At 34.2% G+C, this 72,089-nt stretch overlaps 1 long non-coding RNA gene across 1 annotated transcript; it reads right to left on the bottom strand.

Annotated features, from left to right (window-relative positions):
* Positions 1-25,795: 25,795 nt before the first annotated feature.
* LOC125613951 lies at positions 25,796-48,440 on the bottom strand. Its single transcript, XR_007344561.1, has 3 exons — positions 48,331-48,440; positions 35,203-35,207; positions 25,796-25,829 (listed from the first exon to the last, which is right to left on the bottom strand). It is a non-coding gene; the product is annotated as an uncharacterized LOC125613951 (long non-coding RNA).
* Positions 48,441-72,089: the final 23,649 nt, after the last annotated feature.

Genomic DNA, 72,089 nt, shown 5'->3' with positions numbered 1-72,089 from the left:
GGCCATTCAATTTCATACTGAGTAAACTGGAGAGTGTTTGGAGGGTTTTGAGTAGAGAACTTTACATTACTTACTTAGATTTCAGAAAATGTATGTGTGTTTTTGCATCTGCAATATGAAATGTACTATAGAAAGTCAGGGGAGGAAGCAGAGGCACTAAAGAATTAGGAGTTCATTACAATAATCTTAGTGAGAAATAATTGATGGTCCAGACCAGTGTGGTAGCAATAGAATTCATGAGAAATAAATATATTTTGAAGATAAAGAAGACATCATTTATGAATAGACTTGTTGTGATGTAGAAAGGAGAGAGGAGAATTAAAAATGACTCCAAAGCAGTGTCCTGAACAACTATAAAGGGATTTCCATTTGTTCTGATGGAAAAGACTCTTTAAAGGGGGTGTAAGAGCCTAAAAGCAGCAGTTCAGATTTTTACACGTAGATTTTGAGTGGCTTCTTAGATATTGAAGGCATTAAAGAGGGCAAAAAATTCTTTGAGGCATATAAGTTTGGAAATCTAGGCTGAATTTATAAATACAGGAACCAACAAGGGTCCGGAGAATTATGAGACTAGTTCTTCCATTCTGTGTAATTCTAACAGTCAGTGGTCACTTCTGCATTATTCTGATTGAATTCCATGAGAGTTAGGACCACTGAAATCATGAAAGACAATAGATAATACAGCATGAGCCTGAGTAATCCAACACAGGATTAACAGTAGAAAAGAAGGTAAGAGTTCCAGGACTAGGCCCTGGAAAATCTTATATTGAAATGTTGAGACATTTATGAAAGACCAGCTAGGAAAATTAAAAGAAGTAGCCAGTGATGCTGGCAGAAAATCCAAAGAGGAGTGTCCTGGAGGCCAAATAAAGAATTTATAGCAAAAAGCACAGGGTAATTAGCTGTGCCAAATGCTGCTAACAGATTACATACGAATGATAAAAATCACTTGATTAATTGATAGGACACTGTGTAGATCCTTATGACTTGATAAAACTGATTTTTAGAGTAGCCAAATGATAGCCTAATTGGAGTGGATCCAACAGAGAATAAAAAGAAAGAAATAGATAAGTCAATTCATACTACCCTTTTAAAGAAGTATTACATAAAGGGGAATAAAGAAAACAAAAAGTAGCTATAGGGAAAACAAAGTGAGAAGTATGTATGTGTGTTTGTAATTGTAATTTTTAAGATAGAAAAATAATGGTGTTCGTTGATAGAAAGATGCAATAGACAGGGTAGGAAATTGAATACCCAGGAGAGAAGAGTCACATTGTTGGAGTAATAGTAAATGGAAAAAGTGAGTTTAAAGTCTGATGGTAGTTGGCATCAGATTGGAAAATGGAGTATGTGTTGGGAAAAGAAGGAACTACACAGGAGTGTGAATGGTGAGTAAGCAGTTGTGGGGGACTTATGTTGTTATTTGAAACTGAGGCTGAGGGAGGACATCTAGGTAGTATCTGAAGAACAAGAGCAAATGGGCTACAATTATGAATACTAATGGCCCTCTTGTGGTCATCCAGTTTCATGCAGGGCTCACATTGCATTCAGACTGATCAGCACAATTATGTGCTTTTCTGCAGTGTGTCTACTGGCACAAACACAGATTAGATAGAGAATTGGATTTAACCAAGAATTAAGCTTTTACAAAGTTAATATAACAAGAGAGGAAAAAGGGGTAGAATGTAAGTTGGAAAAGAACAGAAACAAGGACAGGAGAAGGATGAGGGATGCTCAAGTACTGTAGATCCTTGCAAGAATGTGGGGGTTAAAGACTTGGTGCACTGGCATTAGGGGGAGCAAGTGGATGCTTTGGGAAAGCTGTGAAAGTCATGTCACGTATTTAATGCCTATGGGAAAGTACCATTGGAAGGAAACTTGATATCCACCCTCAAAAATTTAATTGGACAAGAAATGAAATAAAAGACGGATTTGGCAAATGGAAGATAGTGTTTGCTTAATGTGATAAATAAAATTGAGAGAATCAAGAATACATGATGAGACCAAAATCTGAAGCCAGGGACAACACTAGAGAGCCAGGAAGCCCATTCTCCTTTATCTTTTTCTCTGGGAAGGATAAGATTGAACCTGTGTTCCTGTAATTACAATTTGATAGCAAAATGCACAATGATGCAAGTAGGGCAGAGGGATATGTGTAAAAGCCATTGTGATAGTAAAGGTGGTTTTTCTTTCAACAAAGCTGCATTAATATCCATTGTGTCATATCTATCTCATCACTTCAGAAGGATAATTCCTTAATAGTTACTCTCTGAAAAAAGATAAAGACAGATTTCTTTTTCTAGAGCACCTGCAGCTTGTCTCTCTTGTCAGTCGTTCAAACATCATTTGCCAGCTGGAGATGAAACCAAGAACATAGCTGTGCCTGGGTGTGGAATGACACCTCCTACCTGTAGGCTGAATGTTCAACCTGATCAATGGACTTGCACATTCCTGGGACTGGGCAGTCTCTTATCAACTCTGACAGCTGGCAGATTTACTCCATTGGACTCATGGATAAATCTGGGAAGCTGTGTAAATCAAGCCGTACGCTTAACGCCTATTGGAAAGTATCATTGAAAGGAAACTTGAAATCTACTCTTCTGTCAAGTAAGGGGAGAATGCATTTGGTAAATGGTCATGTTGTGTTATAATTAATACTTTTTATTTTAATGTTAGCATTTGAGAGAAATATTAGAAAGTCATAGAAGAAAACTTGTATAACTTCCTCATGATTTCTGACTCCACAAAGATAAAAAGGCATCTATTGCTAGCTAATCTCTGGAGTTCCGTAGTATTAGCTATAGGTTTTGAGGTAAGATTGTTCAGAAGAATGTTCATTCTAATTTTTTATTCTGGTTCTCTGAAATACAGTCTTCCTCACAGTCCACATTTGCTCTATTCAAATGGGAAAGGACACCTTACTTTTTTGCTGGAGTAACCTAAGGCAGATTTTTGACTCTAAATATTAACCAAGGATAGCTCATTGAAGGTTCATAAAGAGCAATGATTCTAACTTGCTAAGCAAGTTTTAAAAAGACTTTTCATGAATCTTTTTTACAAAATTATATTTAGTCTTCTCTAAGAAACAGTAGGTGTAAGATTAAAAAAAAATACTTAAAACATTAGATATAGGCTAACTATCCAAGACTGGCTTCAGTGTGAATGTTTCAAGGGACTGGAAGGAAACTGAGTTTGAACTGTCCTGCTCCTCAGCATAGCTGTGGAGAATCACAAATAAAAACCTCTGCCAAGAAGATGACACCATCTTCTTTAGATCATAATTTCACACGAGTCAAAGGATGTAGTACAAAATAAGAAAGAGAAGCTAGGCAATTGTAGGCACTCATGACCTAGTTATGAGGAAAGCCATACAGCCTCAATTCTCTGTGTCTGAATGAAATGCTAGCACAAGTATTAATAACACCTAAACACTGTAATAGCCTTGAGCTACTCCAGTCAGTGTATTTAATTATATTTCATTTATCTCTTTTCACTCTTGAGGTAAATTCAGAAACTTCTTTAACCTCATACCAGATGCAGGAAGTTATTCTTTTTACCAAAAGACAGAAAATAATTGCCCATCTTTGAATATGAATGTGAGAAAAAACTTGGATAACATTATGAAAAGTGAGTAATTGAGATTTGAGTGCGTAAAAGGAAGCTATTCATGGTATAATGAGTAATTAGAAGCAGATATTTTGCAGGATGTTTTGGAAGGAATAAATCTTAGAGCAAACATTAATAAATAATCAAAGTTAAAGGAGTTTTGATTAATTCTAGGTGGAAATTTTAAAAATCTGCAGATACCGTTGTGCACTCTGGCTAATAGAAGAGACCGATCCTAATGAATTCAACCTGGTCAAAAGAAGCTCAGAAGAACCTGAGAAATACAGTACAACTCCCATTATTGCTGTTATGACTATGACTGTTAGCATTACTAATGATCAAAGATGCTTAAGCACTTATGAACCATGCATATCTAAATATTTTACATGCATTCATTATTTAAATAAAAGACTATTAGCTCCATCACAAAGAGACTAAACCTTATTCAACTTGTAATAAAGTCATTAAGCACAGTATTTAATTCATAGTAAGCACTCAATAAGTGTTCTTAAACCAAACAAAAGGATAATTCAGGCTGGATTTAAAACTTGATTTATGCTGCCCAAGGGCTTTTACCAGCTCTTTATTAAGGAAGAACAGTATGGTGTTGTCAGAATATGAATACATACTATTCTTAATGATGGTATATAATTTACATCTGATAACTTTTGTGAATAAGCTTCCTATATGGGAAACAGCATACTGCATTTTTTCTCTATAGGTATAATTTAGTTAAAAATCTTTTGATTCTATTCAGTTCCAAATTTAAGAATTTATTGAAATATTGACAATTTATATTTAAAAGCGGTAATAGATTGGAAAGTTGAACTTCACAGATGTTGGTTTATAGACATTACCAGACTTGGTCAGCATCAGGAAATTCAGCATCATCCTTTTGAGGTTCGCTACTCCTTTATTTAAGGGAGAGTATGTAGAACTAGGATTTGACTGCTTCCTTATTATTGTTGCTCTTCCTTTGAACAGAGGAGAGCTGTGGAAGCCTAATGCTCCCAAGAGTGACAGGTGGTGCTCACCCACTGCTGCATGGCTACCCCACCGGCCAAGTTCCCTTCACAAGGACCAGTGGTTCTTCAGGCTCGATGCAAAGTGTGGCCAAAGGTGATCCATGCTTGATTTCCATAGCTTCTATTAGTTCTATTAACCATATTTAAATATCCTATGTTGTCTTCCTTTCCTCCTAATAAGGACAAGAAGTCAAGTAGGTCTTCTTTGTATAACTGGAAATGCAAAGAACTTATTATAGTTAGGATATACACTCCCTTGCTTAAAAAACCTCAAAGATATTTGGGGAGGAAGTAGGGCATATATCTTTATTTCTGATGGAGAGAGGCTACCCTTGGGAAAATTCCCAATGGAATGTCTGCTTTTGAGTAAATTGCCATGTGGATGTAAACTTGTGGATGCTAAAGGAAAATTAAATATAAAATATTCTTAAAGGAAAACACATAATTTAATTCTCTCATGAGGTACCTGCTCCAGTTACAATATAGTTCACGGAAGTTATAAGGGCGAATATGTTCTCAGATGGTGTAGCTGAAGGCTAAACCAGTAGCTGTAAGGGTGACGGGAGTGTATCACACTGTATGGTGAGTATAGGTGGCTTTTCTCTTTTTGACTTGTGGAAAAAATGATTTTTATAATCTTTGTGTAAAAATTATGTTTTCTATGAACTCACTAAAATATTTTCTTTGGCTTTAAAATTCCAGGCAGTATGGCGTATATTTTTTTTTGCATGCAAAAATAAGAGATAATGTTATATAAACAGAACCCTCTCGGCTATTAGAAGCTATGGATATCAAGCATGGAACAACTTTGGCCACACTTTGCATCCAGCCTGAAGCGTCAGGAGGGTGCTGCAGTGTATCTCCACTTTAACTTCCTTTGTGTTAACTTTTTCTAAGGTCAGGTAGTTTGGGAATAGCTGTGAGCATTCTGAGATTCTGCTATTGGAAGATGAACTGGGAATACATTTAGGCTGGAATATTCAAAGTATTCAAATATGGTTTCTAGTCAGTATCTATGAATAGTTAGATTATATTGATTATATCTCTATTACTTTCATCCTGGAATAAAGAAATGGCCCAAATTTATCCTTCTGGCCTAAATAAATAATAAATAGACAAAATGTATTGAACAATAGTTTTCAGAGATTGGAGAACAGACAGGACAGTGACTGTAAAAGAAGGAAAGCATGCAAGATGAACATTATAGTTACTAAGTTTCATGCTTGGACAGAGGTTCCGGACTTCTTACTGTGTGGGAGGGAACAACCTCCCATGGAAGTCAGTAGTCTCCCTGAGTAGAAAATTCAGGAAGAACTGAATATTGGAGAAAGCTGCACAGAGAGGAGGGAATTCAGATCTACAGGGTCTTCACATGAGTTCTGATCAGCTACGAATGAGAAATTAGCACTGATTACCCAAAGGTTGAACAAGAACCACCAGGAGAAAACAGGTCTAACTCTCCCTGGAGCTTCTGCAAGGCAATAGGTAGTTTGTATTCCCATCAGCTGGGTGTAAAACACTTTGTAATGCACAGAGCATTTAAACTCTGTAATAACCAGAGTAATTAAAAGGCATCGCTTCAGTAATGGAGCAAAATTAGCCCCAAAATAACGGCTGTTGTGGTTGAACTTAACAAGTCTGAAAACAAAGTCTAGAAAACTCCAAGGTTTTCTACATAGCTTAGCATCATTCTATAATAAGATGAAGGATAATAAAATGCATAATATCTGTCATCTGGTAGAGGAATACCAGGGATGCAAAAAGAGAAAACATGTATTTATGATAAGAAAATCAAGAAATGACACAGGTAATAGAATTAGGTAACAGATATCAAAATAATTATACATCTATTCCAGATATTCAAGAAGCTGGTACCTTTGGATAATTATTTCAATCATCAGATGGATAAACACTAAGTGGAGTATAGACAAAGCATCCCTGAAAACAAGGGGTAATGTGATGAATTCCAGGCGGGGACTCAAAACCCCTCAACCCTCGGTTCTTCAGAAATGAACATAAAATATTTAAAATGCGAAAGTAAAATAAAAAATTTTTAGACTTGTACTACAATAAATGTTAAGAAAAGTCATTTTGAGAAGGAAAATTACATCAGATGGAAATCTAGATCTATGCAAAGAAATGAAAGCCACCAGAAATAGTAACCTGTGAGCAAATGATCATCAGTTTTCTGCTATAGGAAAGCTCCACAACTGACATCACATTTGGATCCATGACCAGAAAGTGTAGGGTCAAATGCTTTAATCAAAGTGTGAAATATGATATATCAAGAACTATGTAATGTTTTGAACAACCAACAATAAAAAATTAAAAAAAAATGCTTTATCTAGATTGTTTGTCCCATGACAGTTCTAGAAGTTTCTAGACAACAGAAGAAAAACTAGCCTTAAACATTTGTGTTTGAGTACCTGACTTATGGGAAAAAAATTCCAATCATGTGTGTAAAATATAAGTCAATAGCTTAATTCTCGTTGACAACTAGTCATAACAAAAAATTTTTGCTTTTAATTCATGTACTTGATATAATACTGTTTATAATTATTAATATAACATGTTTCAATGGGCATTAAAAAGTAAACTATCAAAATTGTGTTTGTGGGGAACAAACTTATAATAATTTTATGGAAATCTTGTGTACCTAGGTGTGAAGGTGCTATTTTATCTCTCCCAACATATTGAATTGCATTCTTAGCATATATGACATGGTTTTTTTGCCCTGATGACACCAAAGGAGAGCTGCAAAATCACTATCAATGCAGTTAAATTATATGAAGAAGCAAGAATTCTAACAGAGCTCCAATGTACATTATCAGTAAGTCAGTGTATGTAAGAGTGGTGTCATTATATATTATATAGTTCAAAATAACAGCAACAATAAAATTCTTTCAAGTTATGATCATGTATGCTTTAATTTTATTAGTTTTCTAAGTTAGCAAAAAATGAAAACAAATGACAACCACGCTGCATGAACAGCTGAATTACATATTTTTTTCCAGCAGAAATATTATAATTACTATATAAAAGAAGATCAGGAATATTCAGGCAGAAGACTATATAAAAGAAAAAGTATTGAAAGGAATAATCAGATAATTAATTAATAAAACTAATGTTATTTCCAAGAATATATGATGATGTACTTGTCAGTTTTTGAAAAATAATCATTTTTTCTAAATTTGTATTTCTGTTAATACCTTATTTTATAGTTTTGTCTTATGTTTTGTAATACTCGATTCTACTTGGATAATCTGCAAGACCCACAAATCCTATATCTCTATCCTATAGTGTAGCCCTGCATTAAATTTTCATGTCGTGTCTACCTGTATATGTGTTTAAATGCAGCTCTTGATACAGATGGCTTTAGTGAGTTATATTTTTTCCTTTTTAAATAATTATATTGAGGATAGCATAGTATAATCCCTATCCAAAAGGAAGTTATAGAAGAAAAGAATTATGTGATACAAAAAGAAAAATGATTAAACAAGAGTTCCTGCATCTTACTAAACTGAATGACAATCATTAGATCATCACATGTGTAATTTAATGTCTACTTACTCAGGAGTAAGAGCAGAAATGTGTGACTCAATGTCGATTTTTATTTTCCTGCTAACCATGAAGTATGCCATCCTTGAGTAATCCACGTAGCATCTGGAATCTCTGAATTGCTTGGGAAGGTAGGTTTTCTCCAACCAACCTCCCTAATTAATAGTTTCTTTGTCTTGGCAAACTTGTCTTTGTGCCGGTAGTCTCAGTTCCCCTCATATCACTCAGGTACAGACCTCTCTCATTCCTCCATAAAATTTCCATTCATCCCATTAACTGAATTAATTTCCTTGGGAAAAGGTGAGACACAGAACAGGTATAATTCTAGATCCATCTTTGACCTGAGTGTTGAAAAAGGAAATGCTTTGAAAAGTTCTAAATGGAAATAGTCCAATGTGTAATGTTCTGCTGTTGTGAAGTCCTGCTAACAAGGTCTGTTTTCCTTCATCACACCAGACATAACCCAAGGACTCTGGCTTCTGTTTTGCTCAAGGGTATGTTCTGGAATCACAGTTTCTCAGACATACCTACCTCATACAACCATAAGGTAATCCTAAAGACTCAAAGTACTTTCCTGCTTATTCCCCACCTAATATCCTTCTCCATTGTTCTAATCTCCTGTGCAGACTTGAGGCCCTGTTTTGTTTCAGATGGTTAGGATGATCTGTCATTAGATATGAATGGAAATAGACCTTTGTGATTTGAATTTTAAGTGCCACCCAAGTATCTACATGCTAAAGACTTGGTTGCTAGCCTGTGTTACTATTGGGACAATGTGGAACCTTTAGAAGATGGAACTGGTGAAAGGAAATTCGGTCGTGGGGGGCATGTCCTTGAAGAGGATATTAGAACCCTCTCACCCCTCCCTTTCCTTCCTCTTTGCTTTCTGGATGCCTGACTTGAGCAACTGTGCTCCATTTCATGCTCCCTACCATGATGTTCTGCCTTGCCACAGACTCAAAAACAACAGTCAAATGACCATGGGCTAAAACCTCTGATATGGTGAGCCAAAATAAATCTTTCCTCGTTTTATTATCTCAGACATTTCATCACAGTGATAGAAAGCTGACCAAAACACAGACCTTTCTTTCCTTAAGAATTTGGAACAGAAGTTTTTCTTTCTTCTGTGGGATACAGAAGATAGAAAGTGATTTAAGAATGTAACTAAGTAGGAAAAAAATCTAATTTTTTAAAATAAAAGTTGATGGTGATATATACACACACAAATATATGTATATGTGTGTATATGTATGTGTGTATATATATATATATATATATATATATATGTATGTTATTATATATATATATAATAACATATATATATGTATATTATTATATAATAATATACATATATATATAATTTACCATCTAGAACAGGTAATAGATACTCTAGAGATTCACGTTAATGTTATTGCTTTTCTGTGTAGACATGTATGTGGAGATATTTGCAGTTATTATGTGATATAGGGAGAGGGTACAATAGTATTTGTTCAGGGCTTAACTTTTTTTTCAAGTTGAGGACAGACCTTGGACCATCAACTCTCAGAATGAATACTACTATATCTGAATCAAACTAGTATATCAGTGAGTACCATTTCCAATCATAAGCATTGTCAGATGAGCCACTAATAAGGGTTCAATGGGAAAAATGTAAGAGTTGAATATTCTTATGCTTCCACACAGGGTATCTTGTGTGATGGATAAGTTGATTGTGCATTGTTTAGTAAAAGAAATATACAGAATATAATAGTTATGTTCTTTATTTTTTAACCAGATATAACAGTTTGGAGAATATTTTTCAATAGTTTTGAATTGTGTTATATTAAAAACAGACTTTTGACATACACATCAAATGGCATATTAAAGAGATTTTTACTTCATTTATCTGGACCTAGCAATATATGCAGGTAGCACACCAGTGGTAGGTGTCTGCTTATCATGTATATAACTGGGATCATGTCTCCAAACAACTCCTGCTGCTCATTATCAATTAGTGTAATTTGAGGAATGGAGCAAACTTTTGCCAGGTGTAGAAGAACCAGGAGAGAAAACAATTATCACTTGTTGGTTTACATAGACTTCTTGCTCTTCTCTTCGTCTGTATATTAAGTATGATTTTAAATTAACATTGAATAATATTCACTATGTACTTGGACCTCTATGCCCTCTTCCACCACATTGTAACCTATGTGGATTGAATAAGTATAGGGGAAATTGATTTAAGAAGAATTATTACTCTCTAGCTTTTGAAAATGGAAATTTTATCCTTAAGGGTGGGGAAAATTTTATATACCCAAATTTGCTGCATCATCTCCTTTCTTTGCTACCTGAAATTACCACAAGGAACTTACGTAGAAGGTAAGTGTTTGAGAAATATATTTATTTCTAAGCAAAATATTCATTATTAATACAACAGTTTGTCAAATTAACCAGCAGAAACTAGAATGATTCCATACCGTTTAAACTCAGTGTCTTGCCTTTGTGTATTAAGAAAGATTGGAACAGGTCCTCTGCTTTTAAAAGGATCCTGATTGAATCTTCAGAACCAACCTTACATACATTTGGGCTCTTTTTTCCTGATTAAATTATTTTATATTAGTACTGTCTGTCTTTGATTTTTGATTTTTCTAAGCCATATGACTTTGGCTTCTGCTTTGGCCCATTTTTGCCTATATCTCTAATTTCATCTGTCCCAAAAGTCAATTCTCCAAGAACATTCCAACTTACTTTTTGGCACTGGTTTTTGATGACTTTTCTAAAATCCCGGGGAAAAAAAAAAAAAAAAAAAAAAAAAAAAAACCATAGCAAGGACTATTTTATCCTTTCATTCTCTCTCATCTCCTGGAGTTTGACAAGAATGCTGAGGCTGTGAGAAATGGAGCGAGGTGGGACAAGGAGAAAAAAATTTGATTCAGAAGTCAGAGAAAAAGTGCATGATTGGGGAGCATGTAGACAGAGAATGAACATTAATCCTTCCCTGGGAGACAGAAACCTGGGATATGTTTTGCCAATCTTGATTATTGACAGGTAGACACCAACTTGTAAGTGGACATTGAGTCTGCATAATCAGAACACTCCCCTTTCCTAAGCCTACAGCACCTGAACATATTGCACAGGCTCAGAAAATTATTCTGGAGTTCACCAAATGTTTACAAGTAGTTAGACCAATAGTGGTTTAGACCTGCCTGTATATCTTGCAACTCTACACCACAACTGTTAGCCAACTCCTATTCTATAGAGATGCTCCAACACTACCATAGTCACTTCTTCCTCACTGGTAGTTTCTGGGCTTTGGAAGTCACTGGAATATGTCTAGCATCTCTATAATTTCGAAGCAAGAATGAGTCTTCCTTGTTCTCTCATTTCTCTAATCAAGTAACCTTTATTTTGTGAGAGCTTGATTCTATTTTAGCCAAGATTACAGACTTCCTCTTCCTTGATTCCATGACTCAGTGTGCAAAAAGCCTGTATGGTATCCATCTCCAGGTGGGTTTCCAGTTATTCTTTATTGATACATTCCCCAACTCCTACCACACTGTAGGGAGAAATAGCTTTGTTCCTCTCTATATTCCCGACCTCCACCAACACAATGGCCTGGTGAATGGAAGGTGCTTTATAATATCTATTGAATGATTTACAGCACTTTTCTGAATTTATATAACAGTTTTCCAGAGCTTCTAAGGTAAACATTTAACTTATGTAGTAATAGTGCTATTGTTAGAGATGGTTTATGTTAAAATGGGGAGGGCAATTAAGGGTTTTCAAAAAACATTTAGTTCCTGTCTCATGTTTTGAATTTGATCTTGTAGTGCTGCTGCTTTGTTATTCATTTTCATTGCAGAAAAGCTTATATCTATAGAAATTGAGGAGGAGTTCATTGAATAATACCTTTATCTTTTGGAATTAGTTATTATAATTTTATGGCTACCATATATGCTTTTTAAAACTGTAACCATAATCTTGTAGATTTATGAGCAGTAATAGGTAGAAATAATAGCATTTCATATCTTTTTTCACGACTGAATTTCATGATTTTCATGTGATGCGGTATGTCATCTTGGTTTGGTGTAGAATGATAACTGATATCCATTGTTTACCTTTCTGAGTGAATTAAAATTTGGTTGTAAGTCTTTTTGCTCTAGGGTTCTTTTCACTTAAAAATGGAGTTTGAAATGAATGCCTTAAGTATAGCTATATTACTAGAGATTAACTAAAACAAAATAAGAATCCTGAACAGCTGCCTGAACTTGCACTATTTCCAAGGGCAAATTCTTCTAAGTTATTGTATTGATTTAATTTGCATTCACATTGCTCAGAATTTTGGTGATGTATTTTCACTTGAATGATTTGCTATCAAGTGGGGAATGAATAGATGACATGTGCAGACTCAAGCGTTGAGCTGAATTTCAAAATATTTTCTGGTTTAATAGAACCATATTAATAGTAAAATAAAAAAAGTTATGAGAGTAAATGGGAATTTACATTATTTCTTAAGTCCCAGAGAATCACATGCTTTGTGAATTTTCCTTATGAAGTTAATTTTAGATAGTATAAGGATTAATGTGTTATATTTATGCAAATTTTATTCTATTAAGTTTCAATTATTTTTAATTGGAAAATAATTGTAATGAAGTTATAATTTAAATCAGAAGTAGTTGGTTCTGATGCATATTCACCATATAAAGCAATAACTATCATTAAATATTCATTTTATAATCTATAATATATATTTAATTTGTGATGTATATATTATTCTAAGCATCTAAATGCTTAAAATATAAATAGGGAGAGACTTTCATTATGCCTTTTGGCATTTTGGTCAATATTTGAAACTATCTTGGGACTTAACAGAAAATTTTAACTGTCCGCAATATTTGTACTGACATCTGTCAGTACCTTGTGCCAAGTCCTGTCCATGTAATAACGGCTGCTGGATTTTCTGGGTTAGGAGAATGCAGGTTTCTTAGAGTAAATGTATGCTTATATTGCATATAGATCTTCTCTATAAGGTAAATTTGTCTACAACAGGATATATGTTCACAGAGAAGTAGACAATGGGCTTATGCTCTCAGGAACTTATTAGTTCATTTTGCTAGTGTTGAGGCAATATACTGGAAAAAAATGTCTCTGTTTTATGAAGTGGCAGATGGCAACAAGCACAGTGCTGTTTAAACAGGTGTTCAAATATTTTATAAATGAATAAATGAGGAAACATGAATAAATCAAGAAAGCAGAGAGGCACAGGGGAAATCTACTGGGCCCCTGACTCTGGTGAAGAGAGAAAAATCGACCTCTTATCCAGTTTTTCTTGAAAGAGATCAGAGTCAAAGTAAACTCAAGAAATAATGATATTAAGTGGTTAATAGCTTAAAAGAATAAGTAAAATCACAACAAATATTGTTTATTTGGGACATTGTGCTTGGAATTTTACATTTAATCCTCAGAGACCTCTTTGTGGTAGTCACCAATATTGTCATTTGGCTGAATTATGGAAGGAGTAAGTGATTTTTTTCCCCTGGTCATATTTTACTTTTGTTAAGCCTTAGATCAGATACATGTCTGTGAAATGGGCATAACCTAGAAACATTGCTTCCTTTCTTCATGCAACATCAGGACCAACATTTTATAATTTGACTTATCGATTATAATTACCCCTAAGAGAATGCCTCTTTTAGTCAATCTATTCTCCAGTCCTTTTGACTGCTTCAGAATTGAAGACAAATATTAATCATATAGCCCTTCTGAGGCTGAAAAGGGAGAATAAATTAAGCAGTTGCTTAGATGAACCATGAGACATGATGGAAATTCCAAGAAATTACTGTATTTAGAGAATGTATGGAGGCATGTGGGCTCCAGGGTTCACAGAATTATAAGCATAGCATAATTTAGCAAGATATTTTATAAGTTGAATTCAGTCTTTTTAGAATAATAGTAATAAAAAAAAAAACTATGTTGATTTGTTCATGGTGGTGCACACTTGTAATCCCAGTGACTAAAGGCCAGCCTCAACAACTTAGCCAGGCCCAAATGAAAACATAAAAGGGGTGGGGATGTGGGGATGTGGTCAAGCACTCCTGGGTTCAATCCCTGATAAAAAAAAGTATGTTAATGGACACAAAGATTAATTTTATTATTTTATGATTTTTAAAAACTTTCTTCGAACTATAATGTAAATTACCATTCTGGAAATTTCCAAAGCATTGAACAACAATTAGTATTGAAGCAAAAAATACATTTTCAATTTTCACATGTAAATGTGCAGAATTTTTCTCTGTTCACATCTACTCACTTTATATGTGTATGTATATATATCTATGTCTCTCTCTCTCTCTCTCTCTCTCTCTCTCTCTCTCTATATATATATATATATATATATATATATCACACAGAATAAGTATTTTGTAATATGTGGAAAGTTCATTGACTCAGGTAGCAAGTGTAAAGCTTTGATGTGTGTGTGTGTAAATTTAAATATTAGTACATTAATACTATGCAATGGGCAAAGGTAATCTTCCTCAGACTTGTAAGCTTTGTGAAAATAATTAACATTCCCTTCTCTCAAATGCTTACACACTATATTTTTATTCCAAGACATTTAATTTTTACATATAACATTCATAACAGTTCTGTGCATTCACAGAACTGAACTAGTAAGTAGCAAAGCATGGTTTAAATCCCGACTCTTCCTCTTAGTCATGAGTTTAAAATTAGGGACATTCTACTATTTATAAGTATCAACCTATTAAAATATCACAGTGCTTATCTTGAAAATAAAAGCTTGAAAATTATAAATTGCTTTTAACTTATACTTTCTTTCCATCCCCTCTGTGATTAAATCTCTATGTAAAAGAGAAATATGCATTTGTAAGCAAAAAGCAATATTTAGACTTTTATAAATTGTATATCATAGCAGAGAAATAGGAAGCATGGTTTAACTGAAAGAGATATACTGATTTTCTAGTAACTATAAATAAAACAAGAGGGTGATTATTATAAACACTGAATGAAATCCATTAAGTTAAACTAAGCCTTGAGAGGCCATAAGAACTAGGGAAGGAAGTTCAGAAAGGCACTGTTAGTAACTCCACAACGTGGGAGTATGTGGTGGAGGGCGAGTTGCAGGTGGTTGCACTGAAAATGTCAGATGAATTAAGCCTCATGTGGATTTTCTTGGAAAGAATGAGCTTTGTTAAAAAGGTATAGCAACAAATTACTGGTACACATCCATAATTCCTGTCTATAATTTAGAAAACATTTCTCTCATAAAAGTCACACAGAACACGTGACTTTATGGACTTTTCGGGTGCAATCTATACTCCAGGGAGGCTGTTACCTGTTGTTTGCTTGGAGGGGTAGAACTGGTAGGAGTGGGAGCAGGGACTAATGCTTCAGAATGGAGTAAACATGTGGAGCAAGAAACTTCCTCAGTGGGTAAAAGTTGGTTTTTACTGTAAATATCCTCCTATATCTCTAGTACAAGGCACAAGTACAATATATCTCTCTAGTATAAGGCTCATTTTTTCTTTCCTCCACTTAGTGTTGTCCAAACTAAATTGATCTTCCTAAGAAAGCCTCTGATCATAGAAGTCCTCTGCTCAAGAAACTTCAGTGGTTCCTATTGAGTATTGAACAAAGGTAAGGAGGGGATTAGAATTTCTAGACACTTAACAGAATCTCATTCAGTAAAACTCTGTTAAGGAGGTAATGTCTCTACAGAGGAGAAACCCAAGCGTAAGTGAAAGCAAGCAACAACTGGGCTGTGTCCCAATGAGATGAGAAGCTCTGTGAAGGCAAATATTTTGTCTGTCTTGTTCCAGCACTCATTAAAGTCTGGCAGATTCTTCAGATACATTTATTGAACCAATTATAGAAAATGAAGCTTATACTCTTTCTGTTAGCCTATATCAATTTTATACCTCTATTTAGCAACCATTTATTATCTAATATGTTTGCATGAAAATTTTTATAAGCAATATTGGGATAATATAGTATCCCTTTTTTTTTCTTAAAGGGTTTCTAAAATCACACTGCATCTAACATTTTACTCAAACCATAGAGATGCACTTTGCTCACCAATCTTTTTGTGTAGGTCAAATAGTCCCAAGCTGTTTCCTGTTCATCTATGAGTTCTTATTTTGGTATATTGAAATTAGTATACAGATGTAAAACCCATATCGAGTAATCTGATCTCAGAACCTCTCTGCACTTTATAATTTACCTCTATTCTAAAGTGACAATTTCAGTGGAGATTTACATTTATAAAATCTGGACAAAATATTCAATTTTACACATAAAGTAATATCTTTTTGTAACAATTTCAGCCTTTTGCATTACAACAGTGTACAAATACATACACTGGTGTAAACAGCTGTATATTGGGAAAGAAATATAAGGAACCTTTGGTAAGTGTACAACTTGGCTAGGGAAGTGATTGATACTAGAACATTGCTTTTCGATATCAGTGTGCATTAGGAGTTGACAATGGATCTTGTCAAAATGCACATTATGAGCAGTCAGCTTTCATCTGTGGCTGATATTGTTGGTTTGTGGTCTAAAGTTTGAATAGCAATAGCAGGGTATCAGTCTACTAGCTGCAACCTTTCACTAAACTAAAACATCAATGGTTGTGTTTTTAAAAAGATTTACCTAGTTAAACACAGGTTTATTTAAAATAATGTTTCTTATGTACTTATAAATGTGGTGCTACATTATGAATGTTTGTATTCCGCTAAAATTCCTACATTAAAACCCTAACTCTTCAGATGATGTTATTAGGGGGTAGAGCCTTTGGAAAGTGATTGGATCATGAGAGTATAACCCTTACATTTGGGATTGGTACTTTTATAATTCCACCAGATTATAAGAACTACCTAGTCCTTTTACCATGTAGGGACACAGCAAGGAGTCACCCTCTGTGACTAACTGTTACAGTTTAAAAATATGAAGTGTCACCCAAAAGCTCATGTTTGAGAGAATCCAAAAATTTTCGGGGTGAAATGATTGGGTTGGGAGAGCCTTAACCTAATGAGTACTTTAATCTCCTGCTAGGGATTAAGTGGATGGTAACTGTAGACAGGTAGAGTGTGACTGGATGGAGTGAGTCATTTGGTCAAGACTTTGGGGTATATATTTTGTCCAAGGAAGTGGAGCTGTCTTTCTTTGCTTCCTGGTAGCCATATCCTGAGTCATTTTCCTCCACTACACTCTTCTGCCATTATGTTGTGCCAATTTGGGTCCAAAGCAAGGGAGTCAGATGACTATGAACTGAAACCTCTGTAACTGTGAGCCCCCAAATAAACTTTTTCTCCTCTATAATTGTTCTTGTCAGGTTTATTGGTCTCAGTGGCAAAAAAAAAAAAAAAGAAAACTGGCTAAAGCACCAACAAAGCAGAACTTCATCAGTCTCCAACTAGCCAACTAGCCAACGGCATTTCCAGCCTTGAGAATTTAGAGAAATGTGTTTCTGTTGTATATTGACCACCTGGTTTATGCAACCTAAACAGATGAAGATACTTGGTTAACTACAGAGAAGAAAATGTGTTTCTCTCATCTTTTTTATTAGTAAACAACAAAGACACTGAATAATGTGTGGCAACTCAGTCACGTGTAATCACGAGACTCATGATGTATGTTAGTAGGTCTGTGAAAGTGGCTTGAATTCAGCACTTGGAAGTTTAAGGATCTCATCAAGGTGAGAGGATTGTTAAAGAATGAAATTTAAAAGCAAGGGAAATATACAGGAAAATAATCATAGGTTCCAAATAAATGATTGCCTAATACTTTTAAATTTCTTTTTATTACAATATCAATGCTACACATTATATAGTACAATGCTTTCAGAAAAAATATCAGGCTCTTAAATTTTGGGTCATCAAGTGTGTTGTTTCTGACTTCATTGTATTCTCTGGAGTATGGCATCTTCCAGTAATTTTTTTTTACTAATACAACTAGTCATCCCCCTAATGAGTATTTGAGATTTTTCATAAAACAGATGTGAGCACTGTGAAAAGTGAATACTGTTTTGGGACAGGCAATTCATCTTGAAGAACCCATTAATTTTTGAGCAGGAAAGAATCTGAAATGAGTAGCAAACAGTGATGTCTAGACTCATGTGAACAGATTTTAGTGTTCTAATAAAACACACTTGGTTTTATATGAACTTACTGAAGTATAATAATGCCAATAATTAACTGTAATAGCTCTGAATGAGGATGGATCAGTGAAGAGAATAATAACTAAGAAAGTAAAAGAGGGCTGGGGCTGGGGTTCAGTGGTATAGCGCTCACCTAGCATGTGCGAGGCCCTGGGTTCAATTGTCAGCACCACATAAAAATAAATAGATAAAATAAAGGTAAAAAAAAAAAAAACCTGTATTTCAGTTCCAGACACATAACACCTCCTAGCCTTAGTGTTCTCATCTGTACAATGAAAGGGAACAATTGCAAGAAAGTCTTTTTTGTTTGTGATACTGTGACTTTGTGTGACATATGACAAACTGTATGTCTACTCATGTAAGAAGTGTATTTGTCAACTGTACATATTTACAGGTAAAAATGTTTTCCCCCATAAAGGCTATATTCCTTTCCTTTTTGATTTTATACATTACTCTATCATTAGTTATTTATTGAAAGACAGAAGATTCATTAGATTCCCTCTCCATAACATAGCATGTCCTATGCAGTGAGAAGGTTTTTTTTGAAGGTATAAATAAAAATATAAGATGAGTTAATGTCTAAGAAGTATTCAGTAGATATCCCTGGCTGTAGAGCACTTAGAATAAATGCAGGTGGCTTGGCTTTCTGCTGAGATGGTCAGGTAATGTTTGCATGAAGGTTTAAAGATATGCTCAGAATACTGAAAGACATGAGGAATTTAATATACAGAGAGGAGAGAGAAGACAGTCTATGTAAGCAAAAAGTACACTTTAGAGCTCTATTTTAGAAAATAATCTAAATATTATTCTCTTAGGCCATGGTGCTTCCATCCAATTCCTTATTATTTGGTTTAAATCTCACTTTCATCATCAAAGCCCAGTTATATGCAATTTTCTATTAAAAGTCTTCTATTAGTTTTGGGCTACAGTTGTGGTTCAGTGGTAGAGCACTTGTCTAGCAGGTGTGAGGCACTAGGTTTGATTCTCAGCACCATAAATAAATAAATGAATAATAAAACACGTCCATCCACATATAAAAAAAAACTTTTAAAAAATAATAAAAGTCTTATATAAGCTCTAGACCACTGCTTCTCAGAGTGTACTTCTTCAAAAACTATTCTGCCTAATGATAATGGAAGTCACATGGAAAACTAATTATTGTATCTATCTATCTATCTATCTATCAAATGAAATCATAAAATATTATGATAATAGTAATATAGTACAAAATAACATTGAATTTTGAGCTTAAATCTTCTGGAAATGTGCTGCAGTTTCCCCCAGGATCAGAAGGGTACCCAAGGAAGGAAGATTCAGATCCCAAGAGGTGATTCAAGCTGGGAGTACTTAGGAAAGTCAGAAAGGGATACTTAACCTTCTTCACATTCGAAGGCTAGTGTAGACATTCTGTGACCATGCCAATAGGGAATAGCTGGACACTTATCCTAATCCAAGCCCAGAAGAATGTGGGGTGTAGGAGAGCAAGCAGTTGGTATTTGAAATATCTCAAGGTAACAAGACCCTCAGGTGACACTGAGTTCAATTAATGCATTAAGGAGGATGAAATTATAGAGAAGAGGTTAAGAATGAAGGGGATCTTGCTGAGGGGCAAGAAAAGGTCTTGTGAGTATTGATAAGCAGTATATGGGGTTTAGAAAATGAATGTACAGAGTCATGGATTTAGCAATATGGAATTTTTAAGTAAATTTGGATTTGAACAATATTACTTAGCAATAGAAATGGAACCCCAGTTGGATGAGAATGGGGAAAAATAGAGAAGTGAGAAAATGGATACAAAGATTGTGTCCAGTACTTCAAAGACACATTGAAATGAGCTATTGGTTTAGAGGAGGTTTGGGACTTTGTTGTTATTATTATCAATTAACTGGCAGGAAAGAGGATGTCCTTATAGCCTGAAAAAAATTAAAGAGAAAAATAAATACATAATGTAGGAAAGAGAGAAAGCAATGATAAGAATGGGGCTTTTGTGTGGATGAGTGAAGCTGAATCCCAAATCCCAGTGTATGCATTATCCTTTGCATGAACTGGTAGCACTCTGAGTAATTTAGATACAGTTTTTATTTAATTCCAGCAAAGCCACATGATGTGGGTACAATTATGATTCCCATCTTACAGATGAGGAAACTGAGTTATGGAATGATTAAGTGAATATTAAATAGCTTCCTTTATGACACTCTTATCTATTCTCTAGAAGGAGAAGTTGAAGCAGGAGAAGAACAAAATTTCCTAAACTGGAATATAGACCATGGACTGGATGCCTGAAGAGGAAAATTAACATCTTTCAGGAAGGAGATAGAGGCTGTGGACTGTTAGAATGTTATTCTTTCAGTCAATTTAAACTTAATTATGCTTTTCTCTCCTATTTTAGCTAAATTATTTTCATAATTCTATAGTTTGTTTTTTTAAATTGATTTTTTTTAAAAATAAATGACAGTGGAATGTATTATAATTCTTATTACACATTTATAGCAAAATTTTTCATATCTCTGGTTGTATATGAAGTATGTTTACATCAATTTGAGTCTTCATACATGTACTTTTGATAATGATGTCCATCACATTCCACCATCCTTGCTACCCCCCTGCCCCCTCCCTATCCCTCCCACCCCTCTGCCCTATCTAGAGTTCATCTATTTCTCCTTTGCTCCCCCTCCCTACCCTGCTATGAATCAGCTTCCTTATATCAAAGAAAACATTCAGCATTTGTTTTTTGGGATTGGCTAACTTCACTTAGCATTATCTTCTCTAACTCCATCCATTTACCTGCAAATGCTATGATTTTATTCTCTTTTATTGCTGAGTAATATTCCATTGTGTATATATACCACATTTTTTTTATCCATTCATCTACTGAAGAGCATCTAGGTTGGCTCCACAGCTTAACTATTGTGAATTGTGCTGCTATAAACATTGATGTGGCTGTGTCCCTATAGTATGCTGTTTTTAAGTTCTTTGAGTATAGACCAAGGAGAGGGATAGCTGGGTCAAATGGTGGTTCCATTCCCAGATTTCCAAGGAATCTCCATACTGCTTTCCATATTGGCTGCACCAATTTGCAGTCCCACAAGCAATATATGAGTGTACCTTTTTCCCCACATCCTCACCAACACTCATTTTTGTTGTCTTCATAATAGCTGCCATTCTGACTAGAGTGAGATGAAATCTTAGAGTGGTTTTGATTTGCATTTCTCTAATTGCTAGTCATGATGAACATTTTTTCATATACTTGAGGATTGATTGTATATCATCTTCTGAGAAGTGTCTGTTCAGGTCCTTGGCCCATTTGTTGATTGGGTTATTTGGTTTTTTGGTGCTTAGCTTTCTGACTTCTTTATATACCTTAGAGATTAGTGCTCTATCTGATGTGTGAGGGGTAAAAATTTGCTCCCAGGATGTAGGCTCTCTATTCATCTCACAGATTGTTTCTTTTGCTGAGAAGAAACTTTTTAGATTGATTCCATTCTATTTATTGACTCTTGGTTTTAATTCTTGGCTATAGGAGTCTTATTAAAGAAGTTGGAGCCTAATCCCACGCGATGGAGATTAGGGCCTACTTTTTATTCTATTAGACACAGAGTCTCTAGTTTAATTCCTAGGTCCTTGATCCACTTTGAGTTGAGTTTTGTGCGTGGTGAGTGATAGAGGTTTAATCTCATTTTGTTGCATATGGATTTCCAGTTTTCACAGCACCATTTATTGAAGAGGCTATCTTTTCTCCAATGTATGTTCTTGGCAACTTTTTGTAATATAATTGTAGTTTTGTGCGTTAGACACAGAGACTATTCTGTACCATTGGTCTACCAGTCTGTTTTGGTGCTAATACCATGCTGTTTTTGTAACTATTGCTCTGTAATATAGTTTAAGTTCTGACATAGTGATGCTACCTGCTTCATTCTTCCTGCTAAGGATTGCTTTAGCTATTCTGGGTCTCTTATTTTTCCAGATAAATGTCATGATGCTTTTTCTATTTCTATGAGGAATGTCATTGGGATTTTGATCAGAATTGCATTAAATCTGTATAATGCTTTTGGAAGTATGGTCATTTTGATAATATTAATTTTGCATATCCAAGAGCAAGGTAGATTTTCCCCCCTTCTAAGGTCTTTTTTGACTTATTTTTTTAGGGTTCTGTAATTTTTCATTATATAGATCTTTCACCTCTTTTGTTGATTCCCAATATTTTTTTGAGGCTATTGTAAATTGGGTTGTTTTCCTGTTTCCCTTTCTGAGGATTTGTCACTGATATACAGAAATGCCTTTGATTTATGGGTGTTGATTTTATATCCTGTTACTTTGCTGAATTCACTTACTGTTTCTAGAAGTTTTCTGGTGGAACTTTTAGGGTCTTCTAGGTACAGAATCATATCATTAGCAAAGAGTGCCAATTTGAGTTTTTATTTTCCTATGTGTATCCCTTAATTTCTTAAGGACTTAAAAACAGCACACTATAGGGACACAGCCACATCAATGTTTATAGCAGCACAATTCACAATAGCTAAACTGTGGAACCAACCTAGATGCTCTTCAGTAGATGAATGGATAAAAAAAATGTGGCATGTATACAATGTAATATTATATTATACAATGCAATGGAATATTACTCAGCAATAAAAGAGAATAAAATCATGGCATTTGCCTGTAAATCGATGGAGATGGAGGAGATAATGCTAAGTGAAGTTAGCCAATCCCATAAAACCAAATGTCGAATGTTTTCTCTGATATAAAGAGGCTGATTCATAGTGGAGTAGGGAGAGGGAGCATTGGAGGAATAGATGAACTCAAGGGAAGAGGGGCAAGACGGGAAGGGAGGGTACATGGGGTTTGAAATGATGATGGAATGTGATGGACATCATTAAATACATGTATATATACATGTGAATATACTTTATATACAACCAGAGATATGAAAAATTGTGCTCTTTATGTGTAACAAGAATTGTAATGAATTCTGCTGTCATATATAAATAAAAAATAATTTATTTTATTTTATTTATTTTTTTTTTGGCTAAAACTTCATTTTTTCTTTTTTCTTTTGGTACCAGAGATTGAGCCCAGGGGTACTTAATCACTGAGCCACATGCCCAGCCCATTTGGTATTTTATGTGGATATGGGGACTCACTGAGTTGCTTAGGGCCTTGCTAAGTTGCTGAGGAGAACTTTGAACTTGCAATTCTCCTGCCTTAGCCTCCCCATCTACTGGGATTACTGGCATGCATCACTGTACCTGGCTAAAACCTCATGCTTTTTTTTCTGCCCATATCTCTGTAGCTTCTACAGAACCTAATCTAGTAGTACACATTAAGCTGTAATGTGAAAAGCAAGGGGAAATTTTTGAGAGCTGTGGCAGTTTGCGAAGTAGGTGATTGTAGTGCTTAGTGGTTTATTAGGTATTTAATATGTACATATTGAATTTCAGAACAATGTGTATGCTCATTAATAAGAAATCAGTAGTTTTGTAATGATTTCAGCTTTCAGGTGGTTTCTGGGAATTATGTCATTTTACTACCAATAATAATGCATACCCAGTAAATGCATTAAATTAATCTAAGAACAAAATTAAGTGCTTAGGGCAGATGTTTAAAAACTTGTATAAACATAATTTCCATGAAAAAGGAGTTCTTTAATTCCAAGAACAAAATTCTTAATAAAGTCCTGTGACTTGCCTGTGTTTTATAAATGTTTCTGTGTTGGGCTGACTTGGTTAGTGCTTTAGATGCTAGTAAGAGTAATAGGACACAAGAATTAATTTGATCATTTATTCCATTATACATTCACATAAAGATGTGACCTAGGAAAACAATTGATTTTGGACTAATCTAAAGAAAAACATTTCTGTAACCAATGGAATATACCATGTAAGGGAGAAAATAATTACTTTTGTGTCTATATCATTATTATGACCACAAAGCATACAATGATTATAAATTTTGTATTAAGTGATATTAGGGTAAGATATTTATATTTTCCCCAAATTTCAAATATTTTCCATGGTATTAAAATTTTATTTTATTCAGAGAAACAGATATTTCAAGAAACTCATGAAATAGAATATTCAAATACATCTTGAATTTATATAAAAATCTAGAAATCTCAAATAAAAGGAACATATAATCTTTTGGAAGATTTTTTTGACTCATCTATTTTTTATTATTATTAGTTGTTCAAAACATTACAAAGCTCTTGACATATCATATTTCATTCATTTGATTCAAGCAGATTATGAACTCCCATTTTTACCCCGTATACATATTGCAGATTCACATCGGTTACACATCCACTTTTTTACATACTGCCATACTAGTGTCTGTTGTATTCCGCTGCCTTTCCTATCCTCTACTATCCCCCCCTCCCCTCCCCTCCCCTGACTCATCTATTTTTTCTTTTAATTGTGCTAAATATTGGGAGGGAAATTATAGCTGAATTTCAAAGACTATAATTGCTTATTTAATGTCGACTTCTGATGTATAAGTAAATAAAAGTTTTTAATTGACTTCTGGAATTAAGGTAGGGTTGAACAAAGCAGGTGGACCAAACAGCCAGCATATTTTTGATAACATTCAATCCAAACTGTCTTAATTTTATGTAGCAAACAGTACATTGTTTAGCCATTATTATTAGCCTTAAATTAAGGCAAATATTCCAAAAAGGATTCCCTTTAAATAATGTATTCATATTAGATATACACAAAGTTTGCTATCTTTTATATATTTGAATATAAATTCAATGTGTCATGGCTACAGATGTTTCAGTGAAAGGTTTCTGGTCCTAATTCATTGTATAACTCATGTCAGATTTTAAAAAGCTAGATTATATAGAATTTTTATTATTCACTTATTTATTCATAAAATACATGTTTACTAAGCATATGAAAAGTAGATAATAATATTTTAATATATATATCCATACAAAACCATCCTCAGAATTAAAGAATAAGAGCTTCTCTTAAATCCATAAAATACATAAGGGGCATAGTCTCTCACCATATATAATGGAAGAAGTGGAAAACCCATTTACAATGTTCTCCCCACCCACCTTGAAACACTGGATGACTGACAGAGTAAGACCATATCCCTGTGAGATGAGAAAACACAAGGTCTGACTTTCTACATGGAGGCCATTTCTGGATCATGACAAAGTTGTTAGGGGGGCAAGACCAAAGTAAGAAGAATGCACAAAGAACTCTGGAAACATGGACTTGGCGTAGTGAATGCTTGTAATTCATGTTGCCTCCCATTCATTTTGAATACAAGTTTAATTTTCTTACATCAAAGGCAGGGCTTGGTCACCGACCGTTCGTACCACCTCCAATTCAAACCACACTCAGATGACTTGAATCAGTATAAAAACTTTGAGGCATTTTTCTCCTCCAAAGGAGAGAGCTGACTGAGTTCCCAGTTCTGTGGAGTTGAAAGGGACCTACATCCTGTCTCTTTACATGACTTGTGTAGATCAGCTGGGCTCTTCCCTCCTGCCTCATAGGGAATGGAGGGCCACCTTTTCAACTCATGGTGTTCTCCTTGGCTGGGATGGTGAGTGAATACCTTCAAACTTGTTTCCTGCTGTGGTGGTGTGGGGAAATTGCACCTTAAGAATTTAGGGCTGCCCCAGGCAGGTTTTCCATCTCTCAGTCTGACTCCCAGCACCAAAGGAATATCAAGTCAGCATAAACTGGCACTGCTTAGACGCAAGCCTGATGGGTATCCATCAGCATAAACAAGTTCCTCTATGAGGATGTCCTGGCCACAGGTGGGACAACTGTGCATTATTCCATTCCCCAGGTAAAAGGAACAGCCATGGAAGGCACACTAAGCTCACGTCCAGCTCCCCTTCATTTCCTATTAGGAAGAGTTGCTAGGGGCTCTGGTACTGGAACCACAATTTAGTTGGGGACTGTCAATACACTTGTTACTTTGTCTTGTTTTTTTTTTTTTTTTGGTTCTAGGGATCTAACCCAGGGTCTCATTTGTGCAAAACAGGTACTACTGAGCAACACTCGCGGACCTCAGGGGTGTCTTTAATCTCTGGCTGACAAACGATTTGTGCACATGTACAGTGAAGCCCAGCCAGGGCCAAGAAGGAGCCTATGGTCCTGGCTACTCAGGAGGCCAAGGCCAGAGGGAAACTTGAGCCTGGTGCCCAGAGTTCCAGGCCAATATAGGCAACATAGGCAGACCTCCATCTCTTAAAACAACAAAAACAAAATAAAAAGTAAAATCCATGAGTTAAGGAAAAGCTATAGGCCAAAGACCAGTTACAGAGAATTTAGAAGAAACCATTTTCTGAGATTGTACAGAGCTTAGATTTATTTAAGCTCCCACCAGCTACATAAGAAAATCTCATTGAGCACATGAATGGATTTCAGTAGAGACCCAAAACAGGTCATGCTTAAGTAACATGACCTGGATGGAACTCAAGCCCTCACACATGTTAAGCAAGGGTTTTAGCACTAAGCAACATCCCCAGGTCTCAGAGGTTCCTTTAAACTTTGGATGACTACCAATCAGTGCATGTTTAAAGTGAATAAAGGAGTTTAGAAGTTATTTTAGAAAAAAGTGATAGATTATTTTAGAATCTTTTTAAGAAAACAGTATTCCAGAATCACTTGTATCTAACAAATAAGCCTTGAAGTGATGAAGCAGGTCTGCAAGTAACCAGTGCCTACTATGACAAACTTCAACATCTCTAAAGGAATACAAAAGAAAGCAGTCAAGAATATAAAATCCACAGTGTCCAGTGTCTAATAAATAAATTACTAGGAATTTGGAAGAAAGGAAAATGTTATCCATACTCAGGAGAAATTTTATTCAATGGAAACTATAGAGATAATGAATTTTTGTCAGACAAGGACTTTAAAGAACTCTTAAGAATGGTACATGTGCTTAAGGATTTAAAAGAAGGGACAATGAAGGGAAAAATAGTAGAATAAAGAAACACTGGAAATTCTAGAGAAGAAAAACACTATTTGAAATAACAATGAAAAATCAGTGAATGACATTAACAGCATATTAGAAAATGCAAAAGGAACAATGATTTGTAGATATGGCAAAAAAAAAAAAATCATGTAAAATGAAACACAGAGAGAAGGACTGTCCAAAGGTGAGTGGAGCCTCAGGGGCCTGTGGCAATATATCAAGCTATTTGACACTTTTAACTGGAGTTTCAGAGACTAGGGAGAAAGGAGAGCACAGAAAATTTTGAAGAAATAATATAACCAGCTTTTTAAAATGTAATGAAAACCATAAACCCCTATATCTTGAAAGTTCTGTGAATGCCGAAATGAGTGCATGTGTATCTATACCTGTATATCTATCCCCAGCTGACAAAATCATATCATAATCCAAGTGATGCAAATCAGTGCTAAAGATAAAATTAGATCCAGAGAAAAAAGACTCATTGCTTTTGCAAGTCAAAGGCAACAAAATAAAATGCTAAAAGATAAGATCAATCTAGAGGTATATTCTTAGTGAAAATGTCTTTCAAAAATTAAAAAAAAGGAAATAATAAAAAATAAGTAAGAAAATAATAAAGACAATTATAAATAAATTAGAATTGGGAAAACAATAAAAACAGTATAATTGAAAGCAAGTATTTTGAAAGATTTGTGTGGTTTTATTTATTTAATATCACTTGACAATAAATGAAAAGGTTTTTTTCTTGAATTACAATTCTGGTCCATTGATCTGTATGACTTATTCTAGTATGACATTATCTTGATTAACTTAGTTTTATATCATATTTTGAATTATGGTAGTGTGAATTGTCTTACTTTGTTCTTCTATTTTAAAGTTATTTTGACTATTATTGGTCCCTTGTATATTTGATACAATTTTTATGATCAGCTGTCAATTTCTGAAAAAAAAAAGTTCTAGGAATGGATGACCCTGTAGATAAATTTAATGAGTAATGTTATTTTAACAATACCAAGACTTCTAATCCATAAGAGTATTTTTACATTTCTTTAAAACATTTTTTCAACAATATTTTATAACATTTAGTGTTTAAGCCTTTCATATATTATATAAAATGCATTCCTAAGTATTTTGTGTTTTTTGGCATTATAAATATTTATTTTTAAATTTTGCTGTTTTTGAATTTTCATTACTTGTAAAGAAACTATTTTTGCATATTGATCTTATTTCTGGCAACTTTGCTAAATTTGTTAATTAAGTCTCATTCTTCAACAAAATTCTACAGAAATTTCTACATATAAGATGCCATGGTTTGGAAATACATAGTTTAGTCTTTTTCTCAATGAGATGTCTTTTATTTACTTTTCTTACCCAATTGACTTGAATCGAACCTCCAATATAATACTGAAGAAAACTGATGTGTGTAGGTATCCTTGTCATGCTTCTGATCTTAGGGGAAAAATGTCACAACTTTACTACTAAATGTAATGCTTATTGTGAGTTTTTCATAGATAATTTTTACTCTGAAGACACTCTCTTATATTGAGGATCCAAGTTTTCTTTTTTTTAAATAATGAAACAATATTTCTATAGGCCCATTGATAGGAATCATAGAATATTTTCCTTTGTTAATATGCTGTATTACATTAATATCCTATATTATGTTAATCACTATGAAGCTAATCTCACATTCCTGGGATGAATCTCATTTGGTGATGGTATATAATTATTATTATATGCTGCTCTATTTGTTTTTTAGCTTTTTGTAAAAGATTTTTACATTAATCATCCCAAGAGATACTAGTCTATATTTTGTTTATTCTCTGAAGATATTTGTTTTGTAATGCTACAATACTAACTTCATAGAATAAGCAAGAAAGTGCTTTCTACTTTCCTCTATTTTGAAAGAGTTTATTAAGAATTGGTATCAATTTGTCTTCAAATATTTGGTAGAAATTTGTCACTGAGGCCATGTGTTTCTGGACAGTTTTGTGAGGAAGTTTAAAAATTACTAACATTGTAAGTTAGCTCAATTTTTTTTTATTATAGCTTTTCTATTGATTCTTGGGTCACCTTTGATAGTGTGTATATTTCTAAACAATTGTCTATTTTATCAAATTATTTAATTTTTGGCATATGATTACTCATAATATTCCATTATAATCCCCTTATTTTCTTAAGGTTGGTAATACTGTCCCATTTCTTACTCATATTTTTTGTGATTGTATTCTTCCCTGATTCTAGACTACTACCACAGCTTTAAAATATTCATATCCCACATAGCAACATTTTAGTCAATGACAGGGCATATATATGTCAGTAGTTGTCATAAGATTATTTCATCCAGTAGTGTCATAGTCAGTTTTGTATAAATGCACTATGAAGTTAACACAATTTTTGATTGTGGTGGCTACACAATTAGAAATGTTATAGAAATATACATATACATCATAGTAATGTCAATTTCTGGGTTTCTGTGCATTTTTGTCAACTATCTTTCAAATTTCTTTGAAATTTAGTTATTGCAACATAAAAAGTAAGATAAAGTATTCATAAATCAGTTATAGGTAGTAAGAGAAAACAGAAATACAGAAAAGATGGAATAAGTCAAAAGTCAAGGCTTCTGTCCAAAAATATCAATACTGTTTTAAATATAAATGAAATAAAATCCCAATTCAAATATTTTCAGACTGAATAAATAAGAAAGTACCACGTAGATTTTTTTGTCAATAATAAGAACCACACATTTATTAGAGGACATAAACAGATGGAAAGTAAAAGGACTTCTGATTGAGTCTTTTTTGTTTTGTATTGAGAATTGAACTGAGAGGCTCTTAACCATCAAGCTACATCCCCAGCACTTTTTATCTTTTATTTTTTTAATTTTTAGTCAGGTTCTCACTAAGTTTCTAGGACCTTGCTACATTGCTGAGGCTAGTTTTGAATTGTGATCTTCCTGCCTCAGCTTCCTGAGCCACTGGGATTACAGGTCTCATGTGAAGATGAGGTATTTTGACTCAGTACTCTTTGATTTTTTTCCTTCTGTGATCTACTATGGTTCCTTCCTTCCTTCCTTCTTTCCTTCCTTCCTTCCTTCCTTCCTTCCTTTCTTTCTTTTGAATATAATTTGTTGTTTACTTATTTTAGTTATACATAACATTAAGTATTTATCATTTCTCATTACTTTTTATTTCTAATATTTTGGCTCTTTTTATTGATTATATCTCTTTGACGAACTTCTTTACCTATACATGCATGGTGTTCATGTTTTCCTCTAGATTTTGGTATTACTTTTGTCTAGTTATTGATATTACTTGTCTAGTTATTTCAACATTTCAACAAATACTTGGGTCTGATTTAACACTTTATTTCTTGAAGACAGTTCATTTTTCTTCTTTCCTGCATCTTCTAGTTTTAGACTTTTCATGTCAAAATAATACAGACTGAAGTCAAAACTATCTTTTTTTCTGGAAAAACACTTGCCTTTTCTTCTGCCAGACTGTTACTTTGAGAAGTTGAGTCAATGTTTTCTGTATTGGAGCTGTATTTGTCTTTCTTGTTGCTTTAGTTATATTAAGCAAATTACAGACTTCGAATATCTCCAGTGATGAATTGCTGCTACCTTCTGCTTAGAGTAAGGTCTAGGATGCTAAAGAGTTTCTCTTAGCATTCCTGTTCTACCTTTAAACCGCATCAGATTCCTCATGTCTGTTCATTTTACACCCCTTTCCACAATATATTGTTTCATACTCAGTTAAATTCTTATGGTGGAGTCAGAGCAGTTTCTTTTTTATTTTGCTCTTGTTTTAGTCTAGGCAGGCTATTTCATGTGGCTAGACCTTTTAAAGCATTCTTGCCCCTTCTTCAAATGCAAGTAACTTCTTATACTGTCTAGAGTCCAGAAAGCAGGCAAATTCCATGTTCCTCCTAAGTTCAAACAATTCATATTTTGTATTAGTGGAATCTGAGGTGGATGAAATTCTTATTCCTCCCCATGTGTCAGCAGAAATATACTTTGTATTAATGCAGGATCCTAGGGATGTGTTTCCCACTTCAAACCCAGCAGCACATGATGGTATCAATGCATAGTACATGAAAGTAAACTTTCTTGTATTTCCTTCAGTAGCAGCCAGTTTCTTGGGTGTGAGAGATGACCTGCCTTTTCTCTAGAGGCAGAGGCTTTTGCTTTATGTCTGAGAAGGTCTACCTTGAGGATGTTTGCTACCTATTTCTCAGTGGTTGCTAACTATCACCATGTACTTAGGAAAGGGGAATGATACAGAGCACACATGGATTTCTCTAGATTCTAACTGCTCTGTCCTCAAAACTAGACGACCCTCTAAAAATGGACCACAGAAGAGTTGTCTTTAATCAAGTCTCTTGCTCTCTTCCAGATTGTTCTTATGCATGTTTAATACCTATATAAAGGAATGGGTGAATGGGTGTTGATTTTCCTTGTGTGTGATGTTCCTTAGAGATCATAAACAGTCATGACAGTCCGCACGGAGTCTTCAAAAACTTGTTAAAATGGCAGTATTTTCTTCATACCATCTTCTCTGATGGCCTGGCCATTTCCTTCAATACTCTGCCAAATGTGGACAGTCCTTGTATTCTGTTCTCAAGGGCTTGATGTTTCGTGGATTTCAGTTTTCCAGATTGGCTCAAGACCTTAGATATCTGATGTGCTCTAAAAAATTACTTTGTATATTTTTTGTTTTGTTCGCATTGACATCATGAATAATGAAGGTTCTTTTATAGTTACAGAATTTGTACATTTAAATTGTAGTATAGATTAGATTAAGAACATTTTTTTTTGTTTCTGAATGTGAGTTACTTTTTAAACTACTTGTTACACCACCAGCCACTTTTTTATTCACATAAAGCATCCATAGTCACATATCTGTGTATAATTTCTACATGAAAACTTACTTTAGTCTTTTATTTGATGGTCATTTATTCTGTCAGAAAAACAATGATTATGAACTCTTTCCATGAGCTAGGATGGCATTCAGCATCTGAGGGTTGAATAAATACAGGAGTCTTGGAAAATGCTAAACAATTTCATCAATTTTTGTCCAAAATGTTCTTCCAATATCAAGTATGAAACAAACTCCATGTGACTCTCAGAGACATATTTGGCCTAAAACAGAAATCATCAAGCAAAATTGACCACCTGAAATCATTTATTAGATTTCCATAACTGATGAATAATTTCATCAAGGCAAAAATTGAAACTGTAGTAGCTATTTTCTTTATACTCTCTTTCACTTTCACTTTTAACACATCCACTTCTAATTAAAACAAAACACTAAAATATGACAACCACTAGTGACTGTTTTATCTTTGTAAAATCATTTAGCATCTCTAAGATTTAATTTTTAATTTATTACGTGGGCTAATTTTACCTACTCTAATAGGCTTAATAAAGAAATTGCAATTGAAAAGTGTTATCTACAATGAAGAATATGTGAGATATTTTTGCCTAATCTCATTTTTCTCCTTAGTGAAGATTGATGTGGCCCTCATATATGCTGTTCCATAGATCATAGGGTTGATTTAGGTGAATCCTTGAGCATTCCTATTGCATCTTTGCATTTATTCAAATGGCACTGTGTTATTCTTAATTGAGGATCTACAACACATTATCATTTTAGAATGTCTGAACAAATTAAAAATGCCTTTAAGTTTGATCTTTTTTATCATTGACTAAATATTATGGAATTTTATAAATCGGGAAATGATAAGAGGAAAATCATTAAGATTACCTTTACATCTATTATTAGACACTGCTTATTATAATAGGAAATATTAAGTTCATTGCAGTCATTGGAGAGGAATTATGAGAGAGCACAGTTACATTTTTATTTTGCACTTCCCAAAGCTATAACTGAGTCATGTTCAATGCTTTCATACAATAGTTTTGCAATCATGGTGAAATGCATGGGCTAGCAATACTGTATGTAATCATAAATATCACTTTTGTTAACATTATGAGTGTCATTTATGTTTTGTCATATTATCAACATGTTGTTTTCACTATCCAGTTCTGTTTAGGATCAATACAACGTTTGTTTAATGACTCCAGTAGACTTGTGATTAATATAGGAGATGATAACATGGAGAGATAGCCCACAGGCTTTGAAGTGAGTTTTCTTTTTTGGTACTGGGGATTGAACTCAGAGGTACTTGACCACTGAGTCACATTCCCAACTCCATTTTGTATTTTATTTAGAGACAGGGTCTCCCTGAGTTGCATAACACCTTGCTTTTGCTGAGGCTGGCTGTGAACTCAATCCTCCTGTCTCAGCCTCTGGAGCTGTTGAGATTATAGGCTTGTGCCACCATGCAGGCTGAAGTGAGATCTTTTTGACTCTACCCACTTGTTGTTAGCTATAAAGCCCAGAGAGTTATTATTTCTTAGCTTCAGGTTCTTCAATGTTAAATAGGAAACGATATCAATGTTTTAGTGCTGCTGTGAGAATTGGAGGAGAATCTATGTAAGGCTGCTGCTTATTATTTACATTATTCAATAGCTCAGGGAACGTCACCAGTAATGATAGTGGATATTGTTATTTTTAATATTCCTGTTATGTGTGTTTCTTAAAGTTGAAGTTCACAGAAGGCAGGAGCTTCATCTACACACAAAGCTGTCTAAACTCCTCCTGGCATGCCACTCAATCCATATTTTGTTTTTAATGGTTTCTTTCCCTCAGATCAATGCTGTTTGTCCTAGTTTGTATGAAGTCACACTATTTTTCTTGCTTAGTACGGCCACATTCCTTGCTTAGTACAACCATATCCCTTTAACAAAAATTTCTTGATTATGTTGCTGATTCAGCTTTCTTGTTTCCTCTAATCCAGTGGAGACTATTCCAGCACATCCTGTCTTTTTGAATACACTTAATTCAAAATGAAGGAAAAACCACTGCTAGTCCAATTAGCTTGGTGTAACACAACCCCTGAGCTTAATTTTTGTATTAACACTGGCAGTTTTGCCATTTCATTCTTTCCTTGGCTCCTTCTGCTATGTATGATTTCAAGATGACAATTCCCTTTGGACTTTTGGCTGAAGGCACTTGTCACTTCCAATTCATTATGTCCTTGATATTTGCTCACCACAGAGCATCTGTCCCTATGCAAATGGCTTTGGAAGAGGATGTACATCTCTATAAATGCAAAATAAATATGATGCCTGATTATAAGTTTAGAAAAATTAAAAATGCAGGATAGTTATTTTAGGATTTTCTAAATCTTCCGTGGCTATATCTTATTTATGCTGCTATTTGAGTTTCCAGCAGGTATATTGCCTATGACATTTCTCTGTGGAACAACATCAGTCAAGGAAGGCAAGTCAGATGTGCAGATGTTTTATTTAACATTGCCTGCCTGTGTCATGTGGTCTGATTAAAAAATGATTTTAATAAATTGGAACGTTGTATATCTTAAAAGACACAAAGGCTGGAACTTCTTATTCGGGGACAATAAACAAAAATAGCTATTGACATTTCTCATTTCATTTTGACACATGTCATGTCTTGGTAAATTTTGTTACACTTCTTATTGCACTTTTTATTTAGTAGGTCACCAGTTAAATGCTCACAATTCAGAAACTAGTAGTTTTCATATAAAAAATTATATTTTATTTAATTCTGATAAAGACAAAATTTAAAGTCATTGGGCAAATTATTACACTGTTTGATATCACCCAAAACAATTCAGAGTGTAGCATTTTATGTTCCAAAAAACAAAGGGCATAGAATCAGGAGTCAGAACATTACTGTTTACTGAATATGTGACCTTAAATAAATCAAAAAAATTAGGGGGGGGGCTATAAAAATACCTGCTTGTTCTAAATGATGGGAACCGCTATAGGTCTATATGAAATAGTAGATATTAAAGTGTTTAATGCATATTGCAAATAAGTCTTACGACCTCTTACATGAAGGATTTTACTAATATTATTTTCCTTGTTGTAGTCATAGCTAGACACTAACAGAGAATCTCTTTGCTTTACTTTTAAGAGCATGTTGCATAATAGTTCATTCAAGAAACATTTTTTTTTGCCAGGCACGGTGGCGCATGCCTGTAATCTCAACAGTTTAGGACTCTGAGGTAGGAGGATTGCAAATTCAAAGCCAGACTCAGCAACTTAGTAAGGCTTTAAGCAACTTAGCAAGACCCTATTTCAAAACAAAATATAAAAAAATTGGGCTAATATATACATATATAATTAATGCCTTTTAGTACTACTTTTGGCACTAGGCACTGTGAATACAACAAAAGAAAATCCACAGGGTCAAAATCAATCTGAGTGGACTATTTAGTATAGAAATGGCATCTGGCATCAGATTTCAGTGTGACACAGGTCAACTCATGTTATTATAATATCAGGCTAAAACATGGAAAGCCACAAACAATAATAACAAAGATAAAGCTTATCTTGAAGGAGTTATAAATTAAAATAAAGTAATTACATCATATTTACCTTAAGAAAAATGGATACTATAAAACTGTTTTCTATATTATGAAAAAATAAAATTCGTGACTGTACAGAGATAAATTTAATTCATCAGCTTAATATTCATAGTGAAAATGTCAAGGGATCTGGAAACTATTGCATTTGTCAAATTTGGCTATGTTTTTGGACTAGCCAGATGTCTGGAAGGATATGAAGCAAGTAACTGATGATCAAAAGGCATTATCCACTTTGAATCAAAACATTTGGATTTCCTTGAGACGATGTACAAATAAAGGTCAATGAGGAATGGCCTTTACCCTCTAAACTCTGACAGGCATAAACAGGATGGTCAGAAGTGGTCAGTTTGTTGGGACACCTTGGACACTTGTCATACACTGGTTGAACTGAAGGCTTTTTCCTCAAAGAAAAGCTGTTAGTGGAGCTTTAATCCCTGGTGTTAAAAAAATGTCTCAGTCTCTTTGTGTGTGAATCATGTGGAGGATGAAGTCAGAGTCACATCTTTTCACCTGAAGAGGTGCCCTTCCTTTTGAACAATGATTTCTAGAGAGATATAGGTTTTTCTGTTTCTCTGTTGCCTTCAACAGGAGCTTTCCAGTAGGACTCTAGTGGATTTTGGTAAGTGAACTTAGTATGACTCGTACCCTCTGGAAAGTTCCAATGCTAGAAAGGGAGCAGGAGTGGGGGGAACATTGATGAGTGTATGCAATTACCTACAAGTGGGATCTTGACAAGTGTCCTGACCTCTCTGGGCCTCCGTGTCACTTTTTTGGTATAGTCAATGAGTGAGATGAATACACTTCTTAGATCATTTTAAATGAAAATTTATTGAGCAATTATGTGTCAAGGATACAAATTTTCTGGAATTCTTCATTCAAGAGCAGTAATAATTTCCCATTATTCTATAAAATGAAGTTTCAGTCATGTTTCCATCATAGTGCATGATTGTTTTCCCCTTGTGATCATTCCTGTAGATTCTTCTTCATCTCACATGCCCAGTTAATCCTACCTGTATATTTAAATCTTACTCACATGTCAAAGACCAATCTCAAATCTCATCCTAATCCAAAAATCTCTTTTATTTTGAACTATTCCAGTTCACAAAGTCTTATAGAATTTATCATCTTTGTGCTTAAATATTTCATCATTTTGGATGTGTTAGTTTTGTTTCCTGAACTAGGTTTGTAGCTCCTGTGGTTCTAAATTATGTTCTATATCTCTTTTGCAGAATCATAGAATATATCAGAGTTAACTGCATAATAAATATATATGAAATACCAATTCTAATTATTTAGTTAATACCTGTGTAGCTTTCATCACCCCAAAATGACAAGTATATTAACAGATGAACCACCTACTGTTTGCTAAAATAATGCAACTGAGGCTATTGTAAATGGGTAGTTTTCCTCATTTCCCTCTAAGAAGATTTGTCACTGATATATAGAAATGCCTTTGATTTATGGGTGTTGATTCTGTATCCTGCTACTTTGGTGAATTCATTTACTAGTTCTAGAAGTTTTCTGGTGTAGGTTTTTGGGCCTTCTAGGTATAGAATCATATCGTCAGCAAATAGTGCTAATTTAAGTTCTTCTTTTCCTATATGTATCCCTTTCATTTCTTTTGTCTAATTGCTCTGGCCAGTGTTTCAAAAACTATATTAAATAGAAGTGGTGAAAGAGGGCATCCCTGTCTTGTTCCAGTTTTTACAGGGAATGCCTTCAATTTTTCTCCATTTAGAATGATGTTGGCCTGGGGCTTAGTGTAGATAGCCTTTACAATGTTGAGATATGTTCTGACTTAATGAAAGAGGTGAAAGAGCTATACAATGAAAACTATAGAACTCTAAAGAAAAAAAATCAAAGAAGACCTTAGAAGATGGAAAGATCTACCTTGCTCTTGGATAGGCAGAATTAATATTATCAAAATGACTATACTTCCAAAAGCACTATACAGATTTAATGCAATTTTGATTAAAATACCAATGACATTTCTCATAGAAATAGGAAAAACAGTCATGAAATTCATCTGGAAAAATAAGAGACCCAGAATAGCTAAAGCAATCCTTAGTAGGAAGAGTGAAGCAGGTGGCATCGCTATACCAGAACTTAAACTACTACAGAGCAATAGTAACAAAAAGAGCATGGTATTGGCACCAAAACAGACTGGTAGAGCAATGGTCAGAATAGAGGACACAGAGACTAACCCACAAAACTACAATTATATTAGACAAAGGTGCCAAGAACATGCGTTGGAGAAAAGATAGCCTCTTCAACAAATGGTGCTGGGAAAACTGGAAATCCATATGCACCAAAACAAACAAACAAACAAAACCAACCAACCAAACAAAAATAACCCAATCAATAAATGGGTCAAGGACCTGGACAGACACTTCTCAGAAGAGGATATACAATCAATCAACAAATATATGAAAAATGCTCATCATCTCTAGCAATTAGAGAAATGCAAATCAAAACTACTCTAAGATCTCATCTTACTCCAATCAGAATAGCAGCTATTGTGAGGACAAGCAACAATAAGTGTTGGCGAGGATGTGGGGGGAAAAGGTACACTCATACATTGCTTGTGGGACTGCAAATTGGTGCAGCCAATATGGAAAGCAGTATGGAGATTCCTTGGAAATCTGGGACTGGAACCACCATTTGACCCAGCTATCCCTCTCCTTGGTCTATACCCAAAGGACTTAAAATCAGCATACTACAGGGACACAGCCATATCAATGTTTATAGCAGCACAATTCATAATTGCTAAACTATTGTGGAACCAACCTAGATGCCATTCAGTAGATGAATGGATAAAAAATGTGGCATATATACACAATGGAATATTACTCAGCAATAAAAGATAATAAAATCATGGCATTTGCAGGTAAATGGATGGAGTGGGAGAAGATAATGCTAAGTGAAGTTAGGCAATCCCAAAAAATCAAATGCCAAATGTTTTCTCTGATATAAGGAGGCTAATTCATAGTGGGGTAGGGAGGAGGAGCATGGGAGGAATAGAGGAACTCTAGATAGGGCAGAAGGGTGGGAGGAATAGGGAGGGGGCAAGGGGTTAGCAAGGATCATGGAATGTGATGGACATCATTATCCAAAGTACATGTATGAAGACATGAATTGATGTAAACTTACTTCACATACAACCAGAGATATAAAAAATTGTGTTCTATATGTATAATAAGAACTGTAATGCATTCTGCTCTCATTTATTTTTAAAAAGTCAATTAAAAATAAAATAATGCAACTGATAAACTGTTATTTTGATTTTGAGAAGATCAAGAATATTTTTCTCTCTAAATTTAAATATCAACACTTAAAGAATATTCATATTACTCTTTGATCCAAATGCTCATATTCCCCCGCCAAATTCATGTGAAATCCTAAACCCCAAAGTGATGAATTAAAACATGGGACCCTTGAGAGGTGATGAAGGAAGAGCCCTTATGATCAGGATTACTGTTGCCATAGAAGAGTCCCCTGAGCCATTGCCACCCACTTCTCCTAGGTTAGGGCACATCAAGACAATGCAGATCATGAACCAGAAAGTGAGCTCTTAACACCAGATCATCTGGCCTCTAGATTTAAGACTTCAAAGCTTCCAGAATGGTGAGAAATAAACTTCTATTGTTTAAGCTGTCTTGTCTATGGTATTTTGTGAGAGTAGCCTGAGCTGACCAAAATAGCTTCTTAATTAATTATGTAATAAGCAGACATTCTCCTTTTTTTCTGTGGCAACCAAGTGAAAACTTAAAATTATTAACACTATGAGGTCATATAAAGAAAGTTTACATGACATCATGCTTTTTATCCCAAGGAGAAACTTGCAACTTGAACTTCACTGAGAAATTTGCCCTTTGAGCAATTTTTATTTTGAAACAAAAGGCCATCCTCTAAGATCCACATTGCACAAAGAAGGAAAGAAAACACCTTTCTTGGTTAACGAACAAAACAGGTCAGAAACATTTCTTAAGAACACACTGTAGACAACAAATAGTCATTTAAAATCCAAATTTGAAAAGTGGTACAAACTGAGACTAAATATCTGTGATGGGATGGCAACCCAGGGCAGAGTGCTATAGGAGTTTGAAGGAAGTTGGTCTGGCCATCTCTAAAGTGAGAAATTCTCTACCTGTTGCTCTTCCTGAGATATATTATGAATACATATGTCATCTAAGAAAACTCAACAATCAAGCCTCTAGTACCCAGAGTAGTCAGAGTCAGGCAACAGCTGTCCTCGGAGGATGTCATGTCAATATCTTATTCACCATATGGTAGCCACAATTGTGTAGCTGTTACTCTAGATCATGACTTATAATTTGTTAACCAGTTCACTTATTAATGTATTTATATCTTATTTTATTTAATTTTTTTTTCTTAAATTAATTGGTGGTGGTCATGTCTGGAAAACTGTTCCTTAATTTAGCCTGAGGACAAACAAATGCCTTTGGGAAATTCAGCCAGTCTCTTGTGGACTCGGTTCCCTCAGCTGAAAATGGAGGAATGAAGTCAAATAACCCATGAAGTCCCTCTTGCATTTCTTTATGCAATGCTCTGATTTCTTTAACATGCTTAACAAGAATAACTAGACAAGACTTGCTGTGAATAAAATATCAAATGAAGAAGGCTATATAAATGCAAAGTAATAATAATATAAATGCAAAACAATAATTATCTCTGAGTTTTGGCACTTTACTACCAGTGGTGACAGTGGTAGGAAGGTGATTCACAGAAGCTCAACAGCTCTGATTAAGGCAATAATGAGAGTGACTTAGAAGAAGCAGAGCTAAGTAAACACAGCATGAATAAGCAATAACTAAGTGCTGGCAGGCCATTTAAAAGTCAAAGCTACAAAGAAAGAATGAATTCATGGTTTCCAAGATTGGGGACTTAATAGAATAAAATGAATAGAAATTTGAAAGAAAACTGTAGGTTAAATATGATCAAATATCCACAAAAATATGAAGCCCTAAATTCTGGGGAGCTCAGAATTGTACAAATTGCTTCATAGAGTTTTGCACAATAAGACCATTGGAGAAATTTCAAGATCCTACAAAGTCATTTGTCCTCAGGTAGGACTCCCTTTGCTAATATGCTTCCTTACCTCTCTGATCAGGGTTCTAGCTGATCCTGAGTGAAAGCTTACAGCTGTAGACTGGGGGTATAGTCAAACTCCATCTGAGGCTAACAGTCTCACACTGAGATGTTGCCTGGCACTGAGGACTCTGCAGGTGGAAATGGGAATGGACAGGAGTAGAGAAATGGAAGGGAAACCTTCTATTAATTCTTGCATTGATTCCTCTTTGATTTGACTCATGAATAAATCATCATGCAGATGGAAAAAATACTTTCTTCTGATTTCAGGATGGCAAACATTTCAGCCTGGACATGCATAAGCATGTTTGAGGAACTGTATATTAAGGTATAAATTGGATGACCTTAATACAAAGACCTTTGTAGTTAGTAGAGGATCTGTACATGTTATCATAGTAATTTCTTTAATGTCTAAGTGATATTCATTTCATAAACCTGGAATCTAGACACTACTTTCAAGGCAGTTTAGTCAAGTGTGCATCTGTCTCAACTATTCAGAACAGTAGTTCATTCAGTCAATTCAGCAAAATTCATTCATTAATTTAATAAAGTTAGATTAGGTTACTCTTTAACAAGGTGTGAACAACAACAGCAATGAAAATTCTTTGGTAGAAGTTTATACAGTTAATCAGTATCTTATAAGATTCACTTAAATAGTTTGGTTCAATTATTGCATTCTATATCTTAAGTATGCATTTGCAACAAATATTAGCTTCTGGTTTGACATTGATATTATTTTCTTGTCCAGATCTTTTGTGAGACTAGTTTGAAAAATCACTTATTGCAGAATAAAACACTAATACAGAAAATCACCAATATCAAATGTATGCTAAAATTAAAAGGTCAACAAATATAACCTTGTCAACCACTCTAGGGACTCCTATCCGTGATACATTCTAGTTTAAACCATCTTGCTCCCTCTGCACAATCAGTCTCCTTACTTTTTGGACAATTGTGTGTGTGTGCATGTGTATGTGTTTGTGTTTATGATTCAACCCAGACATGTATTCCTAGACTCCATAGTTTAATTAGGTCATTTCAAAATGTTAATGTAATGTGTTCTTTTAGTCTTCATCCTATTCTTTACTTCTAGGATGTTTGGTCTGTACAATTTCCTATAGTTTCTGGATTTTACAGAGTAAACATTTATAATTAAGTTAAAGATTTTCACCTTTGTATTTTCTGAAAACCAAAAGTTGAATCCAAAGGCTTAATGAGACTTAGGTCTCACCTCATTGACAGGAGCATAGATGGTATTGTGTCCTTCCCAAGTGAAGGTATAGAGTATTTGGTTGTGTATCATTTGATTATTAGAAATTATTTATAGTTAATGACTAAATTCATTAATGTATGTGAGACTAAGAAATAAAAATATCATCTACAATGTTTTGTTTTTAATTTATATACGAAATTCTTTAGTAAAACATACTGTCATACCTTACCTTGATTGGTTCTTCAAGAATATAATTCATGTAAAAGACAGAAAAAAAACTTTCTCTTTGTTTTACTAGTTTTCAAGATAATTAATTCCTAGCGTACTCTTAAGCTTAGGGAGTTCTTTAAAAACAGTATTATGAAGTCATGGATTTATACTTTTTAACACCTGCACTTACTATTTTTTCCATGCTGAAATTATCCCATATTTGTCCAGCAGGGGCCCCTTTAAGTTGATGCCTGAATACTTTGAAGTGACTTTATTAGTTATTGATAGCTTCTTATCTGGAACAGCCAAGTATTTGAGACATCCTGTACATTAACATCCACATCCTGAAATGAGCCAATTTGCCAAGCAGCTTAGATTTCCTTCTGTGAGAAATGGTATTTCAAGACCATTTTCTGGGCAGTGTGTGATTGTAGGTTCTGTGTTGATGTGGGGAAATGGTAAATATTGCGGACTGAATGTTTGTATCCTCTCCCCCTCCTAAGTTCATGCGCTGAAATTCCATATCAGTATGACTTTATTTGCAGATGGTTTTTCTGAGGTAGTAATTAGGGTTAGGTGAAGTCATAGGGACGAGGATCTGACCCAGTAAGATTATTGTCTTTTCAAGAAGAGACACTAGAGCTAGCTTTCTCTGGCTTGCTCTGTGTCTTTGACTCTTTCTTATGTACACACTGAAGAAAGGCCATGTGAATGAGTAGTAAGAGGATGATCATCTGGAGCCCAAGCAGAGAGTTTTCACCAATCACCAACCCTCCTGATATTTTGACCTTGGAATTCTTGTCTCCAGAGCTTTCAGAAAATATATTTCTATAGTTTAAGCCACTCACTCTGTGGTATTTTGTTACAGCAGCCCAGGCTAAACTGACAGATTGTAAATGTTGAACGACCACTTTTCACACAAAACAAAACTCCCCTGTTTGTAACATTTGCTAATCTGCTTGGTGTAAATGTTCTGACCATGGCCAGTTTCAACCTACCAATCATGGTAAATAAAATGGCAAAGAAATGTGCACAGCTAGGTCTCCAGAGCTACATCATCTGGGTGTGTCATCAGTACAGGAAATCACTTTCCCTTTGAATCCTATTTAAGTCTTGATCTACAAGTGACATATCCCACTAAACTTATGTCTCTGAACTTTTTTATTTATTTATTTATTTATTTATTTTTTTTTTGTGGTGCTGGGGATTGAACCCATGTCCCTGACCTTTTAATTGATTTGGTTGTCAAGCTCATGCCCACAGATTTTCCTGGAAGGGCTTTTACCCACAAAGTCTCCTGAGTCCTCTCAGGGTGATAGCGTTACTGTGTGACTGAATTCACAGAGTTTTACTAGATATAATAATCCTACCTGTATTAGTATAATTTTATTTTTATCCCTCATGGAATCTAAAATATGCTATTCCATTTTCTTCCAGTATAAATTAATGCTGATGAAAAGTTTGATGGTGATAAACGAATTTTCTCTTTTTTAGAAATCACATGACCTCATCTTTTTCTTTCTTCAAATAAAAAAAATCACTAAAATATGTTTGTTTTTGTTTTTCCTGGATGGGTCAACTATGACTCATACTCTTAGATACATGTTGTACTCTTTCAACATGTGGTTTCTAACCTTTTTTATTTGAACAAAATTTTATTAAATTTTAATTTTTAATAATTTTTTTCCCTTCAGCTTCTTTTTCCACAGCATTCTGTTTCCTATGCACCGGATCATTTTTGTCAGTACATGAAATTTCCCCCCCAAATACTTTTTATCGTTTTTAAAATATTTATACCCATTTGTTTCTCCACTTGATACCTGAAGTCTTCATTTCAGAGTTAACTCCTGGGTTCTTTCTATCTGCTGTGATCCTTTTTAGTTCATATCCAGTTGTCTTTTGTGTTCTGCCATTTCATATGTGAGTTTATAAATAGTAATTTAGCTCATTTTGAAATAATAGCTATATTGTGGTATGATTTTGAGCACTTATTTCGGAACCCTTTATGTGCTTATTGCTAGATATACTTTTCTCATTTTCTTTTTTCTTATAAAAATTTGTCTGAGATTTAGCCCTCTCACATTTCTGTCATTTAATTTTACATATTATTTCTCCTGAACCTTAGAAGGGGCTATGGCTCAGGGAAGCTTTACAATTTTATAGTACTACTGTTGTTTTGTAATATTCAGAAATTCGGAGAACTTCTTCATGAGAATTCTGAGCTCCCTTTTTCTTTCATGCCCCTCCACCATCTTTTTTTGGAACATTTTCTTCCATCTCCTTTTTCCCAAACATGCTGATGTTTGCCCACCCAGCAGTTTTTCCTTAGTGTTAGGTTCTGTCCTAGGAAGAAGACAAAAGAATCAGTTTTGAAGTTTCCTGAAAGCTTCTCCTTTCCCATGGTATATTCTTACTGTGAGTAGCTTGTGCTCCTTTGTTATTGGAGCAGGAGAAGCATTCTCCCAACTTCAGTGCCTTTCTCATAATGACCAGTGATTACCTGTTGCTGTTTTGGAATTCTGTCCTCAACCTGCTCAGTTGGTTTGCTATTTTCTGTCATACAGATGCTATATAATTATATGTAAGTATAATTTTTTCTTCTTGCCCCCTAAGTTTACTGTTTACACTCTTCATGGAGTTAGGGTTTTGCTACCAAACTATTCTATTTTTTCTATGGGGATCTACAGATACTCAAAAACTAGGCTGCCACCACAGCCACTTTCATAGAACCCATGTAGGTTGGCTATTTAACTATTATACTCTAGTAATTCTCCTGGAACTGATTCTGGGTTTTCTGTGACATTTTACTTGTGAATCCTGTGATAAGTTCTCTTCCCTTGGTTGCAGAGTAGGTTTCCCACTTAGGTAATAAGTTACAATATCAAGTTAAACTGAAAAATTGGTACTGCCTAACATGGGACATGAGTGGATAGAACATGGACAACCTGGGTTAAGACTGGGACATATATTTCTTGCATGCACTTCAATAGGCATTTAAAACAAAATTTTGCTTCTAGAAATTTATTGCAATGATGATTCTACATTATTAAATAATTAAACATATATAAAAATAATACACAAATATATAATTATGTATATAATTAAGAATTCTTAGCACAATGCTAAGAATAGATACATTGGAAATTAGTGAAAACATGGCACACAACCATTGAAAATGCTATATAACTATACTCAATATTTAAGAAAAAGAGCTATGCATTTATCCTTTTCCAAGATTCTCAAAACAAAATAATGTTTTATAGCTAGTATGCATCCATGCATATATATGCATGTAGATAAAAGTATGTCATTGATTTCTGTTGATATAGTTTTCACGTATTAAACAGTTCTGGCAATATTCTTGTATGGATTTATTTTTCTACATTCACATTTTTTTTAAAAAACTAAAATAATGATAAAGATCCTAGGGAACTAGAAAGTTGATGTGTATAGATATTCAGTAGATCTAATAGCAAATATAGTCATCATCATTTGCAAAATCTGTATATGTGAATTTTTTCACTTGCTAAAATTTGGAATCCCAAAACCAGTACTCAGAGCACTTTTGCTATCACTCACAGATATGGTGAGGATTTCAAGTTGCTCAAAGAGCATGCTTCTGGTTAAACTCAAGCAAAGAAGCTCTCTGCTCTTTTGTTTCAGCTCCATGTCTCAAAAAAGGTCCATTTTGTGGTCTAGTTATTATCATGTTTTTAGCATTTTATGCTTTGTTAATGACTTCACTGCATAATGCTGAAGTGCTATGGTATGTTTCTGAGTACAAGAAGGATATGATGTGCCTTACAGAGAAAATGCGTCTGAGATACATTTCATTCAGAAATGAGTCCATTGTCTGTGAGTTCAATGATAATGGATCAACCATATAAATAAAATAAGGTGTTTTTAGACAGAAATACAACTAATACAAGTTATATATTGATCAGTTGATGAAAATGTTCTGACCAAAGGCTTTTAGGCTCTTGATCCTTTAATTCCCCTAAGAACAATAATTCAGTATTTGCTGATTTAGTGTTCACAGTGACTTTATTTACACATTCACAATGTGTACCTACAGACATATACACATTTGAAAACATGTTTAGTTACATGTAGTATAATGACTTCTCAGTTAGTGATAGAGCACATGTGAGAGTGGTTCTGTATGAACTTATTATCTAGTGAAATCATTTTCCTTTTTGTTTGTGTAAGTATGCTTGATAATGTTGGGACAATGACAGAATTGCCCAATGATTCAGCTATCAGAAGATATCTCCATCATTAATTGATATATAACTGTGTGTGTATGTATATTTATGAATGAGCATCTATTATACTGACTTGGCAATTGCTAGTTACTAATCCTTTCCAAAATTTCTCCCAAATCTGAAAATTGGACCCAGTAGTATTTACGGGTATCCTTTGGGATTACTCTGCGGACTAAACATCACAGCATTTGAAAAGTCCATTTATTTAGTTAATAATGTGACCATCTGAGATGACTCTGATCCCCATACACTGTCATCTTACACTGGTAACTTTTTAATCCTACATACTCATGTTCTGAATAAATACTACCAGTTACATATGTGTCTTTGTTGGAACCTCTGAAGCCTCACACATCTAGAGAAATTCTCCGTCTATTGTGTGTGGAACTATGAAAATTACAGGATTTATTTATTTTCAATTAAATAAAAGTGATCCAAAGTAAATGTTAGATTTAGGAAAATATTTCTGAGAGCTATCTCTTAATGGCTTAAGTGTATAAAGTTTATTTCTGGTTAAAATTCTGCCATTTTTCCAGTCCTTGCATTTGCCTCGAATGACTTGTTTCTTTTTTGAGGGGAGAGACAGCTTCCAAACTTCAGTTTCAAGGGGAGCAACTCTGGCAGATGAATAACAGATGTGTGTCTGAGAGCAGATACAAGGAAAATAATGAGTCAACTTTTAAAATTCCTGGAAAATTAAACTAGAACTAAAGATGAAACACAGCAATTTCCTACTTACCATTCCTCAGAGAACTGACTTGTGAGGTACAGCATATGGCTGAACTCTTAAGTAGCAGCTGATTTCAGGAAATCTAAAGCCAGGGAGATTTAATTTCAAAGATTCGAGTGATGGTTTAGTAACTGGCATAAAAAATATGGACAGATAGAATTCCAACCCACTCAAGTTTTTTTGAAGCATTGTTTTTCATAATGTAACCTTGGACGGTGGGTAAAATGGCTATACATGTATGGCACATATATGGTAGTATTTCCTTCTAGATCTAGTAAGTATTCCTGAATGGTTATGCACTGAAGTATATTTTCCTTAGATTTCTTGATCTAATTTTTTTCTAACTATGCAGAAGGGCTGAGCTTTTATAAACAGTGAGTTGAACTCACTGCCTACACACAGTGTTGGAGATTATAAATACTCTTTTGTGTATTAATATCTTTCCAGGCATTAAATAAATCTCTCTCATGTACGTCTCATGAAGGAGACACAGAAATCCATCTATTACATTACTGGTGAAAGCAAAGAGCAAGTGGCCAACACCGCATTTGTGGAGTGTGTGAAGAAGCAGGTTTTGAAGTAATATATATTACTGAGCCTATTTATGATTATTGTGTGCAACGGCTCAAGGAGTTGATGGGAAGAGCTGATCTCTCTGACCAAGGAAGGCCTGGAGCTATCTGAGGACAAGGAGGAAAAAAAATAAATACATAAATGGAGGAGAGAAGGCAAAGTTTGAGAAGCTTTGCAAACTCATGAAAAAAATCTTGGATAGAAAGGTTGAGAAGGTGACAATGGCTTGTGTCTTCACCCCACTGCATTGCTACCATACCAAAGTCAACATGGAGCAGATCATGAAGGCCCAGGAACTTTGAAACAATTCTACCATGAGCTACTTGATGGCCAAAAAGCACCTAGAGATCAACCTTGACCACCCCATTGTGAAGACACCGAGTCAAAAGGCAGAGGCAGACAAAAATGACAAGGATGTTAAAGACCTGGTGGTGCTGCTATTTGAAACTGCGCTGCTCTCTCCTGGCTTCTCACTTAAGGACCCTCAGACCAACTCCAATCACCACTACTACCTGATAAAACTAGGCCTAGTCACTGATGGAGATGAGTGACAGTGGAGGAACCCAGCAATGCTGTTCCTGATGAGATACCCCATTTTGAGGGTGATGAGGATGCATCTCATATCTAAGAATTAGAATAAGAGTTGCCACTGAGAAATATGCCCTCTATATAGTATCCCCATGGCTCCTACGGTAGCCTTGAATGGCCCTTTCCCACCTGGCTTCCTCTGCTGATTAATGTTCTAGTGGTTTTTCTCCTATCCTTAGCATCTTAAGGCAGGAAATAAGGGCATCAAGCCCCCATACCCTACCTAGTTTGGCAGCAGGTTTGGATGATATATTGTATTTTTGTTTGTTTATTTTATTTTGTTCCAAAATTAAAGTTTGCAAAATAAGGAAAAAATAAGAAGGAAAAAATACAGTTCTTCAGTTGTAATGCAAAACAGAATTAATTCAAAGAAACTGAAAAAAATCCATCATTTTTTTTAATCAGGATCAAGTCAAATATATATATATAATATATAGCCATGTTCAAAAAATAAGACTATTTCATATTGGTGCATTTGATTATTGCAGTTTTAGATCACTCATATCTTACAAACTATAATTTAAATTTATGTCAAGCACTTACCATCTGATAGGGCCTAAATTTTACAGATCTTGAGAATTTATGTGACAGTTATCTATAAGGACTACATTGAGGAAAACATTTTAAAATTGTCACAAAGTATTAAAGATGACTTGTTACTATTACATTGTTTATATCAGAATTTTTAAAGGCTGTATCTCCATATTATGACATTTTATATCCTTTTAAAACTGGATACTTTATTGAAATGATTTATTTGAATCAGCTCAATTTAGTGGATAAGTATATAATCTTTGGAGCTACCTCTCTGGGTTTGAATCCTGGCTCTGCCACTTTCTAGCTGTATGATCTTGAGCAAGGTACTTGACTTTTTTTGTGCTTTAGTTTCTTTATCTAAAAAACGTATATAATAATACTATTTACTGTATGGTGTTATAAAAATGAGTTAATACTTGTGAAGCACCTAGAATAATCTTTTACATTCAGTAAACACTATAACAATTTTCTTTAAAATAAAAAATGAATAAATTCTCAGTAAAAAAAAATTCTTGCAATACTAAGAACATAAGGAAACAAGAAATCACATCTATGCACCCACGAATCTCATCACCAAGAAATAATCTTTTATGAGTTTTATTAATATTATTTCAGAATTCTGTGAATATGGATAAAAAGAATAATAAATTAACATCTAGGCATGAACATAATTTGGAAGAAACAATTCGCATGCTTTTTGAAACTTAAAGCATTAGATTTGATTTTATTTGGATTTAAGACATAAAAAAGAAGCTAAACTGTAATCAAGGGACTTGGCAAATGTTATGTAACTGTTTCTTCAACAGAAATTCATATTTTATTGAGATCCTCCCAATTTTAACAAAAGATATTATAGAATTATTAAAATAGTAGAATCGTTATTTTTTTAAACTCATGTATGAAAGATATAGTGATTTAACATTCTGGTATATTTTCATACCTCTCTTCAGCAATACATTATTTTTGCATAATTTAACTGGAGTTTTTCCTGAATTTGTACCTTTGATTGGCATGTTCTATTACACATCACAGATTCCTTCCTCCCCTGTGTTAATGGGCATTTCTGATCATCTTTCCTTTTTGGTGTGTTAATGATTCTCGATTTAAGGTATAATAATTATCTTGTGTTGAGTCATCCTTAGTCTACCTGCCTTTTTAATCATTCCAGTTGTTTTAATTTGTTTTCCTTTGCCTCTGAAATTGCTGAAATTAACCTGTTTTACTCATAATTAATTTGACTTCTGGAAATGACCATTTTTTCCTTGTTATTTCTAACTTACTTATTTGGTAGGACATATACTTAGGTTTTGTTCTAACTTTTTCACTTAGTTCATACTTATCTTGTTCTCACCTAATTATCTTTTTTCTTTGTGAGATATTTTTATTTATATTTTGAGAAATTGTCTAAAATGAGGCAGTTGCAAAAATCCTGCTTCTCATGTTTGATTTACATTTTCTTTCAGATTGGCTTCTCATTTTTCCTTTGCCTCTTATATTATTTTGATTTATTAGTTCTTGTTGCTGTTCCCTGTATGTAATTGCCATGCTATTTATTTTTAGTTTGCTTGTGCTTAATCTAGCTTCTCTAACTCTGGACCATCCATTTGTTCCAATATAGTCAAATTCTCCTTGACAGAGTTTCTGTCTGAGGTGGGGTCAGTTTATCGCTCTTCTATTAAGCTGCTGGATGTTGCCTTTGAGATACTTTCTGTAGTGTGAAGGCATGCAAGTGGGAAGAAGTGTTAGGCTGATTCTGAAGATCTGATGTCTCTTCTCCCTTCTGAAAGGTGTCACTCCACTCAGGGATTCCTGACTCCATTGTGTCCCAGGGGGAAACTGGCAAGTTTGGTTATCATTCCTTTTAATATTAATATCCTTCCCTGAAAGCTAGGAGCTTCCAATTTTTAGAAAATTGCCTTATTTATCATTTCTTATTTTCTCTACTGTCTGTCTCTACATATTGGAGGGTATTCATGAAAACTCTCAGAATTTTGTGAATTAAAGCTTTTTATTCAGCATTGTTTTTGGAAGTGAGACTGTGAATATTGAAATATGACATGACCCAGTTACACTGTGTCTGTCTCTCTTTCTTTCCTTCTTTTGTTTATTCACTTTTCTAGGCAGTTGTAATACTTCAATGAACAAAATTGACAAATTCCATGCCCACTTTAGCCTTACATTTTTGTGGTGTGAGACAATAGAAAAATACAATCAGGGAATTACCTGGTATATTTTCAATGGATAGATACTATAGAATTATACACATGTGTATGCATGTATATAAATTACATAGGGATAGTAGCTGAGGAAGCTTTTGGTAAGGAGAGAACACATTAGAATCTGATTTTGTGGTGAATCCACAGGTAACAGTTATATTTGGATAATTGATGGTAGCTTCTCTGGCAAAGAGAGCATGCGAAGGGCTTCTACCCCATGTGAATTCTCCCGTGAGTCCCTAGGCTGATTTTGTGACTAAAGAACTTTTAACATTCCCTGCATGTGAAAGACTTGTCCTTTGTGCGAATCATCTGATGCACATGTAGTCTGATGTCTAGAAATTTTTTTGACAGCAAAGATGGCTTTTCACTCTTGTGACAGGATACCTAAAGATCTTAGGACATTCTTCACATTTGGATGATTTGGGGCTCCATGAACTTTTCCTTGGTGTCCCTCACATAGGGTGTTTCTCTCTTTGCTCTGGTGTGTAGGGACAGACTCAGGAGGACTGATCTGGCCTGGAGAGAATTCCTTATTGTACCTCCACAGGGACATTTTGATAAGAAGGTTCCTTTACAGACCCTTCCTGGGAATTAGATATGGTTACCCTGGCTCTTTTCAAATTGTGTTGGTTCTTATAGAAGTACCTCACTCTTTAGGCTTTGAACAGTTCTCTTCCTGGGTAATGCTTAGGGAAGGTATTTGAGTTCTTTGAGGAGTAATACCATCATTTACTTGAGTATTTTTCTAGGAATTATTCCATTTGTTTTCTTCATTTTCATTTCCTTGTCTTGTTTCCAAAGGAATATTTAAAGACTCTTGAAGGATAGCCCTATAATGTCTCCTGTTGTAGTTTCTGCTGACAGCTATTTTTTAGATAAAAAATGGCTTATCTTACAGGCATATTAGGAAAAAAAAGGGCTTCCTTTTCTTGCGTGTGAACATAGATTAAGACAGGTGGCTTCATGCAGTCATCAGTCAGGTCTTCCATTAATTTCTCCAGGTTTCTGCTACTTGATTCCCATTTCTTTTTCAAGACAGATTTGTCCCTACAGTTTCCATTAATCATAAACTGCTCTGGGACCAATTGAGAAATAATTTCATCCTTTATGTGATTTTCTGACTGCAGCCATGGGTGAAAAATCTCATGAAGTCTCTGCAATTCCTGCCTTACACATGAGTTATTGCTGTATTGGACTGAGGTGAGCTAAGAGCTTGAGAACTCATCTTTCCCTTCTGGGCAGCAGATTTTTTGATAGGTCTACATTCAATATTTTCCAATTCAAGATTATTCTGGAATGTTTCACACTGAAATGAGTTTTTGAGATCTAAAGCCATTCATGGCAAAAGTTTCCAGAAAGACTCAATTTTGGTAATTTATTCTCTACTGTCTTCTTGTCTCTGAGGATCTGTTTCAACAATTGGTGGATGCTTAATTTTTTAAGCTCCTTCTCAGTTACAGAGCTTGGAGTAATCCTGGCCTGCACACTGGGGTAATTCACATGGGGCAATCCTGGTCTGCACACTCCACTAAACCAAGGTATGAATAGCTTTCTTCTTGGGGTTAATCTCTACACTGTGTCTGTCTCTGGCCACAATTGTGAACTTTTGTCTAAAATTTCTTCCCGTAATTAAACATTCTTCTCTTTTGTCTGTTTCTGTCTCTTTCCCTCCTACAGCCTCCCTCTCTCTGAATCTATGGTGCTTCAGTGAAGGCAAATTTTAATTTATTTTGCTATTTTTCTCTAATTTTACTTCTTTTTAAATTTCATTATTTTCTAGTTTTTTTTCTTACTTTGCCAGTGTTATAATTTAGCTAGGTTCTGACCTGTTTGAAATAATCTCTCTAACTAGACTAGACTATGTATCTTGACTCTAAATATTTAGAATAATAGAGATAATGCTTTTAACCAAAACATGTAGACAACCATGAACTTAGATAACTTGGTAGATATTAGTAATGCTTCTGTGCTACCATCTAATAGAACAGTGAGAAGTCCCTGAAAAATCCTTTCAGAGACACAAATTGTATCCTTGCCACATGCTTCACACTATAGCAATTAGAACTTCAATTCATATAGATTTTAAATATGGAAAACAACAGTAACTGTAGGGCACAGTGCTGGACTTCTTTCAGATGTTTTGGTGCTTAGATTTCCACATACCAGTGTGGTACAACAGAGACAGAAATGCCTCTTTTTTTATTTTTTATTTTTAGTTAGATAGGCCTGGATATACATCCTGGATCTATTAGTTGTACAATCCTTTGTAAACTATTTAATCTTCATTTTTTAATATGTCATAAATGATATAACAATAACAACTTGTAAGATCAAATAATATTGTATGTACATAGTGCCTAAAACTTTATACTTTTCTAATTACTATTATCTTCCTTATGATTTTTTTTAAAGACAGAGAGAGAAAAGAGAGAGACAGCATTTTTTAATATTTGTTTTTCAGTTTTTGGTGGACACAACATCTTTATTTTATTTTTATGTGGTGCTGAGGATCGAACCTAGCACCCTGCGCATGCCAGGCGAGTGCGTTACCGCTTGAGCCACATCCCCAGCCCATGATTTTTTAATTTATAATGTTTTTAAGGGCTGTTGGGGATTGTCTGTCAATCATATCATGATATTGTATAGATAATCATAAATTGATCTTATCTCTCTAATCTGTTTAGGCTTTTTAAAAAACAGAGATCCTAGAGTTAATAAGAACAAATATTTTGAATTTGATTTGTCCTTCTGTCTAATCAACTTTCAATCACATAAATTCTCAGGAACTATGTTGAAGATTAAGATTTGATGCATTCTTCACTTAAAGAGGATCTTATGTTAGAGGTATGGTTAAGAGTGTAGCAGTTAAAAGCTCAAATTTTGGAGCCAGACCTCTGGAATTTCAAACTACACCTCATCCCTTTGTACTTTGAGGAACTTAACTCTTGAATTCTGTACCTTAAATTTTTCAGCAGTACCATGAAAAACGTAATATCTCTTAACTCATGTACAAATACATATGTGTGTGTGTGTGTGTGTGTGGACACACACACATATATTTTTTTCAGTACTGGGAGTTTTCACTGCACCACATCTTTAGCCTTTTTTATTCTTTATTTTGAGACAGGGTCTCACTATGTTGCTGAGGCTGAGCTCAGTCTCCTTGCTATCCTCTCATCTCAGCATCCCTAAGTAGGTGGGATTATAGTTATGTGCCATTACTGTCAGCCTAATGATTTTTAAGGGTACTAAATGAGCTTATTTATGTGAAGAGCTTAAAATAATGTGTGGCATAAGAATTCTTTGTAATAAGTGTTGTTGTCTCCTATAAATTCATGCTGATGCTAATTATATTTATTCTAATTGTCTCCTTAATGTTTTCTTGATCATCTTCATTTCTATAGGTACACTTAACTGCTCTCTCCTCTGTGGCCCATTTAAGATAGCATACACTGATATGTAACATGTTTCCATATATGATTACACTTCAAAAATGATCTGCTCTCTCCTAAAAGATTTTATATCCTAAAAGTCACATATCACATTTGTTTACCATTGGATCTTTGATATTTGACATATTCTATTATGCACTGGATACCTAATATGTGCTGGGTAGTGTTTATAAAAGGAGAAACTCAGGAGGCAGACTGCCTTGATCTAGGTTCTGGTACTGCAGCCTGACAGTGGTTTGAGTATGGCCTAATTACTTAGTGTCCCTATGCCTCAGTCTCTTATTGATAAAACAAGGATAATTAAGTACCTATATGTCAGGGTTATTATAAAAATTGAACTAATACATATACAAACAGATTATAACAGTACTTGACTTATAATTGGAGCTCCATAAAAACTAGTTTGTATTAGAATGCTCTATTCTAAAGTTGAATAATAAATTAAATAAAAATATTAAGCAATGCCATATTCTTACCCACAAATCCCAAGTTTCATAACTCATGGGGAACCATGCAAGGGTAGAGATCTGCCTGTGATTAGAAAATGGAGACCTCATATGTAAAAGATTTCTTCATCTCTATTTTTTCCCCATTCTGGGAAGGAACAATATTATATTATTTAAAATGTAGCAAAGATAAATGAGGCAAATTTCAAGGTATACGTTCTTCTGTATACTGAGTACCCTACTCAAAATCTTAAGACTTTAGTTTGAATGTACCCCCTTGAATTAAGCTCATTTAACGTTAAGACGTCGTTTCTTAGAGACATTAGTTTTTGCCTTTGCATTCTTACTGACTTCACAGATTGGGCCTTACCTAACAAAGAGATCCACTGGCTGTTTCAGTTTGCTGAGCTTTAATTTCATGGTCCACTAGGAAGAAGATTCTTTGATGTTATTTCTAGTAGCCATTGGAATAGGGTGAAGCAGGGTGAGCAGAGCAATAGAGGAGATTTATGTTGACTTGTAATTTCTAATAGCTTGCAGTTTGTGCAAATAATAATAGACAATTCCTTAGTGGAACAAATTTAATGCAAAAAACAAACACTATTTTTTCCTCTTCGACTGTATTCAATTTGTATTATTTCTTCTAGTATCAATGGATCAGAATTAAGAATATTTGCGATTTAAAAACTTCATATTGCAATTTTCTTTCTTTCCCTTTTTCCTTCTTTCATCCATATACCTGTACATGCATTTAAAAAAATTAGTTTTAACTGATACACAAAAATATAAAAGTGGTACATCTTAGTGGAATAACAGAATTGCATAATGTTTAAATTGGGGTAAAATATTTATTGCCCTAAACATTTATCAATTCTTTGTGGTGAAAACATTCAAAATCCTTCTTGAAATGTACAGTGCATACTTGTTATGAATAGTGACCACACTGTGTAGTAATATCCCAGAGCCATACATTTGATTTTAATTGAATGAGCTTACTCTTGCGGGGAGGAGTGATACAACTTATTTCACCATCCCTACTATCTAGCACAGTACCCACTATAAATAGGCATACTCAGTAATTGATTATTAATTGAATTATTACAAGTTTTATAAAGGAGTACATTCCTGTTCACCTACCATTTGTTAAACACTTGCCATCTTCTAAGTCATGTGGTGAGCATATTCTCAGTCATTTATTCATTTAGCTCTCACTATAATCCTCCCAAGAGTTGATTTTTAAAATTACCTTTTGTAAAAATGGAAATAGAGAGTCTATACTTTAAAGTAATATCCCTCAGGACACAAATATAAGTAAAAATGGTGATAGAACCCATGATATCTTATATTTTTGATATTACACAAAACAACTTTATATGTAGAAAGGCTGAGTTAAAGTCATATATTTTCATGATTGAATTATACAACTGAATGAATGAAAACTATGAAACGTACATTATACAAATTGATGGAATTAGTACTGTGTGTGTGTGTGTGTGTGTGTGTGTGTCTGTCTGTCTGTATGCATGCATGTATACTGACAATTAGGGGAGTGAGTTTTGGTAAGTATATAACTTCAGCTGAGCTAAAGGAGAATACAGTTTGCAAATAATGAATGATGGGTAGATCTATGATGGTTTCTTCAGTAATTAGAAGAATGTTCTGATCCCTATGCACAGTAAAGGGCTTTTTTGAAGCTTTTTTATTCAGCTACTGTTTGACCTTGTTTTGCCTCTGGTTCATTGCAGTTGTGCTGCTTCTAATTTGTACTGTGCTGACTTAGCATAGAGGTCTTTCTACTCTTGCATATCATTATTTCAAGTATTTAGTAAGCTTTTACATATGTTTGGCCTGATATCTGCTTGAGCTTGCATTTCCAGAGCATAGTCATAAGCCATCAGCAGCCCCTAAATGACTGTCTCAAGAACTTAGGATGATGCTCACAGCTCAGTGAGCTGGAAGAATTTCCTGAAGGACTAGAAGCGTATTGTAAGACTAGCTTTTAGAATTCTTGTGGTTTGTCATGCATTCCTGAGTAAAATAGATTGCATAAAATACTCACAATAATAAAACCTAGCTTCAAACCTTTTGGAAGGGTTATAACCCACTGTAATTACTCATGCAGGACATGCATCATATCTCAAACTTAATAAACAGAAAGACAATTACATAAATGCAGGATTTAGGATGATAGCTCCAGTGTTGTCTCAACAAAACTTATAGTCATCAGAAGGGGTAAATTTGAGGCCACAGATAACCTAATTGTAGATAAGAAAACTTACCAAACCAGAGTTCCCTAAATATTATTTTTTGTAGTTATTACTTTAATGAAAGTCCAGTTGAAACCTTAGCACAGTACTATAGCGCCCCATGATTTGAGTCTTTCTGGTCTCATTGCTTGTTTTTGCATAAGGTATTTCCCTTGGGAAAATGGGAAAGTTACAAACTAGAGAAAATCTTGGGATATTACCAATTTGTAAAATATGATTACTGAGAATTCATAATTTGGTACCCTCTTAGAAGTTCTTTCTACATTCAGTCATGGAAACAATACAAAGTGCTTAAAAAAAAAAAAAAAAAGAGCTTTGTCTTGGTTTTTAGAAACCTTTTCCCAAAACTCTTCTTCTCCGTGGGAAGCACTGAGTCCCAGATTTGTTAATTGAGTTCTCCTGGACTGACTGTTTAAGAGTAAAGGCAGATAAGACAGCAGGCTCCTGTCTTCAAGTTCTATAACCAAAGAGATAACCAGGGTCCCTTTGTATGTATCTTATATGTTTGAACTGATAGTGTGAAAGAAATTCCGTTCTTTTAAATCAAAGAGTTTGTTTATTTTGTGTAATGTTACAATTCCTTTACAAGTCTAAGAATCAATTGTAGAAAATATATCATTTCTAAGAGCAAAACTATAAAAAGTAAAATACAATGAGAAACTATAATTTTTCTAGGTTACCTGAACAGTCAATGTTCACAATTGGAGCAGACTTGATCTTCAGAGGTAAAGCTTAGATTTTATAACATTCTCGGATTTCATGTGCCTCACTCAGCATTAAAGTAGGAGATATATATATATATATATATATATATATATATATATATATATATATTTCCTTTAGGAAATTATGTAAATGTTAAGTAAATTAGGAAAAGCTTAGTCTTTTGAAAATAGGCTCAAAGATAATAGGAAATTTTTGTTTTTTTTATTAATTCATCTTTGTGAAAAAAAAAATGCTCAAATAATCACACATTGTGCTGCATAGGTTGAGAAACTCGACCAAAGTGCTTGGTCCCAGAATTATTTAAAATTTGTGGTTTTTATTTTTTATATGTTTTCATAATGATGTGTTTATATTTATATATATAATGATGTCTTATATTAATCAACTAAACACAACATTGCTTAATATTTTATGTACATCTAATATAGCCTGATGGTCATTTTTTACACTATTTCCAGTATAACTGTTTTTTTAAATATTTTTATTAATTCTAATTAGTTATACATGACAGCAGAATGCAATTCAATTTATATTACACAAAGAGAGAAAAAATTTTTCATGTCTCTGTTGAACACAAAGTAGAGTCACACCATTCATGTTTTCACAAATGTACTTAGGTTAATGATATGTATCATCCCACCATCTTTCCTACCCCATGCCCCTCCTTTCCCCTCCCTCCCCTTTGCCCTATCTAAAATTTGTTTATTCCTCCCATGCTCCCCCTATCCCCATTATGAATCAGCATCCTTATATCAGAGGAGACATTCGACATTTGTTTTTTGGGGATTGGCTGACTTCACTTACCATTATATTCTCCAATTCCACCCATTTACCTGCAAGTGCCATGATTGTATTCTCTTTTCATGCTGAGTAATAGTCCATTGTGTATATATACCACATGTTCTTTATCCATTGATCTACTGAAGGGCATCTAGGTTGGATCCACAATTTAGCAATTGTGAAATGTACTGCTATAAACATTGATGTGGCTGTGGCTGTAGTATGCTGTTTTTAAGTTCTTTGGGTATAAACCGGGGAGTGAGACAGCTGGGTCAAATCTTCCATTCCCAGTTTTCCAAGGAATCTCCATAATGCTTTCCATATTGGCTGCACTAATTTGCAGTTCCACCAGCAATGTAAGGGTGTGCTCTTTTCCCCACAACCTTGCCAACACTTATTGTTATTTGTATTCTTAATAGTTTCCATTCTGACTGGAGTGAGATGAAATCTTAGTTTTGATTTGCATTTCTCTAATTGTAGAGATGTTGAGAATTTCTTCATATACTTGTTGATTGATTGTATATAACCTTCAGAGAAGTGTTTGTTCAGTTCCTTGGCCCATTTATTGATTGAGTTTTTTTTTGTTTTATGTTTAGCTTTTTGAGTTATTTATGTACCCTAGAGATTAGTGCTCTCTCTGATATGCAAGTGGTAAAAATGTGCTCCTACTCTGTAAACTCTCTATTCACCTCATTGTTTCTTTTGCTGAGAAGAAACTATTGAATTTGAATCCATCCCATTCATTGATTCTTGTGCTATAGGAGTAATATTAAGGAAGTTGGGGCCTAATCTGACATGATGGAGATTTGCCTACTTTTAGAAGCGGGGTCTCTAGTTTAATTAGAAGCGGGGTCTCTAGTTTAATTCCTAGGTCCTTGATCCACTTTGAGTTGAGTTTTGTGATGGTGAGAGATACGGGTTTAATTTCATTTTGTTGCATATGGATTTCCAGTTTTCTCAGCACCATTTGTTGAAGAGGCTATCTTTTCTCCAGTGTATATTTTTGGTGCCTTTGTCTAATTTAAGATAACTGTATTTATGTGGGTTAGTCTCTGTATCCTCTATTCTGTACCATTGGTCTACCAGTCTATTTTGGTGCCAATACCATGCTGTTTTTATTACTATTGCTCTGTAGTATAGTTTAAAGTTTGGTATACTGGTGCCACCTGTTTCACTCTTCTTGCTAAAGATTTCTTTAGCTAATCTGGTTCTTTTATTTTTCTAGATGAATTTCATGACTGCTTTTTCTATTTCTATGAGGAATGTCATTGGTATTTTGATTGGAATTGCATTAAATCTGTATAATGTATTTGGTAGTATGGTCATTTGACAATATTAATTCTGCCTATCCAAGAATAAGGGAGATTTTTTCCATCTTCTAAGGTCTCCTTTAATTTCTTTCTTTAGTATTCTGTAATTTTCATTGTAGAGGTCTTTTACCTCTTTTGTTAGGTTGATTCCCCAGGGTTTTTTTGTTAGTTAGTTAGTTTGTTTTTTTTGAGGCTATTGTAAATGGGTTAGTTTTCTTGTTTCCCTTTCAGAGGATTTGACACTGATATACAGAAATGTCTTTGATTTATGGGTGTTGATTTGATAACCTGTTACTTTGCTGAATTCATTTACTAGTTCTAGAAGTTTTCTGGTGGAATTTTTTGGGTCTTCTAGGTGTAGAATTATATTGTTGGCAAATAGTGCTAATTTGAGTTCTTCTTTTCCTATCCATATCCTTTAATTTATTTCATCTGTCTAATTGCTCTGGCCAGTGTTTCAAAAACTATGTTAAATAGAAGTGGTGAAAGAGGGCATCCCTGTCTTGTTCCAGTTTTTAGAGGGAATGCTTTCAATTTTTATCCATTTAGAATGATGTTGGCCTGGGGCTTAGCATAGATAGTTTTTATGATGTTGAGATATGTTCCTGTTATCCCTAGTTTTTCTAGTGTTTTGAACATGAAGGGATGCTGTTTTTTGTCAAATGCTTTTTCTGTGTCTATTGAGATGACCATATGGTTTTTATCTTTAAGACTACAGATGTGATGAATTACATTTATTGATTTGTATATGTTGAGCCAACCTGGCATACCTGGGATGAATCCCACTTGATTGTGGTGCACTATATTTCTGTTATGTTTTTTATTTGATTTGCGAGAATTTTAATGAAAAATTTTGCATCTATGTTCACTAGAGATATTGGTCTGTAGTTTTCTTTCTTTGATGTGGCTTTGCCTGGTTTTGGAATCAGGGTGATATTGGCCTTATAGAATGAGTTTGGAAGTGATGCCTCTTTTTCTATTTCCTGAAATAAACTGAAGAGTATTGGTATTAGTTCTTCTTTAAAGGTCTTGTGAACTCAACTGTGTGTCTAGCCAGTCCTGGGCTTTTCTTGGTTGATAGGCTTCTGACAGCATCTTGTATTTCATCACTTAAAATTGATCTGTTTAAATTGCATATATCATCCTGATTCAATTTGGGCAAATCATATGACTCTAGAAATTTGTCGATGCCTCCATTATTTTCTATTATATCGGAATATAGGTTTTCAAAATAATTTCTAATTATCTTTTGTATTTTTGTAGTATCTGTTGTGATATTTCCTTTTTCATCAAATACATTAGTAATTTGAGTTTTCTCTCTCCTTCTCTTTGTTAGCATGGCTAATGGTTTGTCAATTTATTTTTTCAAAGAACCAACTTTTTGTTTTGTCAATTTTTTGACTGTTTCTTTCATTTCAATTTCATTGATTTAAGCTCTGAATTTAATTATTTATTTTCTTCTAATGCTTTTGGTGTTGATTTGTTCTTCTTTTTCTAGGGCTTTAAGATGTGATGTTAAGTCATTTATTTGTTGACTTTTTCTTCTTTTAAGGAATGAATTCCATGCAATGAACTTTCCTCTTAGTACTGCCTTCATAGTGTCCAGGAGATTTCCATACATTGTATCTGTGTTCTTATTCACTCTAAGAATATTTTAATCTCCTCCTTGAAGTCTTTTGCAATCCATTATTTATTCAGTATCATATTATTTAGTCTCCAGGTGTTGGAGTATCTTTTATTTCTTATTTTATAATTGATTTCTAATTTCATTCCATTATGATCTGATAGAATGCAGTGTAGTATCTCTACTTTTTGTATTTGCTGAGAGTTGCTTTGTGGCATAATATATGGTCTATTTTAGAGAAGGATACATGTGCTGATGAGAAGAAAGTATATTTGCTTGTTGATGGATGAAATATTCTGTATTTCTCAGTTAAGTCTGAGTTATTGATTGTTCTATTGAGTTCTATAGTTTCTTTCTTGTTCAGCTTTATTTCGGAAGTTCTATCCAGTGGTGAAAGAGGTGTGTTAAAGTTATCCAGAATTATTGTGTTGTGGTTTAACTGACTCTTAACTTGATGAGAGTTTGTTTGATGAACATAGATGCTCCATTGTTTGGGGCACATATATTTATAATTGTTATGTCTTGTTGGTGTATGGTTCCCTTTAGCAGTATGAAATGCCTTCTTTACCCCTTTTGGTTAACTTTGGTTTGAAGTCTACTTATTTGATACAAGATGGAAACCCCTGCTTGTTTCTCCATCCATATGAGTGGTATGTTTTCTCCCAAACTTTAACCTTCAGTTTGTGGATGTTTTTTCCAATGAGATGAGTCTCTTAGAGGCAGCATATTGTTGGATTTATTTTTAAAATCCAATATGCCAGTCTATGTCTTTTGATTGGTGAGTTTAGGCCATTAACCTTCACGGATAATATTGAGACATGATTTGTATTTACAGCCATTCTTGTTTATTTTTGATATTTATCTGACAAGGTTTCTCCTTTGATTAGTTTTTCTTTTAGTGTAATACTTCCCTCTGCTGATTTTCATTATTATTTTTCATTTCCTCCTCATGTAATATTTTGCTAAGAATGTTGTATAGTGCTGACTTTCTAGCTATAAATTTTTAAAATTTTTGTTTATAATGAAAGATTTTAATTTCATCATCTTATCTAAAGCTTAATTTTGCTTGATATAAAATTCTTGATTGACATTCATTTTCTTTCAGAGCTTGGTATATGTTGTTCCAAGATCTTCTAGCTTTCAGCATCTGGCTTGAAAAATCTTCAGATATTCTAATTGGTTTCCCCATATATATAATTTGATTCCTTTCTCTCATGGCTTTTAAAATTCTCTCCTTATTATGTATGCTAGGAATTTTCATTATAATGTGCCTTGGTGCGGATCTGTTGTGATTTTGTACATTTGGCTTCCTGTAAGCCTCTTGTATTTGGTTTTCCAATTCATTCTTCATGTTTGGAAAAATTTGTGATATTATTTCACTGAATAGATTGCTCATTCCTTTAGTATGGAAGTCTTTGCCTTCCTCTGTCCCAATAACTCTTAAATTTGGTCTTTTTTTATGTTATCCCATATTTCTTGAATGTTCTGCTCATGGTTTCTTACAATCTTCTCTGTGTGATCTCCATTCTTTCGAGATTATATATTTTGTCTTCATTGTCTGAGGTCCTATCTTCCAAGTGGTCTAATTTGTCCGTGATGCTTTCTATAGAGCTTTTAATTTGGTTTATTATTTCTATCATTTTGAGGATTTCTGTTTATTTTTTCTTCAGAACCTCCAACTCCTTATTAAAATAATCTTTTTCTTCCTGTATTTATTTATATAGCATTTTATCAAAATGATCTTTTACTGCCTGTATTTGTTCTCTTATATCATCCTTTAATTCACAGAACATTTTAATTAAGCATATCCTGAACTCCTCCGCTGTCATTTCTTCTGTTGTGCTAGCCATGGATTCTAATAATGTAGTATCTTCATTTGTTTGGGGCACCTTTCTCCCTGTTTTTTCATGCTGTTCATGTGTATTTCCTTCTAGCCCTGAGGATCCTCAGAGTTATCCTTTTTTATGCTTTAGGCTTATAGTGCCCCTGCAGTGTTCCAATACCTCTCCTGCTCAGCTGGTGTTCCAAGTTGGGAGTTGCCACAACTAAAGTTGGGGATGATGGTGTCCCAAGATGGAGGCGGTTGCTTGCAGGGATGGAGTGTCAGGTCGGGTGGGGAGGCCTGGGTGTTGGTTTTGGGCAGTGTGTTCAAAGATGCAGCTTGGACCCAATGCAGGCTCTACAGTTGTTGGTGGGGCTGTCCTGGGCCTGCCTGGGCTCCACAGGTCTATAACTGTGTTTTGATTTTGACATATCATATGAGGTCAGATGTGAAATTTTTCACTTAGAGCATCATGTAGGTGATCACAGAGTTGCAGATCTTGGAGCATTTCCTGTTTCATATTTTTGGATTAGAGATACTCATCTATAGTAAAAAAAAATGAACATTGCTAAGTTCTGCTGTCATCTGAAAAGTAATCTTATCTTCATTTCAAAATATTTCTCTTCTTAAATACCTTTCATAATTTTTATTCCTATTTCAAAGATGGAATCAAAGAGGCACCACATAGGAGGCAGATTGCCCAACCTATTATAAGTTTTAGTAATCTTTACAGTACTTCAGATTATCTTATTTCATGCCTTAGCATCAGGAGAACATGGTACTGAAAATTTGGTTCTTTTATTGAGAGTATATAACTGTTATTTCTACAGGTTCCACATACGAACCTGTATCATTAGCATTGCTTTTTGCAAAAAAAAAAGTAAGTAAAAATACAGGGTTTCACATATCTGCTGCTGTAGGACAAATTATAGTCCTTCCTCTTTATATACCCTTTGGCTATAAAAAATAATGTGTGATGTGACTGAAAGTCAATTGAAAAATTGCTCTTTATTGTTGGTTGAATGTGGAATTAGTTTAGCACTTTTTATCTGTTTAATAATAATCCCAAGAGGAAGTACAGTACCCAGTGCCTTCTGTCCTGCACCATCCCAATAATTCTCTGCACACCTTCACCCTTGCTTTGATATGCCCATAATCTACCTTTTAATCTGTAATAAACAAGTGTTACTCAATTACCCCACATATGTATATCCTGGGGGATATTTTAAAGATAATATTTTCCATGTGGCTTACTTAACTAAAATGTCACTTTTCCATTTTAAAGTGTTTTAAATTTTACATATTAAAACAACAGTAAAATTGAATATGAGATAATTAGTATTATATTTAATAACCTCTTTTTTCTAGGTATTAAAGTACAATGGGTTACCATGAAAATCATCTTTTCAAATGCTGCCTGTCCTATAGAAGTGCACTTATTTATTTACTTACTTATTTTTGTGTGGTGCTAGGGGTCAAATCTAGGGCCCTGTGCATGCTAGGCATAAACTCTACTATTGAGCTATATCTCCAGTTCCTGAAGTGTACATTAAAAAATTCAGTTTGGCCTTATTGGAAGTGACTATTTCCATTATTTCTTTGCTTTTCCTAATTTAGATTCCGACTGTTGTGTCTGAAATAATTTATTATTGATTATTTTACTATGGAGATCTAAAATGAAAACAATAACGGATTTTTCTATGAGAATGGAAAAAATGCTAATCTTCATAAGAATGAGAAAAGAAGAAATAAAGTCATGGTATTCATCCTAAAGTCAATTATAAAGCAAAAAAACAAATTTGATAGTACATTTTACCAGATTATTTTGATTGTGTTAACGACTTAAATATTATTAGGTATTTCTCTGTTTCTATAAGTCTACCCATGCTTCATAGATTTTGCTGACTTGTTCCTGCTGTTTCTGGAAATAGCCACCTGCTTTTAAATATATCATAATCCACTATCATATTGTTTAAATTTAAGAAAAAACAGAAGAATAATAAAAACAGTAACAACATTTAAAATTAATTTTTCTTCTTGAAGAGAATGCAGGGTGTCTATCAGAAACTATATCAGATATACCCAGGTTTAAAAAATTATAGAATATAGAAAAAAGCTTATTTACTGTAGATCCTTTCTAGATTAATAATCTTGCTAGCATTCTTTGGTGCCCTTGCTTTATGCTGGGCCACCAACCCTGCTCACTCCAGAGATCAGCTGCAGAAACTCTGCCTTGGTGGCCTGATGTGCTAAACAAAGATAATTTCAGCATTTTATTGTTAGTAAGTATAATGGGTAATGATATATTAGGATATAGCAATAATTGTAATATATTCTTCAATCATAATTTGGTAAACATTGAACCAATCATGATATTATGTGTTATTTAATTTACCACAAAAATTCTATAAGGGTTACATAAGTCTCATTTCTCCAGTGAAGAAACAAGTTAAGAAAGGTATAGCAACTGGCCCAAGAATGATGTACTATAATGAGTTCCAGACCTGGGATTTTAATTCAGGATGGTGTAATTTGCCAGAGGCCACATAGCCATTAAGCTGTGTTATCAAGGTTTAAATCATTAAAAAGTTTTCTGACTTTGTTGAGATTCTTATCAGCACACTTTCACTCTGAAACCTCTAATTTATATTTCAACATAAATGAATTATAGGGGGCTGGGGATATAGCTCAGTTGGTAGAGTGCTTGCCTCACATGCACAAGGCCCTGGGTTTAATCCTCAACACCACACACACACACAAAAAAAAAAAAAAGAATAAATGAATTATATGACATACTTTTTCCTAAATCCAAGGAATAGTTCTCCGTTCTTTTTGCGCTGTTCCTGAGTGGTCTTTTATTTATTTCTTCCTGCTTATCATTATCCTAGCATGCCAATGTGTGCATTTGATGCAACCCATCCTGCAGTTCTTTTGATACTCAGATAGTTGTTGACATTGAGACTCCTGGTACAGTGGTTCTCCATGGAAGTTTGGGAAGTAGAAGAATGTGTGTGCCTCTGACAAAGCAGAATGCATCTTCCTTGTTCCCCATTCTCAGCTGGGAAGGCCGTTTCCTCAAGTTCCAACATAAACTCAGCCTCCGCAATATAAATGATATCCTAGCCCTGGTAATGTAGAGGTACTCTGAAGTCACTGGAGGTGAGAAGAATGTATTTTAGTAAGGGAGATGAGATGTAGCAATTTTATTTTTTGACTTTTATTCATTTTTTGTGGAGAAAAATATATATATTTCAATCCTTTAGAACAATAATCACCATAACCTTAAACAAAATAATAGTGATGCTTTACTGAGTATAGGTGTCTGCTATATACTAACCACTTTAAAAGGATTAGCTCAATTCATGCTTAAAATGGTCAGTACACAAGGCAATATTATTGTTCCCTGTATACAAATGTCTCAAGTCATTTTCTTTATAAATGACAAGACTGACAGTTGAATCCATGTCAGTCTTACTCTGAAACTAATGTTTGTAACAGAATGTAAAGATGCTGTTTCCTCTATAATGTAAAAGTATGCAAACTCATAACTTTCATAACATCACTTAAAAATGAATGGATTCTGCCACTTAATGAGTTTGGGAAATGTTAACTGACCTCTCATTAATTTCAATGTGAATTTACAAACTTTCTCAAAGAACAACTTTAAAAACTAAAATTCCAAATGACTTAAAATATACACTGATAAAGTAATATTTGAAAACTTAACAAAGTGACATAACAGAAAATAATAAAGAAAATAGAAACTTTGTAAAAGCATAAAGAAATTGAACTGAGCTTCAAAGGGATGAAGCAAAGTACTTTAAGAGTACCACCAAGATTTTATTAGACCACAGTGATCTGCTTTGGAAGCCTTTGAAGTTAAATACCCCTAAGAAACTTGAAAGTATGCAGCTTAGAACCCAGAATAAAACTCCTTGCGGCCTCTAATCATCTACTTAGACAGCTTTTTGAATTACAAAAGAAAATCACATTTGGACCAGGCATATATACATTACTCAGAATAAACCACAGAGAATTGCTAAATTATTGAAAATATTGATCTCTCCACAAACAAGCTAGTGTTGGTTAGATAAAGCATTACCATCTCCTTAAGAAATGGGGAAATGTGTCAGAAAATTATGGGTTTAAAACTTGACACCACAGCTTATTGACTATGTGGCCTTAGGAAGACATCTTAATCTCTTATAGTCTAGAAGTTCATATCTGAAATGAGGCTACTAATCTCTACCTGTTAGTGTGGATAGTGAGAGTGATATTAATAATGTTAAGTGTTTGTTACAATGATAAGTATATAGTATGTCTTCAATAAATCCCTATTATATCAAGTATGATTTTTCAGATTCTAAAATTTAGGTACAAAATCAGAATTTTGGAGATGCATCAGAGTCCAAAGGGAATTCACCTATAATTTTAGAATTCTTCCTTACTCAAGAATTATTTTTTTACCTTAATATAATCCATCCTAGTTAAGGCATTTTTCATTTCTTTTATTCTCTAGTTTATTAAATTATCATGCATAGTTGGAGACACAAAGTATATTTTTACTTTACAAGCTCTTCGTATCTACAGTTTAAAAATTTGGAAAATAGAAGAAAAAGTGGAGAAGGTCCTATACTGATAATCCCATAAACAGCCACTTTCAAACATGTTTTAAACTTTTCATTTGTTTTTCTTTACGTATTTTCACAAGAGAATTCAATGAATTCTTGGTTAACCTTAAATACACGTTAAACTGGTACAATCATTCAACATGCTGTATTAACTCCACATTTTCACAATATAATTCAAGGCTTGCCTTTTAATTGACATGGTTACTTACAATGTAGATACATGGATAAGGTATATTTCTTGCACATAGTTAAAATTCCTTTTGTTTTCATCCTTAACCAAATAAGACTGATTTACTTTGCCTTTTTCTTTTTCTTTTAATTTTCCTATAAACTGTCTTTTAGTGGTGATTCTCTTTGCCCCAGGTTCTGTGGACCTGGGAGATTCTGAGTGCATTATCTTTGTCCAGCCAGCTCAACTCCTTCTGCTGATCAGGTCAGGTACTAGCAAAAAGCATGCATTTACTTAGCTAAGGCCGGATTCAACTTCCTTACAAAACCTGTAGAGTCTCTGAGATTCCTGAGTACATTTGGAAATTTTATCCTTGGTCTTTTCTGTTTCTTCAATGGTACATTAATGATTCATCTCTGTCTATTTAGATGAATGCAAATAGTTGTATTCCATTAAAATTGATCTAACCAAATTTCATTTTTTCCTCCAAAAGGTTTTTACCTGAACCTGAGCAGTGCCTTAGGGAAACTTTTATTCTGCTCAGACTAGTAATTCCTTTGTTTGCAGCCAAATACAATCTCCCTTCTGGAAATATAGTATAAACCCTTATCCCCCTGGTATCAAAATCAAGGAGCTTTATAGAAAATGAAAAGGAGCAGCTGGGGGATCATAAATGCCAAGTTTAATTAAAAATCTTTTCATTTTGTGGTACTTCATATACATGATTGTGTATTCTGTGTAGATTGAGAGGTTTCTTAATTACTTTGCTCAGTAATGTCGGGAAGGATTAGTTTCCACCTGGAAATGCAGGCACCAACCCAGTTGCTGTTGTTCTACTGGTGAGAATTATAAATCTGGTGCGTGATAGTTCTGTAAGGTAACGGTTTGATTCACAAATCTGATTTTCATATAGATCTTACAGATATTGTCTTACTTACTGAAAATGTATATTTGGGAAAACCCTCTCAATAACACATAGACTTGGGGTTATAATTTAATAAAGAGTGCTGAATTATATGAGCTCTAAATATTCATAGTTCATGGAACATAAGTATTGAATGGAAACATGGAGACCATCTGTTTCCCCCAGGATCTCACAAGGAAAACTCACACATTTATAATCACAGAAGGGGTAAATGGTAAAGCTGGGCTGTAAACTCAGATTCCCACATGGTATTAGATTCTAGGTCTAGTGTCTGTGTCTCCAATTTGATTTGTTTTTATTATATGCCTTTACTGTAAAGATTCTGGGAATTATGGTCACTTGTATATCAGAAATGGCCTTAAGACAAGTAGATCAGGAAAATATATCTAACTGTATTTAGTATAAAAATTTTCTGGAGAGCTAGAGAAACATTTTGTGCATGGGATTTGTATTAATGAGACACCATGGCATAATGAAAAATTAAAGGGTGATAACTGGAAAAAGTTTACTATTTTTAAAATAGAGAGATTACAGTTTCTTCAAAATGCCACATGGAGGTATATGGATTTAGTCTGTGATGACATTGTCCAATAATTTTTGAGAGAGCCTTACAAGTATCTCAATTCATGGGTGTGATCACTGATATTTCAGCAGCTCTATACTACCATGTAATTATAATTTGTACTTGTTAAGTAAATAACATTCATAGCATTCATAGACATTTATTTTATTTGATGTATCACAGATAAGTTAGAGATGTTTTTATTTATAGAGTAAAAGAGCCAAGCATGCTTCCTTTATTGTGTTTAGAGTTGGATCTTCATGAGGTGTCATAGTAAATGTTCATACAGTACCTTTGACTAAAATTAGTAGTTAATTGAAGTATTACACCATTAGGTCAATATTAACGTCTAAGTAGTCTTGATTGGTTTACTTTCCAGGCACTTTGTTAGATTGACTAGTCTAGACCTACTTCTGTGGATTTTCTTATTTTATGCCACGATGGTATTTATTAGAGCCCCCTAAGAAATGTCTGAGAATCTTAGCACATTGAAGAACTTGTATGGATCAGAGGTGAAAGGATTAATTAATTCTCCCTACCTTTCTGTGAACATCACTCAGGCATAGACTGCATGCTGCATGTGGAAGAGGTAGCCAAATATCTTTCCATTGTTGGTTCCTTATTTAACATTGTGATCCAGTTTCCTTGATCTAGAGGTAGCACTAGACAATAGAAAGTAAGAAATTGACATTAAAGCCAAGATAGGGTTCAAATTCCAGTTCTATTTGGTATTTAACATTTGGCTTGAAACTGTATTTAACTCTTTAAGCCCACAATAATAATTACAGCAATTTCTTAGGAAATTTTAGAAAGATAATTTAATGCATTAATCTATGCAAAATACTTAGTACATGTATGGAACAAAATAAATGAGCAATTACAGTTAGATGTAATGAGGATAATTATGATAAGGAAATATCTTCCTATCCTTAACCACTGAATCCCAGAAAACTCAGCAGGTAAAAACCAACCACCTTTTTCATTCTGGTGTGTCTCCTAAAAGGAGTACCCAGACCAAAAATAAAAGAAGGTTGAAAGGAGAGGAAAGAGATTGGCAAGAAAAAGAGGAGAGATAGAGAGAAAGGGATCTATCAAGACCTTTTATAGTAAGGCTGCCTGCTTGATTCTTGATATTTCTAAATATTTCTTCACCCTAGTTGAGAAAGTTATATATCTCTAGAGAATTCTACTGTGGGTAAGGATTTTAAAAAATATATTGGAGTGACCTTTCTGCTTCTAAAGAAAACGAGAAAAAAGAAAAAAAAATCCATTCGTCATAGGCTGCAAAGCAACAAACTCTCTGTATCTCTCAGTTAAATTGAAAAATACAGTTTATAAATCTTTGAAGGGCATTCAAAGAGTTGAAAAGCTAAACACTAAAATTTCATCCTAAAAGGGACAAAAGATTGGGATGTAAAATACTTTGTTAGAAAATGCACCCTGATTGCTCATAATTTCAACAAGGGCAAGAAGTTACATATATTTTATAAAATTGATTTATGTGAACACAGAGACTGAATTTAGCCAAATCAAGGTTTTATTGAATATTATTTGTTATGTGCAAGGTTTATTAGGAGGGAAGCCTCCAGATTTTTTAAGTGTTCATTTATTGAGTGTATAAGAAATGCTGTTAGATACCTAAACACAAAAATGTATAAGCCCTTGAGCAATTCACCTTCTGTGGGAGCAATGCACACAGTTCTCCCTGAATACTTTGCAGGAGCCTATTTTCGAGCACTTGTCACATGCTATCATCAGAAAGCATTCATGTGTCTGTTGCAAACACTTCACACTGAGTTTTCTAACGCCAAGTGTTGTGCTTTTCCCAGTGTTGTTTCTCAGAACCTGGCACAAAGAGCTTCTAAATAAATCTTTGTTGGGGACCAAAAATAAATAAATGAATACTGAAGGAGAAGCATTGAGCTCTGGTAAAAATATGGAGGATTAAAATCTGAATGAGGACTTCTGCTTCTAACTGACATTGAGCAATGGGAACTCAATTTATGCTTTCACCTGAAACAACTAAAAGGACGAAATAAATAAAGCAACAGTTCAAGACAATGAACTATAGTGATCCTTTTGAGCTGAGTAATAATTGGAATGGCTTTAGGATTACCCAAGGTCATAGCCTGGAGAAAGTACCCAGGATGCAGTATTGGGATATGGAAGTCCAGTGGACTCTG

Source organism: Marmota marmota, unplaced genomic scaffold (assembly GCF_001458135.2).
Source record: "Marmota marmota marmota unplaced genomic scaffold, marMar, whole genome shotgun sequence".
Lineage (NCBI taxonomy): Eukaryota > Metazoa > Chordata > Mammalia > Rodentia > Sciuridae > Marmota > Marmota marmota.
This window is presented reverse-complemented; position numbering and strand designations above follow the sequence as displayed.